At 49.9% G+C, this 69,081-nt stretch overlaps 5 protein-coding genes across 5 annotated transcripts in view; all 5 read left to right on the top strand.

Annotated features, from left to right (window-relative positions):
- Window positions 1-6,120: 6,120 nt before the first annotated feature.
- RAC2 (Rac family small GTPase 2) lies at window positions 6,121-11,838 on the top strand. Its single transcript, XM_058804643.1, has 6 exons — window positions 6,121-6,182; window positions 7,379-7,496; window positions 8,933-8,995; window positions 9,660-9,819; window positions 10,711-10,845; window positions 11,592-11,838. Exons 2-5 carry the CDS (start codon window positions 7,404-7,406, stop codon window positions 10,839-10,841), a joined length of 447 nt encoding a protein of 148 aa, XP_058660626.1. The 5' UTR covers window positions 6,121-6,182; window positions 7,379-7,403; the 3' UTR covers window positions 10,842-10,845; window positions 11,592-11,838.
- A 5,893-nt stretch (window positions 11,839-17,731) lies between these two features.
- On the top strand, window positions 17,732-19,115 carry SSTR3 (somatostatin receptor 3). Its single transcript, XM_058805762.1, has one exon. The coding sequence runs from the start codon at window positions 17,875-17,877 to the stop codon at window positions 19,078-19,080; it is 1,206 nt and encodes a 401-aa protein (XP_058661745.1). The 5' UTR covers window positions 17,732-17,874; the 3' UTR covers window positions 19,081-19,115.
- Window positions 19,116-27,842: 8,727 nt separating this feature from the next.
- Window positions 27,843-36,568, top strand: C1QTNF6 (C1q and TNF related 6). Its single transcript, XM_058805529.1, has 3 exons — window positions 27,843-27,953; window positions 31,751-31,988; window positions 33,558-36,568. Exons 2-3 carry the CDS (start codon window positions 31,757-31,759, stop codon window positions 34,103-34,105), a joined length of 780 nt encoding a protein of 259 aa, XP_058661512.1. The 5' UTR covers window positions 27,843-27,953; window positions 31,751-31,756; the 3' UTR covers window positions 34,106-36,568.
- A 13,291-nt stretch (window positions 36,569-49,859) lies between these two features.
- On the top strand, window positions 49,860-60,491 carry IL2RB (interleukin 2 receptor subunit beta). Its single transcript, XM_058805832.1, has 9 exons — window positions 49,860-49,965; window positions 50,290-50,416; window positions 51,871-51,994; window positions 53,123-53,234; window positions 53,767-53,915; window positions 54,346-54,523; window positions 56,305-56,401; window positions 58,225-58,309; window positions 59,655-60,491. Exons 1-9 carry the CDS (start codon window positions 49,884-49,886, stop codon window positions 60,489-60,491), a joined length of 1,791 nt encoding a protein of 596 aa, XP_058661815.1. The 5' UTR covers window positions 49,860-49,883.
- A 7,526-nt stretch (window positions 60,492-68,017) lies between these two features.
- Window positions 68,018-69,081, top strand: part of TMPRSS6 (transmembrane serine protease 6) — a 16,025-nt gene continuing 14,961 nt past the window's right edge. The window contains exons 1-3 of the mRNA XM_058805644.1: window positions 68,018-68,165; window positions 68,338-68,480; window positions 68,660-68,727. Coding sequence (XP_058661627.1) covers window positions 68,018-68,165; window positions 68,338-68,480; window positions 68,660-68,727 — 359 coding nt within the window. The remainder of the gene's footprint in view (window positions 68,166-68,337; window positions 68,481-68,659; window positions 68,728-69,081) is intronic.

Raw genomic sequence — 69,081 nt, 5'->3', positions numbered from 1 at the left:
CATTCTTTTTCTAAGCTTTTGTTTTATAGAACAAATTTAGGCTGGAGAGGAGGGCCCCATCAGAAAAGAGACTCTGTATGAAACAACTCCACAGCCTCTCTAAGAGGGACTGCAGAACATCATTGCCCATTTCAGTTATGATCTGAGCCCTTAAGTCAGGGCAGGATTTTCAGGCAACTGTGGCAGTCTGAGAAACCACAGCAGTGATGGGGGAGGGTAAACAGCAATGGGGAGGAGTGGGAATTTTGGAAAAGAGAAGCAGCAAAGCAAGAACTAAAAGCAGGAGACAGATGATATGAAGCTGTGTCAAAGGGGAAGTGGGAAGGTGCAAAAGGGGAATATAGGAAGTGGGGACAGTTTGCAGCCCAGTCAGGCTGAAGCAAATTAATGTTTACCCTGGTGAGCACCCAATACACAGAGAAAAATTCTCATGGCCACTCAGGACTGCCTGAGAGAGAGGTCACATCAAAAAATATCCAGGGTGATGAGAAGACATGCTGTAACCATGTCCTGTGTATGCAAAGAAATGAGCATTGTGCTGCCTCCATGAAATAATCCTCCCTGCTATTCTGTCTGTGCTGAAGGACAAGCCTCCTGCTCAGCTCCTGCCCTCCTGTACAGGGCTGGGATGTGCAAGCATCATTTCTGAAAGAGCCCCCTTACTTTTATTCCATCATCCTTGAGGGGGCAGAACACCCCAGAAAGGGAGACATAGCTGCTCCTCACTGCTTTGTATCCTTGCCGGGGAAAAGCAGCATCATGCATTTCATCCCTGCTCTGCAGTCTCACGTGGGTGCCATGCAAACCAGCACATCCAGGTCGCTCTGAGGTGACCCAGCTCAGGACCCTGAAAGCCTCACAGGACAAAAGTGTCTCACTGAGCAATGAATTCCCATTAGCATCTCCCTCAGACTCAGCAGAGGGAACAAGAAACCCCAGATGTGTGCCCTGCTGCACATGCAGAAGGAAACTCATGTCAAGAGCACCTCTTGGTGGTGTGAGAGGACACCAGAGCAGCAGTAACTCATGTGTATATGCTCAGTCTGGGGTTATGAGCCTGTTTCCTGCAGGTTCCTTCCTTTTCCTGCAGCATGTACAATTGAAAGGTACTAATGCAGCAGGTGCCAGTTGTTCTTAGAGGGATTAATGTATGTGTTGTTTGAATGTAATATCCCATTATTAAATAATCCCATTTTTAAATGTGATGGAAAGAAACATCCTGAAAGCTTTCATGTAGATCCCTGTTGTCCCTCTACAGAGACACTGGTGGAGGAAGGATGTTTATAGATTCACAGCACAGACTTCTGACTGGACAAGAACTGACTGTCCATTGCAGTTGCAGGGAATTATCTTGCAAAAGGAATTTGCCCAGAAATGGGCTCTTGACAGGACTTCATAGCTCATTGCCAGACATGCAGATTTACAGTATCTTTGACATGGGGCCCACCTCTGTGTGGGTTCTGCACAACAATCCCTCTTCCCTGACCAATTAAACTGGTCTTCACTGATCCCTTCCACACTGCCAGTCCCACAAGCCCATATGCCACACTACCAGGACAAAAGCAAACACTGCTCTTCAGGTGTTCATTCAGCAGGTCAGTGGTCCTTGTTCATCCCTGCCACCAGGTCCTAGAATAGTTTTTGTCTTTCCACAGTAGCATTCTCCAGAGCCCGATACACCTGCCTTCTAACTGAGTTCATATATTCTGTGCCTGCCTGTCCTTTCCAGCTCCCCTCTGTAAAAGCCTTTGTCCCTCTCTCCCTTTGTCCTTCTCTGACCTGGATTCCTGTGTCCCATCCCTGCTCTCATCACCTGCAAAGGTGTCAGTGGGTTTCCTTCCTCCCTTGCCCTACCACCTACAGAGGGAACACCTTGTACAGCTGGTCACTTTGTGCTTCTGAAAGAGCGGGAAGGCTTGGAACCATTCCATGGCTGAAGGTTTCTGGGCTGCAGCCAGTGCTGAGGGACAGCTGGGAGCGCTTTTCTCCAGAGCAGGTCACTCACAACAGCCTCCTGTGGCTGCAGCAGCACAAAGGTCATCAGCCTCTGGAGAAACACTTCACTCAGAGTTCCTTCCTTCCTTCAGGAACATCCCAGCTGCAAAACCACTGTTCTTGCTCTGATTGGCCTCCAAATTCTTAATTAATTTCCTGCCACCATATCCCATCTTCTATAAAACCCATCCACTCATGAGGTCAGGCTGGAGCACACAGATGTGCACACATACACTCTTTTCAAGGCTTAATGCTGCATAGGAGGAGAAAGAAGGAAGAGGAGGCAACTCCTCATTTCAATAAAGAAAGGAGTAGAGCTTCCTGGGATCATTCTGCTCTTGTCTCTTCTTTCTTAGGGTGATTGCTGTCTTCTTCTCAATGCTTAGCTATAAAAATCTTTTATTTTCTGAGGACAATGAGGACTGCCTGAGAGAGTTGGGGTTGTTCACCTTGAGGAAGAGAAGGATGTACTAGTAGTCTGGGCAGGTAAATAAGTGCAGCAATAGCTTATCCCCACAGTAGAAGAGGAACAGAGCAGCCATTGGGTCGCAGCTGCTTTCTAGAGGCTGCACGACTTCCTTGTTCAGCCTCCGCAGTATTGTTCCTTGTGATGTTTCACCCTTGACACTTGGGGGCATTGGGAAGACCTGAAAAACCTTCATTACCCCTCATCACCCTAGTGCTCCTACTTCAGATTCCCTTCCCTGCTAACACCTCCTCCAAAGTTTGGAGGATAACGGAGGCAGGAGAAACCCCACCTTTCCACGTTCTCGCCCCGCTTCCAACCCTTGTCCAGCTGCCCTGGAAAAGCAGTTTGGTGCCCCCGCTGTTCATTGGGATGAGGTGGGAAGGGAGTGGGTGAGACAGGCAGGGACAACGAGAAATATTACAGCAATTGTCATCCCAACCAAGGAGTCAGAGCGGCTCCGCCTTCAGCCAGCGGCCTCTGCCACAGCGCTGCGGCTGCGGTGAGGGGCGGAGGGACCCGAGGGTGATCGCCGAGAGAAGTTCCCTCTTCCACTTCCTTCCTCCTTGCAACCTGCTCTTGATACCCACATTTGCCCATCCCTCCCTGCTGTTTGCCTTGGCCTGACTTCCCTTTGCCTCGGGCACCGTCCTCGCCACGGGTCCGGAGCCATGCAAGCCATCAAGTGTGTGGTGGTGGGAGACGGGTACGTACCCGGGGTTTGCGGGGGAGCGGGGCGGGACAGCCCCTGACCGGGCACGGAGAGTGGGGGATGCTTGGTGAAACTGCCCCGCTTGGCTTCTGACCTCCCGCTGCCTTGCTGCTACTGCAGACATGCTTTTCCTCCCTCCCCGGGGCAAGGCACATTCCTCTGGGAGAGCGTAGAAGAGGGCATTTCGCAGGGCATCTGCACGGAATGCTGATCGTGTGTCTGCATTTCCATCTGCATCCATGGGAAACAGAGCAGGTCTGTCCCATGCACAGGAGGTGATGGTGCTCCTGCCAGATTCAACTTGTAGGCAGGAGGTAGATTTAAAACCCATTAAGATTTAAAACTCGTTAGGTGCAAGTGCTCTCCTGCAGGTGAATGGCTCTTCGAAAGCTGTGTGCTCACTGAGAATGACTGGGAGAGGGCATGGCACTCTGGTCCTGGCTAGATGTCTCTCAGGATCTCCCTATTCAGCTTTTCTCAGCAGGTTAGCCCTGTACTGGGGCGTGCTGGAGACTGCTGGCAAGGGCCCTCTATGGGCACAAGGAGAAGAAGGTCTTTCCGCTGAGACAGACACACATATAGGCCACTTTGGGAGTGGGAGCTAACAAATCCTTGCCTTCACAACATGGTGGCTTCTCTGCCCGTGTCCCCTGATGCCTGGAAATGGCCTGATCCAAGCTGTCAATGAATTAAGCAGTCATCACTGCCTGGGGCAGGAAGGATACAGTGGACAGAGCTTCTTCTTGCCCTGTGGGATGAGTAAATGCAAGGGAGGGAAGGAGGAGAGCCTGTGCTTGGAATGGAATAGCTTAATTCCTTTCCACCTAGAAGCTGGCCAGACGTCTCTGGGGCAGCTGTAAGGTAGCAGATGAAGAGACATTTGCAGCAGTGCTGGTCCCCACAGTCACTTCCTCCTTTAGACCTCGCCTGGGAAAGAAGATGTCTGCACACATACATGTCAGACATGTTCTCAGGGGCTGGGGCAAGGGGGCGGGGAGAAGGGATGAGGAAAGACAAAGCCCCAAATAAAAAACATAACCTCTAAGAAAGGCCCCCTGAAGGCTTTAAATTGGAGCTGGATTAACAACTTCACTGGGCATTTTTATCTGTTATCCATCTCCCCAGCCCCCAGTTTGTCCCTCACACACAGCACCAGCTCTGCAGCCTTCCCTCAAGGCAGCATCCCCTCACATCATGGTTAACCCCACCACATGCCCTGTGTTACCAATAGTAGGCTGTTGTTATCAGTAACAATCCTGCTTTCAACCTGTCTTAAATGTCTCCTGTCTTGTCATTTTGCTTCTCTGCACACTGCACCTCAGTGTACCTCTCACCATCTTGCAACACAGCCCCCATTGCTCTGAGCTCTTGCTTCACCACCCGTTACGTCCCTCCTGGCATGCCAGCATTGTCCACCCTCTTGGCTCAACCCGAACAACCACAGGACCTTCTCCTATCACTCAACTCCCGTATTCTCCCATAGCTGTTCTCCCCCCATATCCTCTCCATCACACATCACTGACCTCTCAACATGCCCTGGGTTCAATGACAAGAGCCTGCAGATGCCACTAACCTCCCCACTGTGTTGTAATCTTCTCCCCTTCACTGACCCTTTGCACAGCTCTCTGTTCAGCCACACCAGTTCAGAACCTCCCCCTCATCCTTGACTGATCCACTGGCAGGCCCACAGATCTCCTGAGGCATTTCCTACAGAGCTTCACCTCCCTCCATAACTCCATGAAAAGAAGGAAGCAAGCCACCTGGGGAAAGAGCAGGACTGAGAGAGGAGGATCTAAGAAGGGGGGTGACAGGAGGAAGAAACAAATGTTAGAGCATGCCGAAAATTCATCTTCCTCTCTCAGCTGCCCCGCAGTCCAGTGACAGAGGCAGGTGCCTTGTGACCAGTGGTGCCTATCAAGGACACACAAAAAGGCAGAACTGCAGCCCTGTGGCTGGGGACTTTGCAGGTACAGTGAAATGGTCTGAGAGTCCCCAGCAGCAGAATTCCAACCTTTGCCCAGGAAAGACCTCTCCCTCCTTCTGGGCTGTGCTAGCTGGGGGAGGTTGCTGTCACCACCTCCATTTCCTGTGTTTGTAACTGAAACAAGGCCAAGCTTTCCTAGGCCACACAAACCTGAGAAACAGCATCCCAGCAGGAGAAGGATTTTCTTTCTAACACTTGTCTTGGCTGCTTTATTTTCTTCCAATTTCTCTGCACTTCATTCCCTCACCACAGGCTTCAGCTTGCCCACAACACCTTTCCCCACATGATAGCCTTATTGCTCCTTATCCCACCAATGCTCTCACCCAGTCTGGACTGTGCTGCTGCCTTGCACTCCACCCTGCTGCAGAAGGCTGTGGGGGAGGCTCAGGGGAGAGGAAGCACAAGGTTCCAGCTCAGAAACATCACCGGCAGCCTCCATCAGCCATGGGGGCAGGCACCTTTCTGGCTCCTTACAGCTCTCTGTGCAGGTGTTGCTGCAGCTTACTGCAGGTGGGAAAGACTGGGCAAGTCAGTAAAAGTTGCTACCAGTCCCTCGCCACAGCAGCTGAAAAGCAGGCAGGAACACCTGTACTCGAGGGCTGGAGCTGCAGGGCAGTTTTGTCATGGCACACCAAGCCAATGCACCTGTCCTGGCTGTGAGCCTGCCCTGCAGAATGGGGTCCCACCTCCATCTTAGAGTCATCTCTGTACTAGACCATAAAACAAGCCTTCATGCTCAAAGACAACAAACATTTCTGAGTGACACCCTGTCTTTCTTCCTGCCAGGTTTCTAACCTGTGGTTGTGCACTGTCTAGCCCTGTGAATGTGTTTTCTGTTTCCAGGGGTCTCTGGAGAGGTTAGAGGTGTGGAACGATTGCCCTGTCTCCATCTCCAAGCCTAGCAAGGATGCCTACACTTCCATGAATTCCTGCCATTGTTTTCTTCTCTTCCAGGGCTGTGGAAAAACCTGTCTCCTTATCAGCTATACCACCAATGCCTTCCCAGGAGAATACATCCCCACTGTGTGAGTAATTCATAAACAGGTCCTGGAGTGGGTGGGAGACATGAAAAGCAGGATGTGAAGGGGCTCAGTTACCCCTTGTTGTGCATTCCATGGGTCACAATCTCCATGCCAAGCAGAGGAAATCTGGTGAAGGTCTCTCTAACTTTGGATGTCACCTTTCACAAGAAGCAACCTTATAAAACCCTGGTATAAATGGGATATTTGGGAGACTCCGGCCAACTCAAGGTCTGTCTGCTTGCTAAGTTTACAAGTATCATATGTGATCCTGCTGGCCAAAACAAACAGGCACTAGGCTACAACAGCTTGGCCAGACCCAGGAGAAGGCAGGTGGGTGGACATGAGACCCCACTTCCTTCCCTGTCCAAAGCACTTGCTGTCATTGGAGCAGTCATAGGTTCTGCATGGAGCAGAATCACAGCATTGGTTGGAAAAGGCCTCTGAGATCATTAGGTGCAATCTCTAGCCAAGCCCTGCCAATCCCTCTACTAAATCATGTCCCTTCTAACGTGCAGATGCCATGAACACGTTCAAAAGACCTTTGTGTTTGTTCCTCCCTATCACTGGTTTCCCTTAATCTGGGAAAAAAAGTACCAAAAGGACCAGGAAGTAAAATTTTCTAGGATAAGGGCAGGAACTTCTCTGTTGCTTTGTTATCCTTTTTTTTCCTACCAAGACTTTACTCCTAAGCATGCAATCCTGACAGTTGTTCTAAAATATTTCAAGCTCGCTTGTCAAAGGGTGATGGGACACATTGTTCCCAGTTCCAGCAGGGCTGCTGAGGAGCGCAGCAAACTACAGAGACATGGATTCTTCTTCACTTCTAAGAATAAAACTAGGTTTTAGAACATAGAAGAAAAACAGGGGCTTGGCTCTACAGCAGGGACAGTTGTGGGAAGGATATTGGGGAAAAAAATGGGAAAAGAAAACGATTTGTGAATTTGCATGCAAGGTATCAAAGGTGTAGCTGCACCCAGGCACCTGTCCAGGACAGCTGAATGATGGGGAGGAGGTTGATGAGGGGGAATTCCATAAAGTGGAGGTTAACATGAAAGCAGTGTCACCCAGCTGAGCTGAGCTGAGAAGAGCAATCACCAGCCTTTGCTCCTGGGTGCACATAGTGAATGAACCCCACCTACACTACTGGAAGGGCTCCCTCTTCTCTTGTTTGAGCCATGGCCTATGTCTCTGAATTTCAGATTTGATAACTATTCTGCCAACGTGATGGTTGACAGCAAGCCTGTAAATCTGGGACTGTGGGATACTGCTGGACAAGAGGATTATGACAGGCTGAGGCCACTCTCTTACCCGCAGACGGTGGGTCACACTCCATGCCCCTCCTCCCTCCCTCAGTATATCTCCATCCCTCACTGCAAAACTCAACATGTGCCACGGAACAGTGGTAGGGTTGTTACTGCCTCTCTCTGGCCTTTTATGAGAATATCTCTGTTGATATACAACTGCCTTGAAACCAAAAGTTGAAAGATACCTTAAGGATATTTTGGAGCCTTTATCTAAACTCCTGTAACTGAGCAAGAAAATGAGACATTCAAAGACACTCTTGAGCCCAGCTGACACTGACTTTGTGTGAGACAGATGCCTTACACAGCTCTGGAAAAAACCTTCTCTTTTTAAAGTTAAGATGGTTCATGGAATTTAAGAGCTGAGGCAGGAGCTTGTCACATTTCTGTGAACCCCACTCTCCTGACTTCTGCCTTTTAAAAGAGATATGATTTGTGGGCATGTGTTTGATCTGCTGCCTCTAGCAGAACAAATGGGTGCCTCAGATACTGTGTTCACCAGTCTTTCACCACAGTGACAGAGTGATTTCAGGATTTGAGGATCACCTTCTCTGGAGAATGTTGTTTTGAGCAGTGCTTTGGCAAGCTCAAAAAGACCTTGCTGCATCAGACATTAGTCTGAAGGTTGCCACTGCAGTCAAAAAGGTTAGGAATTAATTAGAAATTATTTGTTTGAGCTAGGTTCAGCCACCTAAGAATCAGACACCTGGTATAAGATGGTTTTGCCTGCAGTCAGTGCAAGTAGGTCTATTTCTCAACAGCATGCTTGCATCCACCCTGGGACATATCTTAAGGATAGGTGGAGGAATGTTTCTCCAAGGTTTTTGTCTCTGATGGCATAGAAGTGTGGAAGTGGATAGGCTGGATCTGGCACCACTGCTCCAGCTAGGTGAAGCTGGATGAAATAGTTACAACCTTGATGAGCTGGTATGGTTTTGGTTTTGTTTGGTTTGCTTTGGTTTTAAAGGAAGTCTGAATTCTACCATGCCCAGGAGAATTGCTTACCTGGAAACCTAAAATTGCCTCCTCTGATTCCTATGTTTGTACTTTTTAGGCTGGAACTAGGTCTGTCTCAACTTTAGGCAAAATTACTTTGGCCTGAAAGCCCTCTGGTGTTCCGTGAGAAATGAGCAGGATGCTGTCAGGCCGTTTCCCATGAGGATGAGTGTGCCAACCACAAAAACCCTGTCCTCAGAGCTGACCATTTGGCTCTTCTGATAATGGTGGCTATGGTTACCATGACTCAGGGGAGCAGAGATCCTTCTCTCCACTGGAGGCAAGAAGCAGCAGTCAGGACTTTTATATTATAGAGAGCTTTCACAAGCACAGCCCTCTGCTGCAGAGGGAGGGTGCTGCCCATACAGACCTTCCCTCCCCTGCCTGCTCCTTCCTGCTTCATCATGCTGTCCCATGCTCCCATCCTAACTCTGCACCATGGTTGTGTGCCTGCAGGATGTCTTCCTGATCTGCTTCTCCCTTGTCAGCCCAGCATCCTACGAAAATGTCCGTGCTAAGGTGAGACCCTCTCCTGGGCCACCAGGGGCTGAGGGACGTGATGGTGGTGGTGGTCTTGCAAAAACAGTGATTATGGGTGGGGACTACCAGTAGGACATCTAGGTTCAAGAAGTCATACCTCTTTTCTGTTAGTCAGAAACCTCCTTCAGATGCATTTTCTGATTCATTTAAAGAAGGCAGACAACTCTACCAATGGGCTAGTATTAATCTTGCTGGGCTATTGTGTTGTCAGATCATAGACTTATATTCTGGTGGCATCTTTCAGCCAGGACTGTCAAAGCACAGACACACAGGACTGGTCCATAGGGTATAAAAGCAGGTACCCACAGCTTTTAGATGGGAAGTGAGGAAAAAAGGGAGAGATTGGTGAGCAGAGAACAAAAGTATGTCCTTCCTACCACTTTAATGCTCTTCCCTGCATGGGAGGGTTGAGGGCTGAGAACAGCTGGTGCTTTTGCATAACAAAATTTGAGCTCCCTGTCAGAGATTTTGCCTGGGGACCCAGCAACAGGAGTTGGCCTGGGCCAGGCTATAGTGCTAACAATGGATGTGAGAAAGGACAGTCTGTTAGCTGACATTTTTCAGGAGTGCCTCTTTGTTTCCCATGTGCATGCCCATACGTGTGACCTCTTCTCACCCCTTTGGAATTTTGCTGCCTTGCTAGTGGTTCCCCGAGGTGCGGCACCACTGCCCAAGCACCCCCATCATCCTCGTGGGCACAAAGCTGGATCTCCGCGATGACAAGGACACCATTGAGAAGCTGAAGGAGAAGAAGCTATCCCCCATAACGTATCCTCAGGGTCTTGCTCTGGCCAAGGAAATAGGTAGGTGTTTGGGAGTCATCTTGGACCTACTGAAAGGAGAGAGTCAGAAAAAAAGGGCTTCACCTCAATTTAACGAGGCTTTTGTAGTGGTATTGCACAGTGGTGTCTCTGGGGGACACAAGGAGACACATCCAGGGTCATGGGACAAAATGCACTTCAGGAGACTCAGGAAGGAGATCTGCTTCTTGAGGAAGGCTCAACCCCTCAGCTCTCTATTTTCTGCCTTTCTCTGGCCACCATCCTCCACATAAACACATAACCACACACTTTCACATTCTCCTCCCCTTTTACTCCGCTTACTTCTATCTGGGACAGTATTTTTTCTGTGCAAGCCACAGCTGCACAGTGGGTAGAGGCCACTCCTCCCTATCCGGAGAGGCAGAAGAGAGGTTTTTAACCTCTCTCAGGAAGAACTGCAACTGTAGTTTCCTGTCTCTGCTTCTGTCTGCTAGGGGCTTATACATGCAATCCCAGGTATGGGTGTCTCACCCCACCATCCAGCTCTTCTCATCTGTGGCACACAGAAATGGGAGAGAGGGTGAGAAACACAGCTTGAGGGAGTTTCCAAGAAGGAGCTCAGGACAGGGAGTGTCTGGCCAGGATGACACGATCAGACTCACAAAATGGCTGTGCTCTGGCTACATGGGTAGCCAGTAGGCAAACCCAGGTCTAGTGCAGCCGGCAAGCTTTGCCCTGAAATCAAGACTGTCTGAGTGAGTGAAATGTGTCCTGACAATGTGTAATGTCTTTGATCACCTGAGATGTGTTTATTCAGCTTGGGCAGGAGCCAGGTGCTGGGCTTTCTAGTGTAAGGAGCAGAAACCTGGGTATCCCCACTGCCTACCCCAGCTGCCTTCCCCCCCAGTGCAACAGCTGCTTTCCTCCCAACAGACTCTGTGAAATACCTCGAGTGCTCAGCTTTGACGCAGCGAGGCCTCAAGACGGTGTTTGACGAGGCCATCCGAGCAGTCCTGTGCCCGCAGCCCACCCGGACAAAGAAACGGGCATGCAGCCTCCTCTGAGCAAGTAAGTCTGACAGGGATCTCTGGGAGGGACACCAGTGGTGCTTTCCTGCTCCTGAACCCAGTCGGGGCCACTCTGTTCCTGGTGAGGCTGTTGGAATGGGTCACCTTCAAGGAGAGAGAGGGAGAAGCTGATCTTGCTTGGGGAAAGGACAGAACGTGGTATGATGCACCCAGGATGAACTTCCCCCTCCTTTCTGCTTGACTGTGGGCAAGTTTGTTCCCATCTCTTGATGTGGGGCAGCGTAGAATTTTCCACATGTGCCCTTACAGAGAAGAACTGTCTGTCGGCTTCTGCTGCAGAGGGCACTACATACAGGCTGCCCTGGGGATGACCTGCCCTGAGACCTATGAGGCCATAGCCTTTGCCTGTAGAAAAAAAAAAAAAAAGGAAAAGAAAAAGTTGTTCATTATTCATAGCAGTTTCCAGTGGCCCTTCCTCTTACCAAGCCCTGCTCACCTCAAGTGGTTTTTTGTGTTGCTCATTGGCAAGTGGCAACTTCTCCTACAGGAGTCCTTTACTCCTCATGTTGTCTCGACTTGCCTCCACTTCAGTACAGAGCAGCAGAGGGAGGAGAGAGGCCTCAGGACAAGAGTCAAAGCTGGTCAGAGCCTGATAACAGAGAAGAGTGAGAGCCTGCTAGTTTGGACCCTGTCCCTTCATACTGCCACCATCACCAGAGCAGAGGGAAGGAAAGCAGGAAAATAGTTGAGCTGGTATTATGAGATCTGTCATGTTTTTGGCTATAGATCCCGGTCTCATCCTGATACCAGGAGCTGCCCAGCACACAGGAGAGTGATGGCTCCAGCAGCCCAGAGCTCAGCACCTTGGGGTTTTTCCTTCTTTTTCCTTCTGCCGGCTTGAAAGACTGCTGTGGGTCTGTAGCACTGGTTTGACGTTCACACAACGGCCCCGCTCTTGCCTCACCTGCCCAGCTGTCCCTTCCCTTCCTTCTGGGCCCCTGAGGTTGCAATGTAGTGAATAAGATGTAATAAACAGACTGTACATTTGTGTCATGTCCTTGATGTGTCGCACCTCGGGGGACCCAGCCCTGAGCCGTGAGCAGTGGGGCGGCGGGGCTGGAGCTGTGCCCCTCCTCTGGCAGCCCCACGGGGAGCCTGGGGGCTGGAGGATGATTGCAAAGGTGCTGAGTTCTCACCTGAGCCCCCCGCATTCCTTTTGCCTTTCCTCTTCTCGATATCCATGCGTTGAAAGGAAAAGTTGTCTCCCCTCTGTGCCACACACAGGATGGGATGCAGGCCTCGGGAGGGGACACCTGGACGCAGACTCCTCTCCCTGGGGACTGCCCCTGCAGTTGCTGGGGACATCTTTTCACCAAAACATTGCTGCATTAATCCTTCTAAGCTCTGGCGCTCTCTCACACTGCCAGACACAGGCAGAGTGAGAATAGGAAGGGGGAGGGCAGGGAAAAAATTAAAAGGGAGGAATGAGTCACCAGCCCAGACAAATTGCCTCCAAGACACTAAAATTAAGCTGAAGAGAGTGGTCCCAGCGGTACCATGGATCTGGCAGCTGTGAGCACCTGCTTTCCTGATGCATTGCAGGGACTCCAGAGGAAGTGTTACAGGGTGGCTGCTACTGCCACTACTTGCAGGAGAGGGGAGGGCTCAGGGTGTGATGATTGGCACTGCAAAATCCTGCAGTCCTAGGAGGGCACAGAGAATCTGTGGAGGTGAGCCAGTTTACTGCTCCTGGATGCAGCAACACTTCTGAACTTCAAAGGCTGCTTCCTGCACCGAGGAGGAGCATTGGTGATGCCAGGTGCACCCAGACACAGGGAAGCTCCTGAGGTACCCTGCTGCCAGGGAGATTTCTGCAATTCCAACTCACAGTCAGATCTGAATGAGGCAGTTAATTCAGTGATGTGACACATTTCCTACTGATAAAGTTCAGAGCAACCCTTGGCAGGCACCCTGTGGCAGGGAGTTCCACAAATATCTGCACTGCACATGGGCTGTTGGATGAATTTCCCAGGCCCCACCCAAAGGTAATACAAATTATGTCAGTGTAAGTCCAGAAGAGTAAAAATGAAGCCTCTGGCATGGGCATATACCTGTGAAAGGGTGAGGGACACAAAGTACTTGGAAATTGTGTCTAACCTCCTTTAAGCATCCTAAGCATGACTCAAGGCAATATATTCCCAGTGGTTTATTACTTCTCTCCAGTTTTCAAGCCTTGGCTTTTGCCTTTTCAGTCTGCCCCACCCCCTGTAACATACAGCAATGCATGTGATGTGTGTGAAACAAAATTCATGTATCTGCCTACCTGGGGAGGTGCACAGGCCGAGCTCTCCTCCCAACACAATTTAAGCAGTTTGCACAGCTCCCCACTGGAGCTGAGGCAGAGAATGGGACACCTTAGAGCATTCAGGGAGTGATCTGAAGACCTGGAATTTGTGATGCTATGACTGTGTTTATGCAAGGTTAGCAGGACTGTGTAGAACTCTGCTGTTTCATAGCTGTTTCTTCTAACAGAGGAGCTTGGGGGCTTCTGCATGGTGCTACAGACAGCTGCCCTGCCATGGCAAAGAAAACCTCTGGGTGCTACCCATGCCATTCCTTTCCCAATGAGGATTCCTCTCTCTTCTGTGTCTCCAGACAGCATTGTGGCCAAGTTCTGGCCTAAAGAGGCCTGGCCGCTTTGCAGTTCTGTACTGCCTTCATCAGCTCACCTTTGAGCAGCACTGGCTGCGTATAAAGTTGCCCAAGTAGGTTTGGATGCCAGACCCTGGCTGTGTTGTGCTGGAAGAGATACTGCTTTCTTTTGTTAAAGCTGGAATTTACCCTAGGGGCTCAAATGCTCACAACAGCAGTGCCAAATGTCAAGAACAGGTGATGCACAGTACAAGGAGTCACTGATGTCAGCTGCAGGGCAGGAAAGGGGGTGAGAATGACAGGGAAGCCCTTTGTGCAGGGAATGGGATGGAAAATCCTTCATGGGACAACTGCTCTCACAAAGATTAATTTCTTTCTTAGATCCATTTCTTCTGGGTCTGTGCCTTCCAGCAGAGATTAAATTTGGTAGGAAAGTTTGGGGCTGGTAAACTAGAACATTTTCCCAATGGAGGTGCAAAAGACAAGAGATCATGTGTGGAGCCAGGGAAGGGGAAGGAGTTGAAAGAGACAGTCCCCTATCTGCCCATCTGCCCTCATCTCCATCCATCTGGAGGTGCTCACAGGGCAGAACAGAAGGGAGAAGGGTCTGTGTGCTCAACATCTGCCCAATTTCTGAGCACCCTGCCAGACAGAAGGATTTGCTGTGTGCCTGCAGCTCCGAACAGCACCAGTCCTGCCTGCAAGACCTTTGGAACAGGGACCCGTCTCCAGGGTGCCCCTAGGAGAGCCGAGCCGAGTCGCCCCCTCCTGCGTGCCCCTCTCCCACTACATCGCTGCTCTCTGAATCCCTCTTTTCCTCCTCTCCCTCTTCCCCCCACTGTCCTCAGCTTTTACAGCACTCCTCATTCCTTCATCCTCCCCTCTTCTGCGCTCCCCTCATCCCTCTGCCCATCTCCTTGCGCCTCCCTCTCCCGCTTTTATTCTCCATCCCGGTATCTCCCCCCGCTCATCTTTGTTCTCCTGCCCTGCCGTCCATCCCCTGCTTCGCCTCCTTCTCCTGCCGGTGTTTCCGTGCGTGGCACCCATTGGCTCCCTCTGCCCGAGCCCGCGGATGGCGGGGGCTGCGCGGGGCACGGACGCGGGGCCGCGGGGCTGAGGGGCCGCCATCCCGCACCCCCTCCCGCGCCGGGCACGGCGGGGGCGATGGGCAAGCCCGGCCAGAGGGACTCGAGCCTCCGGCAGCGCCCGGCGGGGCTCGCTCCCCACGGGAGCGCTTTGCTCGGTCGCGCTTGAGAAAGGGGAAGGGGAAAAGCATGACACGGATTCTCCCGGGGAAGCGGAGGAAAATGTGCATCCCGACGACATGTAAGTACCCGGCGGCTCTGGCCGCTCTTCCCGGATGTCTCCCGCGGGCATGAGTCCACGCAGAAGTTAAGTCTGCAGTTCCAGAGAAGAAAACCTGCCGACCACCCCTCGCTCTCGGCCCTCCAACTCTGCCAGTCCAGCCTGGTCCTTAGGAGAGAGCTCAGCCCCGAGGTGAGACAGGAGAGTCCTGAGCTGGAGCGGGGCCGTGGGAAACCGGGGGGACAGGAGGGGAGGGGGTCAAGAGAGGTGGTGCAGGTTATTTGGCTGTGTTGTCCCTCCCAGCTGCTATTCATGGCTTGTTACCAGCACTAGGCTCAGCTTTCAGCATCCACCTCCTCCTCTTATTCAATGCAGAAACATATATATATATACTTATCTTTTTCAACCTAAGGAAAGAAGTAGTGCCAATTTCCCATCTCCTGCTACCTCTCTGCCTTCTTCCTGCTCTCCAGCTGCATGAACCAGGCATATCCTGGCAGCACCTGTTAGAGGATCCCAAGCCTCTTGCAACAGGTGCTGTGCACATCAGAAGCAGATCCAAGAGGATGCCAGCACACTGTCACTCTGAGGCCAGTGTTCCTCACCAACTCCTGCCTTGCATGTGCTGCCAAAGCCACCAGCAGAGTGGACCCAGACTAGATGGAGCACTGGTGCCCAGTGTTTTTCCTGCCAAACTAGCCAAAATGTGTGACATGGCATTTGAGCTGGTCCATGGTACTTGACAAAGTTAGAATGGCAGCAACAGACTGCACCTGCTTAAAGATCAAGTTTCTCCCCTGCAGCTGCCTGAGCAGGAAAATGAGTTTATAGGAAATCCATTGTTTTTGTTGCATATCTTAGCATTTTTGATAGGGCTTCTGAAGCTACCCTGAAGCTGGATTTATTGTGTTGTTAAACAACATCCTGAACAGCTGGCTTTGAGGTCTGGACCCCAGACACTTCTCCAAGGCTTTACAGCTCCCCAGGAGTATCTCCAGCCATATTTGGTATTTGTAGGGCTCCAAATGTTTGGCCTTTTTCTTCTTTGAACTCCTTTGCATGCAGGAGGAATGTGCAAAGAGATTCCTGTCTATGTGATCATCTTTTAGAGGATCATCCTTTTATGAACATACTATTCTGGCTTCTGCCACTTTTTGTGGGGATCTTTGTCCCTAGAGCAGCCATTGTCCTCCTGTTTTTTCCAACAAGTGATTTGTGTCACTAGAACAGAATTGGAAAAAATATCAGAGGAAACATCCTTTAACTTATAATTTCAAATCACGTCCTACTCGGCTCATTCAGTGCAGCCACTCATGATGTGTGGGACTGCAGGACCCCGTGAGATGGGCTTCCGTCAGGACAGTGTGTCACAGCCCAAGGCACCTGGAAATTTAAAAAAATCTAAACAATCCCAGTCCTTCAAAGCTCAAATGCTCTAAAGCAGGAAATATTTATACAATAGCTGGTAGAAATGGCCTTAAGATATAGTTGCTCAATTGTGTTTTTATGGGGCCTCTCAGATGATGTTCCTTCAGTGTAAAATTTAATACATCTGTGGGGTCTATTGGGTTTGCCTGTCTGGTAGCCAAGGAATCCTAAAGCTCAGGTCTCCCCTAGGGTTTCCAGAACTTGGAATGGCATCTACAAAACAAACAAACAAACAAACAAGCAAGTAACAAAAACCCAACCAAACAAAAAACCCCCAAATATTGTAATATTAGACATTTGTGAAGAAAGTTGTGGTGCTACAGAAAATCACATCTGCAAGAAAATTCTCTGGAGTGTCTCTGGCCTCCTGAAAGTAGTTAAGGTTGGGAGTCCTTTCCTTTGATATCCCCAGTTTTAATTTCAATAGAGAAGAAGCTTCAGAGCCCTAAGAGATTTGTTGAGATGTGAAAAGGTGAGCCTCAATGTCCCCATTCACTTCCACCAAGTCATCTTCCCTTCCAAGGACCTAATTCAGGGGGATAACCCTGTCCACACCCCCAGAAATTTTTCCAGAGCTGGAGAAATCCTGAAAGAAACACAAATCTCCCCTGCATTAGGTTTCCAGGGTGTCTCTGGTCCACAGTATGTGCTGGGCTCTATGTTTCACATATGGAGCCTTGACAAAATGCACATCCATCCCTTAACTGTCCCTTCTCTCCCTGCAGCTCCTCTCCAGTGTCAGCAGCGAGCTGGTGGTGGATGGAAAGCTTGTTTGCTCAAGGCTGTCTCTGAGTGAGCCGAGTGCTGTTTCCATGCCAAACCCTCGCGTGACACACAACTGGGCTCCTCAGCTTAGAGAGGCTGGGATGCTGCTTTGGTGCTGCAAACAGGTGGGGCAGGCAAAGCCTCTGCCATTAGCAGTGTGTTGCAGTGTGCTGAAGGAGAGGGAGAGAATGGCAGGGAGAACAGAAGAAAAAGACACAAGGGGGACCTGGACTGATCCCTCTTGGTGTACCCAAAATTATCTTTCTTTTACTCTCAAACTGGCATAACACAAACCAGCTGCCCTTCAGCTCAGGTGCTGAGCTAAGCCTCTCTGCTTGGATTGAAAGTGCTTTTCCTTCTCCTGCGAGGCTAACAAAACCTGGCCAGTCCAAAAAGAGCTTCAGCAAGCAGGAGAATAAATACTCAGAGAATAGGAAAGTCAGAGTTGGAAAGGCACTTTGTCAATGGATGTTTTTCCCTCTTTTGCTTGTAAAGCACCTGCCACTCATAAATGAGAACCAGGCCCCTGTGACCGTGTCCTCAGTATTGGATCCATTAGCAGAAAATGAAAACTTTCCCTGTCCTTTTGCTAGTCTGTTGTTCTTTCTCCAGAGGATCTTTTGCTAGAGGAGAGGCTCACATTGAGCCATGTCCCCGTTTGTCCCTCCATGTGCACTGTGCCTTGCAGGCCTAGATGGGTTTGATATTGTCCTAGATTTTCCAGCATCCCCTAGCATCCACAAACTCCCCTTGATTTCCCGTGCCTATACCTAACACACAGTTAACGTGATGATTTTACCTTTGGCTTGTTCAGCTGTCATATCCCCAGTATCAATCGTTGTTTTTCTCTTCCCTTCAGCTCTAGATTGCTAACTGATCCTGCAAGGACACTGCCCCTGCCCTCTTCCCTGCCTCTGCTATGGACACTTCTGCTTTTAGCCTCCCCACGCCAGCAGTGTTGGAGGAGGGGAATGCCTCCAGTAGCTGGGCAGGCTTCACTATCCCCAACAGCTCCTCCACTGTCAGCCCTGGTGTAGTTGTCAGCAGTGTCCTCATCCCCGTGGTCTACCTCATTGTCTGTGTGGTGGGGCTGGCTGGGAATTCCCTGGTCATTTATGTGGTCCTACGGCACTCTGTGAGCGAGTCGGTGACCAACGTGTACATCTTGAACCTGGCCCTGGCTGATGAGCTCTTCATGCTGGGCCTGCCCTTCCTGGCTGCACAAAATGCCCTGTCCTACTGGCCATTTGGTTCTTTCATGTGCCGCCTGGTGATGGCCGTGGATGCCATCAACCAGTTCACCAGCATCTTCTGCCTGACGGTGATGAGCGTTGACCGCTACCTGGCTGTGGTCCACCCCGGCAAGTCCTCCAAATGGAGGACAGCACGGGTGGCCAAGGCCGTGAGTGTAACCATGTGGGTGCTGTCTTCCATAGTGGTGCTGCCTGTGGTTGTCTTCTCAGATGTCCCTTTAGGGATGAGTACATGCCACATCCAGTGGCCAGAGCCTGCCTCGGTGTGGAGAGCTGGCTTCATCGTCTACACTGCCACCCTGGGCTTCTTTGGACCATTGCTGGTGATTTGTCTCTGCTATCTCCTGATTGTAGTGAAGGTTCGCTCCTCCGGCAGGCGGGTGAGGGCTCTGTCCTCCAAGCACAAGCTTTCAGACCGCAGAGTGACCCGCATGGTGGTGACTGTGGTGGCTGTCTTCGTCCTTTGCTGGCTTCCCTTCTACGTCCTCAACATAATCAATGTCGTGTGCCCGCTGCCAGAGGAGCCATCCCTCTTTGGAGTCTACTTCCTTGTGGTGGTGCTGCCGTATGCCAACAGCTGCGCCAATCCCATCATCTATGGCTTCCTCTCCTACCGCTTCAAGCAGGGCTTCCGCAGGGCCATCTTCAGGCCGTCCCGCCGAGTCCAGAGCCAGGAGGTGCCAGCATGCCCCCCAGAGAAGATCGATGACGAAAGGGAAGAGGGTGAGATCAGCAAGATCACCAGGAATGGAAACAACAGGCAGGAGCGCCCTCTAAGCAGTGGGGAAGGAAAAAGCAATGAGCAAAAACCACTCCCCGAGGAGCCTGCGGGATGCGAAAAGAGCAGCAAGTTGCATGTCAGCTATTTATGATGAAAGGGGTGGTGCAGGGGAAAGACACATCAGGACATGGGATCCCCTTCACCTTCTCTGCTTTCAAAGGCAATGGGAGATGATACAAGAGAATAATAAAGTCCAAGAGTAGCCTTAAAGATGAATAGGCCCCCATGATCTTGTGGAAGAAACAAGGCATTGTTCTTGGCTTGGAAGAGACACCTGAGGTTTGTGTGGTACCAGTGTTACCAGAAATTGGTAAAAAATAAAACCTCCCTAACACTAATGTAGTGTTCAGAAGCAGGTATTCTTTATTTGGCTGGATGCACGAGGGGATATCTCCTTCAAAATATCATGCATGCTGAGTACAAAAAAGCTCCCATTTATGTACTATATTTTACATACATGCTCATTAATTTTCCTAGTATAAACATACATATGATAATTATTTCCCCAAAACCATCAATGTATTTTCCCTCTCCTTTACACATGTATTCTTCTGTCCTGGGAGTCTCTTGGTGGTCCCCTATGGCTGGTGACCCCAAAGTCATACCTGACTGCCTGGTGAACTGGTAAAAGTTGGCACAACTGGGCTGGTTGCTTTTGAGTTCTTCTTCCTACAGAATAAACATTGTGCAGCTCCATAGGCCATGGCTTTTGAAGAATAAGCATCATGTTCGCTACCAGGAGCAAATGATTTTTCATCTGGCAACACCAGGTAAAGAGCAGACTGCATTTAGGGAGAGCTGAAGAGGTGATGGGCACTGAGAGTACAGAGAAGCAAGGTCAGCCCTAGAGTGATGATCTGCCCTTAGATGATCCAGCTTTGGAGGGCATAGGCTGCCATCTCATGGTGGCACCTTGAGGAAGTCCCCAGATGGCATATACCACATGTAGGCAACCGACTTATAAACATGAGAAGCGGCCTGCCTTAAAAGATGAACAGGAAAGAGAAATCTCTGTAGCAAAGATATACTAGCTAGTTGCATGCATGGTTGGCCCTCTCTAGTTCTTCAAAAAGTATTGGGAACAGATTTCCTGCCTGTGGTGGTCTGGCTGGAGACCACTGACTGCTCAAAACCTCCTCTTTCTTTTCAGAGCTCTTATGGACTCTGGGCAGGATGACGAGACTTACCTAGGACAAAAAGTTTGATAATTTCTTTCCTACACCCCACATTCCTCCGGGTTCTCCTGGTGCCTCTGCACTCTGGTGGGAGGTGTAACAAGGGTAGAGAAGAAGACAATGAGACATGAGTTGGAGGCAGCATTTCTTTCCTTCTCCTTAAGCTTTACTATAAATAAAGAAAAAGCCTTTGGACTTGGAGGGCCAGGTGGGCAAAATCATTCTATGTGTTTAGGGAAGGGAGTGCTATAGATTTTCTCTCCTGAGAATACACAATGTCTTTAAGCTGAGTCAATCTCTGTACAGAGTCATGTTTGGCTGGCACAGGAGGTGAAGGCAGCTCTCAGTACAGGATGGGGGCAGGAAGCAGACAGAGGTCAGGGGATCTCCAGTGTGTCAGAGCTGTGGTTGTAAAGAGTCGGGGCAATACTAGGAACCAATTTATCCTGTAGGAAGTGGTAGAGTATTTGGCCGAGAATGGTGAACAAATGATGTGTGCATGTGTACAAAGGCAGTTGTAGGCAAAACTTTGTTCCCTGGACTGTATATGTAGGGGGCTGGCTGAAGAGTATCAGAGACCAAGGAGTCAGGGCTGGTGGGAGGCTGGTGCCAGTCTTGGGCACTGATGCTCATCTGCTGGGGGCGTGCACATGTGTGCAGGGGTACTTAAGGGGACATGCATGTGTGTAAGTGTACACAAACACAGGTGAGGGAGTGTGTTTATGTAATTGCAGGATGTTTAAGTACAGATGTGAGTGCTTGGATAAGAGCTGGAGAGCAAATGTACTGCTGTGGAGTTGGATGAGAGCTTGCTCCTGCACACTGCTTGTTGGAGGGAAGTTGTAGATGGGCCCATCTGAGTGTGCAGGCTAGAGGAGCAGCACTGTACAAGGGTGGGTGGGATGAAGGTCTCCCTCTCCACTTTGGCTTCATTCCTGCAGCTCTGTAAAAATTACTTTGAACTTCTCCATGAATGTGGTTGCTAAGTTACAGACACTGAAATGACCCTCATACCACAGCCCTTTGGGCAGTTTTCTCTAAAACAATTTTGAGACGTGGGAAGGAGGGACCCACCAGAAGGACACACACTTCCCTGAGGTCAGGAGATTTTGCAGGAGGTCACTTGTGGAAGGTCAATTATGGGAGATGGCTGGGTAATGGAAAGATATCTCACAGGTCACTTGAGAAGAGGTAAGAGAAGGGAAGGGGTGGCATGGGGTTGGGTGTGCTGCGACAGAAGCCAAAAGTCCTGGACTGGGAAGTAGAACAAGCTGCAGCAGCAGAGGATCATGGGAACAGAACCACTTTATGAGGAAGCAAGAGTCAAGGTCACGCAAAGGCAATGTGAGAAGGCCTGGCAGGCCTCAGAACTGTGTTCTGCAGTGCAGGACACCCAACTTTGGAAAAGGACTGTCACAGGGTGTCAGATGAACAGACATCTCCTAGCCAGGTGAGAGAGCAGAGGAAGGGTAGGCAGGGACTGCAGACACAACCAACCAAAACACATTCAGCTGTGCTCTCAGCCACTGGTACTGCCATCACCTCCACAACAATGATTGTTCCCTGAAATCCTATATCCTCATGTTTCCTCTTTAAGCCTGGGATGGTGGTGCCAAGCTGTCCATGCCTGCAGGCTCAGCCTCTGGAGCTGAGCTGCCTGCCAGACCACACAGGAACTGCTCAGCTGCCCTTACAGCGCTCCCCTGAGCACGAGCAGTCAGACTCCCAGGAGTGCAGGCTCAGCTCATGGGGAAAAGAAAGAGCTTGGGAGCCAGTTTCTATCTTCTGCTATGTCTTTACATCTTTTTCTCCTTCAATACGTGCATCAGCTTCCCACACCACGGGCCCCAGTCAGAAAAGCAGCCAAACTATTCACAGGCGTGGGATAAAGTTTGTTGGACTAAAAAAAGCCTCTGGCTTAGCTTCTTGGGGAGCTCCCACAACATCCACTGGATGCAACATGACCAAGAAATCCTGGAAGAATAAGGATGGACTGCCAAAGCTTCTGCCTCTATAAGGGGCAGCAAGCGGTGGAAAGATTAAAAATCTATCTGACGACCAAATGGTCAGATAGATGGACAACACAGCACTTTAGACTCTGGTCTGTGTTGCTCCTCTTGCAGAGAGGGCAGAGCCAGGTGAATGCTGGACTCCCCCAGCAGAGCAATCCCTGTAGGACAGAGCAGAGATTGTATTGTCTGAGGAGCTTGTAACATTGCTCGTGGTTGATGACCAGACACTGAAGAAGGCATGTGGCTGTGATCAAGGACCTTGCAGGAGGCAGTTCAGGAGGATGGGGGGCAGATATAGGATGGGTTTCCTTACCCATGGAGTGGCAGCCCAGCTGCTATGGGGAGATGGGGGGAGCTCCCCAGCTGCCAACACACTTAACGAAGACAGTCTCCTTCACCACTAAACTGAGGTGAGACTTCATTTCACATGCCTTTGCAGCTCCATCTGCTGCAAATCACCATTCAAGAAACTCTGTTGACTGGTTGGCTTCTTAAAATACCAACATTCCTTAAGAGCCCAAGCACTGTGATGCCAGCACCAAGCAAGCGTGCCAAGGAGACATCATTTTGACACACGGAATCTGAGCTCCCACCAAGGCACCTCTGCAGGGCAGCCTGCTGGGGCAAACAAAATGTGTTCCAGAGAGATCTGCAAAAAAAAAAACAACCCCAACAACTGGAGATCTTTAGATTAAATAGGGGTTTTAAAGAAAAGAGACACAAGCATCACATTTTTCTGTCTTGTGTTTTCTTCGCCCCCCTAGGCTGTATCCTGTTTTGCAGTGACAAATTAGGGAAATAAAAAATGAAGATGAACAGAAAATAAAACTGGGGGAGGGGAAGGAAAAGGTATTCCTTGTCCAAAATTCAAGAGGAGAAAACAAATGCCGCAAAAATTTTCAAACTATCACCACTGATTTAAAGGCTGGTTTTCATAGGAACAGGCATTTGGAATGATGATCAGGAGGTCACTGTCTCCTGACCCCTGCTCTTTCCTCAGCACTGTCTCCCTGTTGGTGAATCCCCAGAGTTGTCTGTGGTAATGGCATTAATCTGACTGCCCTTGTGATCCCTCTCCCTCTCCTTAACAATGCTGTGGTTGGCCCTGGGCAGCCCAGAGGCCGTGGGGACCATGTGCAGTGGCTAAATGAAAGTCTGGAAGTGTTCAGGGGGGATTTGCTCCAGTCAGCTATGGAAAAGTGCTTTTCTATTCTGGGTGCCGAGACACAGAGATAAGGGCTTCATCAAGCTCTGTGCTGCACAAAAGGTTTCATTCTTGTCACGTAGTGATCAGAGCTGCAAGACTAGAAAGGGCTGCAATGATTTCAGCAGCATTGTGCAAGCCTCTTCCCAGCAAATGTGTGATTACAGATGGGGTGATAGAGACATGGGGACCCCATTCTGTCAGAGGTTTGTGCACACACGTCAGAGTCCACAAGAGCAGATAGAGAGAGGCATCTGTGTGTGCTGTGCATGCATGCATGCATGCAAATGAGTGTTTATTGCATGATTGCATGCCTCTGTGTGTGTGTGTGCGTGTGCACATGGATGTGTATAAACATACAGACATGTTCATGCCATGCACGGATTCAAGCACATATATGTGTGTGCATGAGACCATATGGGGCCACCCACAGAGGTGCCCACACACCCAGACCTGTGTGTGCTGCTCAGCCTAAGCACCAACGCCAAGAACTCAGCACATTCACCTTAATGCAACAGGCTCAGGCTGGGAGGGGGCAGCTGCGCCTTGCCAAGGGCCCTCCACACACACACACACACACCCACACACACTTACACACACACAAACATACACACAAACATACACACACACCCACACACAAACATACACACACACATACGCGCACACACCCACAAACATGCACACAAACATACACACACACCCACACACACACATACACACACACACACACAAACATATCCACACCAAACCCAATCACACAACAGTGGTCTGGAGCAGCTCCTGACCCACTCAGTGTGGCCTTTCTGCCCTGCAGTGGATCTTCAGGAGGAAAACTGGAGGGATGTTGAATAGTGATGGCAGAGGGGCTCCAGTGTGGAGAACCGAGGGTGTGTTTCCAGGCTGCTACCAGCACAGCCCACACATAATGTCATTCGAAGCTGTTGTTAGGGAGCCGTTGTATTTGTCATCAGCAGGGAATCACAGCAGCTCAGATCAGGCAACAGCAAAACTGTCCTGGCCATGTTCTGCTTTCTGATGTTGTACAGGGCTGTGGAACAAGGGGGTGTGTGGAGGGGGCAGGAAGTATTATTGTAATGGAGTAGCCTACAGAGAAAAGAGACAGGGGAATAGAAAGAGGGGAAACACCTTTCAAAAGAAGATGCTCCTAGCTCTCCTGAGGATCCGACAGAGAATTGAAATGCTTTATCTGCTCGAACGAGTGGAAAATATGCAAATATTTGCTCATGAAAAATTGCTGTTCTTTGCCTTCCCAAGCATCAACGGTGCAAACGCCACACACCACGCAGCCGGCTCACGCAGATCTCGCACTCGGCGCGTCATGCACAAACAGACACAGAGCCAGTGCGTCAATGCAGCCGGGCAAGGACACGTGCCCGGGCTGCAGCGCAGCAGCCTGCCCTCCGTGACAAACAGGCCCGCGGGGCACGGCAGTACGGATGCCTCGACTGGCAATCAGCGCCCGGGGAGGCAGTGCCCCGCCGCGCTCCCCGCCGTGCCCGGCAGCCGGAGCGGCCGCGGAGCTGCGGGCGGAGGGGACGCGAGAGCCCGTCCCGGTGCTGCCCTGCCCCCGGGCACGGGGGACACCGCCGGGAGGACACGCAGCGGGGCGGGAGGGCAGGGCGGGGGATGCGGGGATACGGGGCAGGGGATGCGGGGAATGCGGGGAATGCGGGGGATGCGCGGATACGGGGCGGGGGATGCGGGGATACGGGGCGGGGGATGCGCGGATACGGGGCGGGGGATGCGCGGATACGGGGCGGGGGATGCGGGGATACGGGGCGGGAGATGCGCGGATACGGGGCGGGGGATGCGCGGATACGGGGCGGGGGATGCGGGGATACGGGCGCTGCGCGGCGCGTCCTGCAGAGGGGGATCGGACACCGGCCGGCAGCGGCTCCTGCCCTGCTCACCGGGGCTGCCAAGCGGCGCTGGAGCCCCCGCATGTCAGACATCCGCAGGGACCTGTGCACTCGCAGCACAGAGAGGCACCTGTGTCCTGGGCTGCATCAAACGAAAAGTGGCAAGCACGTCTTGCCATCTTCTCCTCTCTGGTGATACTCCATCTGGAGTGCTGCATCTAAGTCTGGGAGCCCAATATATGAAGGACATGGGCATATTGGAGCAGGTCCAAGATGACATTAATGAAGATAATCACAGGGCTGGAGCATCTGTCCTATGAAGACAAGTTGAGAGAATTGGGGTTGTTAGCCTGGAGAGGAGAAGGGTCCATGGAGATCTTATAGTCCCTTCCAGCACCTAACAGGAGACTACAAGAAAGCTGGAGAGGGACCTTTCACAATGGCATGTAGTGATAGGACAAAGGGGAATGGCTTTAAAATGAAGGATGTCAGGGTTAGATTGGATATGAGGAAGAAATTGTTCACTGTGAGGGTGGTGAGGCACTGGCACAGGTTGCCCAAAGACACTGTAGCTGCCCCATCCCTGACAGCATTCAAGGCCAGGCTTTGAGCAACCTGATCTACTGGAACGTGTCTCTGCCCATGGCAGGGGGCTTGGAATTAGATGATCTTGAAAGTCTTTTCCAACCCAAACCACCCTGTGATTCTATAATTCTGTCATGTCAGTGTGGTTCCCTTAGCAGAAAGCACCCCTCACAGATCCAAGAGTTTGTGAGCTCTTAAACACCAGCTTCCTTGCCCATCCACCTGTCCTCTCATGCCCCACCACCCCCTCCTCCCTGCACAAAGATTTTGTTTCTTTGGTGAGAAAGCTCATGGCTATCTCTGAAGAGAGTTTTCTCACCCAAACCACTGTGCAACTTTCTCAGCACTCCCTGTGAGAGCTCATATGCCCTGAGCAGTGATCTACTGTTGATAAGTGGTACGGGCAGGTCGAGGAGGGGGTTGCATAGAAGAAGGTGGCAAAAGAGTAAAATTTTCTGGGTCTACACAGGAGTGGATGGGAGGAAGGGGCCTTCAGGTGCATGTAGATTCTGAGAAGCAGAAGGCAGCAGGCTTGCCTGAAGGTTACTTTTAAGAACTGGTTCAAACAGGCTACAATGTCACCTGGTATCTCCCACCCAGCCAAGCTGCTGGATCTGGATGTTCACAAGGCAGCAAACTCTTCCTGGTTGCAGTAGGGATAGTCCTTGTAGTCATATGCCAGCGCCTGGGGTGGATACCAGCACAGTTCCTTGGTCTCACAGGCAGGGTCACAAGGCCAGGGTGACAGATGGGACACTCAAGTAGGAAAAGCTGCTGATGAGGAGAGGGGCAGCCTGGGTGATGCTGTGAGGCATCTCCAGCTGATGCAGCTTGTGAGCCACTGTCTGACTCCCTCCCTGCTAAGCTGTGTCACACAAGGACTGGCTGCGGGGGCACTGGGATGTAGGAGACAAGCTCACACTTTCATGCTCAGTATTGGAGACTGCCAGGTCTAGCAATGAGTGCAGGTGAGGCTCTTCCAGCTGCTCCTCAGCCACGTGGCATTTCAGCAATGCACAGCAAAAAGAAAAAAAAAAAAAAAAAAAAAAAAAAAAAAAGCAGAGTCTTTGCCAGGCCTTGATCTCTGTGTGAGACAGGCCAGGCCGCCAAGCAGCACACAGCAGAAATCCCTGCTGGCAGAAGTGCCTTCAAACTCAGCAGCAGCCTGCATAAAGCCAGGGAACGTGTCATTTCTGCTTGGTCCAGGCTCCACATGGGCAGAAGTCTAAAGAGAAATGTAGCCATGCAGCAGACATCAAATAAGTCTGCCCATCCTTAGAGATGTAGAAAGTATTCTAAACCAGTAATTTTGAACCATGCTGGTGCTCTTGAGTAACACAGGCTGGCTGTTGCACAAGCCCTGTGCACAGACGTGGAGTCCCCAGGCTGGAAGAGATTCATCTAATCATAGAATCACAGAATAGTTTGAGCTTGAAAGGACCTTTAAAGGTCATCTACTCTTCCCAGCCTCTTCTGCTGCCTGGCCAGAGATGGTCAGCGATCCTGGTACAGCAGAGTGACAGCTGCTGTTACAGGATAACCTGAGGGCACCACAAATTACTGAAGCAAAAAACCACACTGCCACCTTTTAATGTCTCAGGTGCACCCCTCCCCAATTACAGGCACTATGCAAGGGCAAGGCAAAGGCACCCAGGAGCAGCCAGGCTGGGATGGAGAGGAGGCAAGTGAAGAGCAGTGCTGCTGATCCCTTCCCAGCTCTTGAAACACATGTGAGCTCTGTCCAAGGGTAGTAACAGCAGTAGCCAAAAGCCTGAACTTTGCTTCCAGAAAGAATCAGCTGTTGAGCTGAGCAAATTTTGATGCTTTGCAGGGTGGGTGGAGGGAGGGAGGGAGGGAGAGAGGGAGGGAGAGCCAAGCCTGACACGGGCCAGAGCAGGAGGGGAGGCACTCACAAAGGCCTTGGAGGCAGGATGGAAAAGACAGTAATTACATAAGAGCACTTGGCGAGCATCTGGCTGGAGTCAGCTGGGCCCCGGCGGCCCTCCCTCCCTCCCTCCTGCGCTGCTAAACAGGAGCAGCTGAGGATACGGGATACGGGGTTCGGGATACCGATAACCCAGCGCGGGACCCTGCCCAGGGGAGCGGAGGTAAGGGCTGCTCCGCTGCCCCGCCTGGCTTCTGGCGCTCTGGAACATCAGGGGCAGACGAGCGGGGAGCGTGGGGAAGGAAAGGCAGCTGTGGTGCAGGAGAAGCAGTCAGGAAGGGGAAGAGAAGCGGCTCTTCCTCTGGCTCTTGGTGCAAATGATCCCCCTTCACCCTAGAGGTTTGATGAGGGAGGAGCTGCGAAGGGCGAGTGTCTGTGCGTGGGTGTGTGTGTGTGTGTGTGCAACAGGTCCACATGTGCCACAGGGGAGCTGAGCTGTACACAGGGGCTAGAGAGGAGAGAAAAAGCATCAATTTCCTTCTCCATACCTGCGGTAGAGTGGGGAAATAGGATGGATGCAGCCACTGAGGTAGAGACAGTCTTTGTCCCCCTACTTTGCCAGGGTTGTGATGGGTACAGGAAAAGGGAGGAAATGGAGGAGGAGGAGGAAACAGCTGCTTTTGAGCAGGGATTGTTGCACTATAATCTGGACAGTGCTTGCCTGGGCTGCCTCCAAGGCAAAGTGTGTGATGAGGGAGAGCGAAGATTGTTGGGCACACAAGGTGCCCTCAGGCTTGGACTGCACTTTAAAGCATGGCTGGCACAGGTTTCCTGGATAGAATTCTCAAAATCTCCTGTAAATATAACAGCCCTGGCGAAATATTGCCGGTACACACTGTTCCCTTTGGGGAGCAGGGCAGTATTACCCTAGCAAAAGTGTCTTTACTGGCACAAACTGCTGCCCAGCGGGGCAATGCCACCAGAGCACATCTTTGTTTGCTGGCTCCTGGTAGGTCCCTGCTCAGCCCAGGTGAGACATTAAACACAAAGTCCTGCTCACTCCCCACTGTGAGCTGTTCTTGCAATCAGAGGAGACACAGGCAAAGGCCCCAGCAGATGAGGTCCCCCATGAAGAACATCTGCTTGGCTGGTGAGCAGCTCAGGAGAGCAGATGGAAATGTGGGACAGAAATGAGGACAATGGCCTCCCTGTTACCTGTTTCCCTTAGAAAGGTGGAAGAGGCCAGGCATAAGGCCAAGAAGCCCAAGTGGGTAATGTCATGTTTGGAAATAAGCCAGGGAGGAAAACCTGAGAGAGGCAGTGCAGAAGCTTTGTCTTCCATATCAGTCTCCAAGTTTTCATGCACCCCAGAAATTCTTCTTGCCTTTAATAGTACTGTCAGCTGCCAAAATTCCCACCAGCAGCAGCCAGGAGTAGACAACACAAGTCATCACAAAACTCCTCTTCTGTCAGCTGGTAAGGCTCCATTAGCAGATGTATTGCCCTAAACTTCCTCCACCTCGTTTCCCAAAAGGGGAAACTGAGGCACAGGCAAACATGGGCAATTTGCAGTGGATTTCGTTGCACATCAGTGCTGGAGCCTGGTGAGGAGCTTGCACACAGCAGTGCATTTCTCCATCCTCTTCCTGCCCCAGCTGGAAGGCATGTTCACTCCATGTTCATTGAGCTCCAGGCTGACAGGCAGCCTGAGAATATCTCCAGGCCTCCCAGCCCCCATTCCTCCCTTCCCCCTCAGCTCACAGTGCATATTTTCCCAGAGTTTTCCGCTTGCTTCTCCAGTGGTTCTGGGGTCCTGCCAAACGCCAGCCACTCTCTGGGAAGCGGGGCCTCCCATTCCTAAACCAAACAAATGGGAGAAGGGAAACAGGGAAAAAAAGTCCCAGCACACGTAGACACGCTCAAAACCTGATTCCCCTCAGAAACTTTGGAGCCTTCTGCAGCTCCTCTTGGAAATTGCAGGAGGCACAGTGCTGACTTGGCATTTCTGACCCCTGCAGAGCAGAGATATTGTCCACCCTTCCTTCTGCCTCCCAAAGATCCGTGTGTGCACACACCCCCCACCCCAAACATACCCAGGGTATAAATGCCCAGGTCAGTTTTGGTGCAGGATAGAATCTTCCAATCCTCTTCCCAACAGACTCTGCAGTGTGAGAAAAATCTCTCATCTCTCCCACCCTGCATTCTTCTCCCCTCCAAAATGCCCTTCATTCCAATGTTCTGGTGCATCCACATTGTGCTTACCCCAAAGGCACAAGCTTGTCAGCTTGGCGCCAAGCTGGGGACAATGGTCACAGCCAGGGTTTGTTTCCAGATCCCCAGTTTTGCTGGCAGGCAGCTCCCAGCAGCCAGGCTCTGCTTCAGAGCAGGCACACCCCTCCCATCCAAAAAGCTCAGCCAGGGACCTAACCAGGGGACATGACCGAGGGATGACACGTGCTGGAGCACAAGGCTTGGGGCTCTGCCCAGGCAGAGGGGATGACCAGAGAGGGAAAAAACTGATGCCTCTCCCAGTTGGCAGCTGCTCCTGCTAGAAATATTATGCCTAGGGCAAGAGGCCACAGTGATGTGCAGAAAAAACAATGCAGGAGAGAATGAAAGATGAAGTCTGGGGACCATGAGTGAGTCCGGCACAGCTGGGGAGAGAGCATGGCCAAGCATGGCCCTGGGACAAGGGACTAGCACAAAGGACTGAGGGCAGAATTCTGCAGCACCCTGCCTGAAGGAAAGTGTCTCTCTTGCACCACTGCACCTTACCTTGTCCATCCTGAGATGCCAAGGGTGGGACACTGCCCTGCTGCTGTCCACCCCTCGCACAGGGCACAGTCTGTGCTGCCTGCTTTTTTTGCTGGCTGGAAGTGAAAAGGCAGAGAATAAAACCAAACCAACATCGTGTGCAAGGAAAAGGCTCTTCCTAGGAAAGAGTTAAAAAGACGCTGAAACCCAAGCCGGTTTGGGATGGAGAGCACCCAAAAGCCAGGGAGGGAGCAGGCGGGAGAGGAGAGGGGAGGGAGCCGGTCCAAGCCCGGCTTGCGCGCCCGGCCAGCGCTGAGCAGCGCCTGTGCCAAGAGCCGGCTTCCTTAAAGCCACGGCTCGGGGGCCTGCCCCGCAGGCACAGGGGAGCCGGCGAGCCGGGGCTGGGCCGCGGAGCGGGGACCCTGCGGCCCGCGGGGTGAGCACTGCGCGGCGCCGGGGCAGGCAGCACCATGAGGGCACAGGCCGCCACAGGGGCTTTCTCCGCTGCTTGGCGGGCCTGTCTTTCGTAAGCACACTCTCTGCGAGCTGCGGAGCTTCACGTCCTTCACCCTCGGCAGCGAGGCAGCTCCCCTCGGGCCCGCCCGAAGGCTGCGTGGGGCCGGCCGGCCCCTCGGGAAGGTGCTGGGCTTTGCCTGGGAACCCGCTGGGAGGGGACCGAGCCGCCGGACGGGTGGGATTCGGTGGGGAAAGGAGGGGGCTGGAGTTAGGTTCCCAGCCCACAGGGGAAGAGGCATCTCTGCTGGGACATGGGGATTTTGGAGTTAGATTCCTATAAAGAGCTGGTATGCAGTGATAGGAGGGCTGGAGAATTTTTTACAGTGATTCCCACAGATTGAGCAGCTTACCAGAGCATGCTTTTGCTAAAGAGCTGTTGAGGTTCGACTCAATGACCCTAGAGGTCTTTTTCAATCTTAACAATTCTATGATTCTGTCTCCTTCCTCTATCCCAGCCTGGGGATTGCATATTCTAGTGGCTTTAATGGTTTGCCTAGTCAGCACCAAGCCTTCTCCCAGGGTCAGCACCGAGCCTCCCCTGGCCTGGGCAGAAGGGTGTGGGGCATCCTCATGGGCCATGCGGTTGCTGCTCCAATTGCAGCCTTGACCAAGCCTGTAAGCTCCCTCCACAGGACAATGCCATTTCATCCCACCCCAGCTCCAGTCACAGAAAGATGTTTTATCATGATCTCTGTTCCATCCCCTATGTCCTCTCACTTCTTTATACCTCACTTCCTCGTATTTTCCCAGGTCACCATGGACATAACCTACCTGCGCACATCCCTGACCTTCCTTTTTCTCCCTCTTGTTGTGTTTGGGGCACCCACTGATGAACCCAACCTCACAGAACCAGGCCCTGGTGCTTGCAAGCGCTGTTGTGACTCACTGGACTCTTCCACAGATACCCCACCAGTCCCTCCCAGCCACCACCACTTTCCCTACCCAGTGCCAGAGGTCCGTCCCTACATCAACATCACCATTCTGAAGGGTAAGTCTTTGCCCCGGGATGCCAAGGCTGGCTTATGGACTGATGGCATTGCAGTGGAGGTGACAGCTGGATTGCTGTCCAGAGACCACCAGGAGCCATCCTGGAGGATGAGTGACCACACACACTGTGCCCAGGGTTTAGGTGTTTTGTGCTGTGATGAGGAGTAGCCTGGGGGGATAGAAGTCAGTGCTATCTCTGCTGTGGTCTCAGGATGTGCCTGCTGCTAATTCTTCCTCTTTGGTGACACAGGACAGCCTCTTGCCAAGCTGGGAGGACACATTCCTTGTCTCAGACTTAGAGTCCTGTAGTGCCTGAGGGAAGGAACACTCCTTATCAACTGCAAAATAAGCGTGTTTGAAGGGCATTGGCCCCCAGGGAGGTTGTGGGGAAACCTCCAGCTCCGTGAGTCATGTGCATTTGGGACCGTGAGGAGGGCAAAGAGAAACAGCAATTATTTGCAAGCACCTCCAGGTTAAACTTGCTGTGACCCCCAGCTCATTCCACCCTGCAGTGGCTGGCTTGGCTAATGGGAAAGGGTTCCCTATTTTAGATCAGCTCCTCCCTTCAGGACTCCCCTTTTAGCCTTTGCTGTGGGCAAAAGCCTGTTCCCAGCTGGGTGCTGCCACATGCTTCTTGTAGCTCTGTGGTTTTTCTGGGTTAACTGGGCGGATGCTCTCCCTTCCCTGCCCTGCCTGGAAGTAGCTGTAATCCATCAAAGCTCAGAAGGGCAGATACAGGCCTAGACTGGAGTGGGGTGTCATAGGGGGACCTTCAATACCGTGCAGGGAATGGAGAGGAGGAAAAGAACAAGATACAGATTTTGAATGCTGTCACTTAGAGCTGGAGGCTGCTCTGAGTCCCATTTCTTCTCTGTATACACAAAGTACATTCTGGTGCTGGTCTCTCTATGTACTGATGACTGCCCAAGTGTGTAATGGGCGGTGCACACACTCCACATTAGAATTGCAGTATTAGTTATACAAGATGCTCAAAGCATGCCAGTATTGTGAAAGCATCATCCCTCTAAGCTGCAGTGCTCCATCTACCCTGTCCAGCTTGGATCTTTTCCCTCTGACCCACCCTATTGTGCCTCCCTAATCATATTCCCCCACAGGTGTTAGCAGTTCCTCCCCTCCTGCAGCCTACAGCCAGACCAGTGTGCATCCTCTGTGGATAATTGGGTCATAGGAGAGGTGCATGGGAGGTAAGGCTGTCCTGGAGGTAAAGGAGTGTGGGAGAGGAAGAAGAGGCCAAGAGCCCCAGCAGTACTTTGGGCTGCTGGGCTCCCTCTGAGGCTGAAGTCTCCTAGGGAGACATCCTGGTGCCTCCAGCAGAGCCACATCATTTGGTGAGCAGGGGATTCATTGGGGAAGAGACTCCCGTCACTCTCAGAGTTCTGGTAGCTGCTTTCCCATGAAGAGCAGTGGTATTGTCACCTTCAGAAGTGTTCCTTCTTCTGGCATTGCCCCATTCTTGTGCAATCCTCTTCCTCCTCATTAGGCTTTCTCACTGCCGCTTCCACATCTTCTGGTATCACACAGGAGTTTTGTCCTCTGCTTCCTCCTGTAGGAGAGAAAGGAGACCGGGGAGAGCCTGGGATGCCAGGGAAGTGGGGCAAAGAAGGACCGCGAGGCGAGCGGGGTGCCCAGGGCCAGAAGGGCAGCAAGGGACAGATGGGCACGGCGGGAGACCCCTGCAAGCATCAGTACGCTGCGTTCTCCGTGGGCCGCAAGAAAGCACTGCACAGCAGCGAGGGCTTCCAGGTCCTCATCTTTGACACCGTCTTCGTCAACCTCTACAGCCACTTCGACATGTTCAATGGCAAGTTCTACTGCTCAGTGGGTGGACTTTACTATTTCAGCCTCAATGTCCACACCTGGAACTTCAAGGAGACCTACATGCACATCATGCACAACGAAGAGGAGGCTGTCATCCTGTATGCCCAACCCAGCGACCGCAGCATCATGCAGAGCCAGAGCCTCATGCTGGAGCTCCAGGAAAATGATGAGATCTGGGTGAGGCTCTACAAGCGGGAGCGGGAGAATGCCATTTACAGTGATGATGTTGATGTGTACATCACCTTCAGCGGGTATTTGGTCAAGCCCAGCATTGAATAACTCCTCTTCCTTAGGGCTCTTTGGCCTTTTCCTTATTCTTCTCTCTTCCTTTCTCTCTCTCTCTCTCTTTCTCTCTTTACTGCCCGTAACCACTGCAAATCACTTGGAAATGGGCCTGTCAAATCTCAGGCACTGAGTGTGAAACTTGCCACACTGGCTCCCACCTCACGCTCTCTTGTAGCCAGACCTGTATCTGTCCACTTTACATCATGGCACTACCGTCTCTTGCCCCTCACCTCATAACCCCAACTTAGGTTATTGGCTTCTTCTCAATCTGCCAGCAAGCTGCCTCTGGCATTTAGGGTTCTAGAGTAAGAGGAAGCCAAAATGCTGCTCCTGGGCCTGTATCCCTCCTTGGGGCTTCATACACAAAGGACTCCTGTGGAAAGGGCTAGAAAGTCCCCACTGCTGAGGTACGTCCTGGCTCCTCTCCATCCCAACTAGACATAGCAGTTTTGTAGCCTGAAACAAGGTCTTGATGTCACCTCTGATATCTGTAGTCTGGAGAGCAGACTGAGGTCTGATGGTCTCCTGTACCACAAGGAAGATGTAGGAGCACTGGGAGAGGATATTGTCTTTTCAAAAGGAGAACACTTGGCCTTCTAAACTGGCTTTCCACAGACACTCTTCTGTATCTCAGACTCCAGGCTGGCCATCAAACCTAGACCTGGTGGGATTGTCCTCCTCTGTGCCAGCTCTAGCTCTCCAAAGGGATGAAGGGCCAGACACCTGGCCAGACCCTTCATGGGCATCTGCCCATGATTCAGTAGAGACAGCCATTCTGTTTCCACTAGGGATCAGCAGTACAGAAAGAGAGACAGAGAGAGAAAACCTTGAAAACCCCTCCCACACCTCCCCTGGGGTGCTACTCAGTCTTGGCTTATCAGCTACGAGAAGCTAGTCCAGAAAGAGAACCCAAATCTGCTCTCCTTTGGCAGAAGTGCCATTTCATTGTCCTCCTGAAGGTGGTTCTCCCATACTGGTATTGAAGGACCACTGTTTCAGGGCCTGAGCTTGAGGCTGTAGGGGCAATTGCAGTTCAATCCATTCCAAACGTGGACATGCTGCCTTGTCTTTGCCTCTGTGATGGAACAGAGATGGAGGTGAGACAACAGCACCTTGCCCAAGGGTTAAAAGCTTCCCTGCCGTATGCTCTATGCCCTTTTCTGGCAATCTCATCAGAGTAAGTGAGGAAAACACGTGGCTAAACAAACCCTCGCTCTTTTTGTCAGTTTGGAGATGTCGCAGTGAGAAAGGAATGCCAGTGATAGGGTTTTCTAGTACTATTTATATTGGTCTCACACTGCTCCCACTGGCATCCCTCTGGTGGGGATGCTGCAGTCCTGGGGGAGCAGGTGAGGCTGGCTCAGCACTTTAGGAAACCTACTTCCACATGTGATGCTCCATAAACAGCAGAGCCAGGACTTGTCTCCTTTTTGAGTCTCAGGACAGGACAAGCAGGAGAGACACAGATATTTCTCCTCTGCTCATCACTGGTCATGAAATCCTTGAACTTACCCGGGTTCTGCTGTCTCTCTGCCATGGTCTCTGCCTATAGCACCTGGGAGTTCCAGGGCTCTCCCAAAAGAAATGTGCATCATTGTACAAGATTATGTCTGGTACACCCAGCCCGGGATAGCAAAGGAACAGGGACCAAGGGTGAAATATTAAAACTGACCTTGAAAAAATTGCAGGGCATTTTCTCTCTTATCCTGTTTGCTTACTCTCCATGCTTTTCTAAGGAAGCTTCACAGACTGCAGTGAGTTTCAGGAACTTGGCTGTGGATCCTCCCCACCACTGTCAGTGAGGCAATGGCTATAAAAACAAAGTTTCACTAAGGCAAGGCTGATTTTTTCACAGGGAAACATGTGATGAAGGGATCATGGAAACTAAAGGAGACTGTGGGCTTCTTCCTCTCCCTTAGCAGGTCAAGTGTGTGGAATTGCTCAGAGACAGGATTTCAGATAGCCGAGGAAGCAGAAAGCTGGAAGTGATGCTCGGGACTGAATCCCTTTCTCTCCCTCAACAGGCTGCAAATCCAAAGATAGTCAATTTAAAGTGCCCCATGCCTCCCTGAGGAGAAGCAAGCCTCTCTAACACTGAATATCTCCATAAACAAGCTTCCTTCTTTCTCCTTTCCTATTTGGTGATTGAATGCTGGTGACAGGTCTCCTGTGCTATGCATGAGCAGCCAGAGGGTGCCTGATGCACTTGAGAGAGGAGGGCAGGGGGACCAAAGGGTGTGTTTAACAGGCTTCTGGTGCTAAACAAGATGGCATTCCCTTGGTGCTAAATCAGATTTCAGGAGTATTGGGTGCTTTCTGGAAAGTGTAGTAGGCTGAGTTGTGATGTACTCTGGAATTAATGGTGCTTTATGTAACAAAACCAAACAAACTCCAAGAACTTTTGTATATATATATATTTTTCAGTGGTATTAAACTTTTTTCCTTGGTTGTTTTGCACTTAAATCTGTTTTTCTCTCCCAACCTATTCCTTCTAGCACTGGTTATTGCTGAATGATGTGATGGAAAAGACACTGGTCTGAAATTGACAGGTACAGAGTTTAACTCTCTGAAACTTCCCTGGGTAATCCTTGGCAATCTTGTGTCTGTTTACTTTGCAAGGAACTATTACCTTAAAATATTAACTGCTTGAACACTTCTAATAATGACAACCCTCTCCCTTTTGCTGGAAAAGCTTTCAGCAAATTCAGAAAAGGATTCTTTGGAGATCACCAAAAAACTCCCAGGACAATACAATGAGTTGTAGGAGTAGGCTTCAACTACTTATTTATGTGGAGGAAGGCTGGGTTAATGTTGGAGTTCTCTTAAAAGAGATCAGATCCCTTTATCTTATGAATTTTTTTTAGCACATTCTTCTATCAAGTATTTGGTAAGCACTATTTTCCCTATGGCATTTCTCTTTTCTCTGCCAAGAGCTGAAGGCCAGGAAGCAGAGTGTAGGAGGGACAGTAAACTGTTGACTGGACACTTATGCTTCCTAATATTGGAATGAGTGGGAGTTCCAGAGTTAAGCTGGAATGCTTATTTGGAAGACCTGTGTGTGATGAGAAAGGCCTGAGGTTCAGGTCAGGGGTGGAAGGACAAGTGGCAATTGCTCATAAAGTTGAGGGAGAAGGGAAGACGTGAGCAGGGCCTGGAGATTGGGGCTTGAGTGAAAGATCTGGAAGGATAGAATCCTAAGGACAGGGAGATGCCTTTTGGGGTCTCAGTCCAAGTCAAAGAGATATGTGGGGTTCTGTTTATCATCTTTGGACTGAGGGGACTCCTGCTGAGGTAGAAGGACAGGCAAAAGAACAAGATGAGGTGCCCATATAGGACCTTCTGTTTTGAGTTTAATTTGCCTTCACATAGTTTCTCCTGTGGTTTGATGTGTACCAGACACTTCATTTGGCAAAGGGTGGAATACATAATCACACACATCCCTACAGGCCTCTTTGGTCCTGTGACAGGCCCAGAGCAAGGGCTATATATATCCTAGTAAATGCAATGCTCTGTCAGGTGAGAGCCCAGCCCTCTTCCCATTTTTTATTTACTTCTGAGGAAGCAGATAAAAATGCATCCTCAGGAAGTGTAGTGGTTGTGTTTGTGCGTGTTCCTGTTCCTTGAGGTGAGATGCTGGCAGATTGGAAGTGACTTTGTCACACTTACAAAAGGTGAGGAAAGGAGAGAGGGAGGGAGGGGGGACAGGAAATGTGCAATCAGATCTTCAAGAAAAGTTTTCTATTATTCAACCTTTCAGCCTGGCCCCTGAAGAGTCTCCTCAGCCAAATCCCTTGGGGTAAGATGCATGGTGACAGGCAGGGTCTGTAGCTGGTGCCACCCATCACACCATGAATGCCTGACCAGGGGAGTTGCTGCAGGTGGGGCTCAGATCAGGCAAGGGGAACCCTGCAATGCTTTGAAGAAACAAGGTCTAGAATGGGGCAGATCAGCCCTGCTGGCCTGCCAGTGAGTGCACCCATGCCTAGAAGGCCATGAGACTGTTCATTCATTCATTCATTCATTCATTCATTCATTCATTCACCCCAGGTCTGTGGTTTTTTCCATGCAATGGAGCTGCCCTGTGGAATGTAATTCAGGGGTTGGTGACAGCCAGAATCTCTCTCCTGGACAAGCAAGTTCCCTGGGATGCACAGCTAGAGCACTACCCATGGAGCTGTGCCTATATTTTCCCCTGAAGGAGTGATCCCAGCTCTGCTGCAAAAGGCTCTGTGGACATGTCTGAAGTTTGTTCAAGGCATCTATCACAGGCCTGTCCCTGAAAACTGCCTTCCTGCAGGTCTCTGGTCTTGCAGGTAGGAAAGGAAGGGAGCGGGAGAAAGGAGGTGGAGTGCAGGACATGGAGCTGTCCCTGTGAAAGGAAGCACATGCCAGGGACAAGTCAGGAGCAGCTGAAGGCCCTGCAGTAGCTCCTTGCCCTGTGGTAGCTGTGGGAAAGGGGAAGAGAGAAGCAGGATAAGAAAAGTATGAAGGAGGCCCTTGACCCTGCAGGTGGGCACAGGCAGATGTGCCTGCGCCCAAAGCACCAGGGAGAGAAGGGACACAAGAAAAGACCTGGCTCCACATCCCTTCAGAGCCTTTGTCACAGGAGGGGCAGTCACAGGAAGAGTCTCTGGCCTTGCCTCAGCTGCCAGCTATTGTGCAAGATCTGCCTCACATCAGTGCACTATTCAGGGGCTGCCACACTGCACTGGAGCAAGTTTCCCCTCTGCTGCAGGCTGCTGTCCTTCCTCCTCTCCCAAACCTCCCAGACAGCCTGCTTCACTCACACCCCAGCCTTGTTCATCTCCCAGGGCCCAGAGAGGGAGAGGGAGTGAAGCAACACCCCAGCCAGCATCACCCAGTGCCACAAGCAGAGCTGCCACCTCCCTCCATCTAGTACACTGCAGCCAGGCACAAGCAGTGGATTCAGTCTGCCCAGACCTCCTTTCTCTCACCTTCCCTTTCCCACTGCTGGCTGGGAGCTCCCACAGGATTTAGAGGGCTGGATGTGGACCCTCCTCAAGGCTATGTGGACGGTGGGGCACAGCTGCATTTGAGGGCAGTGTGAAATGCACGCTGCCTCGTGTGGTGTGGCCCTTCTCTGACCACAGTGGCAAGGCAGGCCCTGGCCCAGTCATGCCAGGCTTCAGGGGCCAGCTCAATGCACACTCTGCTGTGACACCCACGCATGCCAACACACATACCAGCCTCGCATGGACACCTCTCACCTTCCTGACAACGGAAACTGTTGCCCTTTGCAAGCCTGGCTCACTCTGAAGATGCTATCAGGAGGTGGGCAGAGGGTGCTGAGGCTCCAGGCCTCTTTGGTACAAGCACAGCTCCCTCAACTAATGAAATACCTTCTCCTTCACCCACGAGATCTCTGTGATCTCGTGCCTTGCAGTTACACCACACTGAGGGCCAGGGCAGGAGGTTTAAATCAAAGGCTTCTGACAGTTTCTCATTCCACAGACCATCCAGTCTCCTGGGTTTATGTCACTTAACTCACAAATGCCCTGTGAATTATTGCAAAACTTCACACTTTCCCCAGTGTCTCTTTGCAACAGGTAAGATGGGAGGGAGCAGGATGTAGAGCTCTCAGCTTGGACAAGCTGAGGATTAGGGAATTCCCCATCTACCTGGGCAGGTTGTAAATGGAGCCCTGGATGAGGGGGAGGCAGGAATCTGTGTTTTATCTTGATCCATTTTAACACACTTGCACCCGTTGCCAGTGTGGGTGAGGATGGAGAAGTGCAGAGGTGCCTCCACTGCTGGTGTGAGCTGCAGTGCACCCCTAAGGGGGCAGATGTGCCCAAGCCTCACAGGTGCTGCTGAGGGCAGATGCAATGCTTCAAAGTAGCCAGAGGAAGAAATGGTCCACGGAGAAGAAGGAAGACAATAGGTCTCTTGTCTAACTGACCCACATCCTGCAGGCATCATTTTTGCTGTTCTGATCCCCTGCTCTGGAGCCCTGATCACCTTCCAGGTGTTTGACACAACAGTGCCCTAGAGCAAGCATCTTCTATGGGAAGCCTGAAGGTCACAGCATTCTGTTTGCCCCACACATGCTTTTCTGGGTTTGTGGCATTCTCACATTCACCCCTACAGACACTCTTTTTCTCCCCACATGTCCTCAGTTCTTTCCCTGAAACAGTGGAATGGGGCAGATCACTAGAAAGCACATTCCAGGCAACAAAGCCCTGTCACCTGCAGCCACAGCTGGCAATCCAGCAGATCTTTGGGGCCAAGGGTCCACAGAATTACTATTCCACACACAACCCAAAACACCTCTCAAGCCCTTGCTTTGCCCCAACTCCCACTTTTCTATGTGTGGTGTGCTGGTGGCATTGTTTTAGTCTAAGAGAATTTTGCAGGCTCTGACAGCTGTACCACATGATTTTAGTTTTGTTTTTTTTTTTTTTTTTTTTTATTTGTTCATTATATGGCAGATACTGAAGACTCCCCTGACCCTCAGACAAACTTCCTTCTCCTCCCTCATCCCCAGTCCTGCCAGCTGTGGAGGCAGAGCATCTGAGCCTTCAGCTCAATGGGTAGAGCAGGTAGGGGCAGTGGTGAGCTGGCTCAGCCCACGACTCTCTTGTCCTGCAGGATGGCAACCTGAGCCCGAAGGAAATGGAGAGAATGGAGAGAGGATGAATGCACAGCCTTCTCTTTGCTGCAGATCTTTTTTTTTTTTCCACTCCTCCTCCTCCTTTACATTCCTGTGCCAGTCCCCCTCACCATTTCAAAGCCCTGTGCAGAGAGCTCTCGGAGCACAAAGAACAGGGGAGCAGTGGGAGGGCAGGTGAGGACAGAGAAGGCGAGAGGAAAAGGTCAGTGACGACAGCCCAGAGCGATGGCTCTCGGCTGAGCTGCGGTTTGTCCGTGGTGCACGACTGCTGCTCGGCAGCACTTCACACATCTGGGGACAACAGCCCCGTTCCACCGCCCACGCTCCTCCCTCCCCCAGCACGGGGGCTGAGGCAGGGGAGGGGGAAGGAGGGAGAGGTGCTGCACCAGCCTGCCTGCATCATTTCCAAGACCAAAAGGATAAAAACCCTGAGCAGTCCTTTCCATCAGCCACCTTCCCTCTGAACACTGAGCATTTCTGATGAAGGAACCTGCTGCCTGCAAAGAGGGTGGGGAAAGTAGCAAGAAAAGGGGGGATCTTTTGTGGTGCACAGAAGGTCAGCACTGGAGAAATGTAGTGACACTTTTGTCCTTAAAATATAAAAGCAACAGTTCATGTTTCCTATTAGAATGAAAGCCTCACCTGTGTGGACTGTGGCTAAGGGAAGGGACTGTGGTGTCTGTGGACACGTGCTGTCCTTGGCCTGTTTCCAGGGTAAGCATTCAAGTGGAGCCAAGTGCTTGATGCCCCCCATGCTTCCCCCTGGGCCTGAACTGCGCTCTCTGTGTGTTTGTGTGCACAAATGTGTGCTCAGGTGCAGGCACAGGGCAGTGCCCCCACGGACCTTCCCTGCAGCCTGCTCCAACTGCAGGGCACAGCACCTGCCTAAAATAGCCCTCCCAGCCCTGTGCAATTGCTCTTTGCAGCTGCAGGGAGAGGGAGGGTGAAATTCTGAACTGCTTCATGCTCTGTGCCCTTTCCTGCCTCTCATGTGGGAGCTACCAGAGCAACAGGGAACAGTGATGCACAAAATGACATTTCCCCCTGCCCAAGCATGTCAGTCAGGAAGAGAAGAGGAGGAAAGTGTAACCCTGCTTGTCTTTCTCTCAGTGAACTAAGTCCCATTTTCCCCGAGACATATACATCCCATTTCCCAAATAGGGGCACAGCCTGTGGAGCAGATGAGGTGAGCTGCAGCTTGGGCTTTCTGTAATGGCAACAAACTTGACAGGTACCACACGGACAGGGCTCTGGGTTGGATCTCTCAAGGACCATCTACAGGTTCCTTAGACACCACAGTGAGGAAAACAGTAGTGTTCACAGAGCTTGTTTTTCCTCCAAGTGGTGGTCTTGCAATGTTCACTAGGATCTTGTTAGTAGTCTCCAGTAACATACAGCCTTGCCTACCCATAGGCACAAAATAATCTTTTAGATTGTGTGCAGCCTCATGGAGCCAGAGCCACTCTGCTGCAGGCAGTTCACCTCACAGGAGGGCTCCATAGGAGGAAAATGCTCAGAGGAGCAGTCCCAGAGGTAAAACCCTGGCAGAGGTGTGCTCTCAGGAGGGCTGGGGGGCTCTGTTCTGAGCTGTTTCACAAGGTAGTGGTACATCCCTTGAGGGAGTGGAATGCCCTCAAGTCCTTGGGTCAGGTGGTTCACCTGAACACCACCCTTCCCCTCCACTCCTTACACCCAAGTACACCAGCTGTGGCCCTTCTCATCAGACCTTCTGCCTCCCAAGGTGGGGAGCAGCAACATTGGAGGGCAAATGGGGGCAGAGCTGAACCCAGGAAACCACAGAGCAGAGGGAAAATAGCACTTCAGGCTGAGCCCAGGGGAGAAAGAGGAATGCAGTTCCTGAGCAGTGAGCTGTAAGGAGACAGGAAGCTGCCTCCAAACAAGTAATTTCTGTTCAGGCATTTTAATGACATGAAAGTTAATAATTACTGCAGTCACAAATCAGTAACCCCCAGAAGGGTTTAAGGGGGAGTAGGAGGTTGGGCCTTGGATAAGCATGACATCACCAACCATATTTTAAAACAAAATCAACAATCTAATTAACTCCCTTTCTAGAAGCTGCTCAGGCAGAGAGATGAAGAAAACGGAGGAGCAAGGAGAGCTCTGAGTAGAATGGGGGTGGTGGCTGTAATGATTTTTTTCCTCTGGAGAAGGAAGGGAAATGTGATTAAACTGGAAGCAAGCCTTGATAATCAAAATACCTGAGGGTTTATTCTCAAAAATCTCCTTACTGTATTGTGTCTTGCCTTCAAGCAATTTTGAATGTACAATTAATCCCTAAATTCTTCTCAATGTATTAGGTCTGGAAGCTGTCATTGCTTCATATTAGGCTTGTCAAGTATTTGTACCCTCTAACTTTAAACAGAGAGAGATGTAACACATTGACAGGCTGAAAAACAGAGCATGGCTTTATCTCTCCAAGACTGCCCAGGTAATAAGGTAATGATTTCCCTCAAGGACAAGAGCAGCCACTGACGCTGAATAGGAAATCAGCTAGCATTCAGCTCATTACCTTGCTTGGGCATACACTTGGTGTAAGTCTGTTCTCTGTGTCCTGTGCTGCCTTCCTGTGGAACATGTCACTTGTACAGGTAATCCATCTTCAATACAGGTCTGTGAGCAAGTTCTGTAGGCAGTCTAGCCATGCATCTTCAGTATTCAGTGCCAGGAGGACCCTCAGGGATTTGCAGAGGCATGTTTAAATACTGTAAGTCAATAATGGCCCCACAGACGGGGGCAGTGCACACCTGGGTGTGATGCAAGAGCCTGGTCTGTGAATCTGTTTTTGAAGAAGATGGGAAGGTGTCCTTTATGTCTCTTTCTCTGCTGTGGAAATTGAGACTCAGAGAGGATGTGAGAGCTGTGCACACACGATCATAGTCCCCTGGGTACACACCTTCCTTCCAGTTCCCACTGCTGAATTTTCCATCGCAGCATGCCCAGAATAAGACCATCTGCATACAGAGGCACCATGATTAAGCTGACAGACATCACTTGCCACACTGCTGTGGCTCAAATGCCTGCTGGGCCTCAGACACCATGTCCCCAGGCTCAGACAAGGGTGTAGGCAGTGGTCTTCCTTCATGTGGCTGAGCCAGGCCCAGGGTGACAGCCCAGGTCTTCCTTGAGAGTCTCTAGGGAGGAACTCTGGGTCTGAACAGCCCTTGTGGCACCCCGAGCACTCATCAGGGAGACAGACATCCCCTCCTAGGAGCTCTCTTAAAGCTTGGCTCTGCTGCTGGCTCCAGCCCCTCCAGCCAGTCCTGACACTGTCTAGTTCAGCCCAAACATAGTGAGGAGCCAGGGCTCAGGTCCCAAGCAGGAGCATCTCGTGACTGTCCCATGCTCCTCCTCATGAGATCATATCAGTGTGTTCACAGCCAGGCAGGCTAAGAGTGAAAGTAGCATGCTCTCCCTCCCACCCTTTTCCCCCACTTCTCTAGGGCTGTGACCATCTCTGTCAAGGAGTGAAAGTGAACACCTCCTCCATCACCTCCCACCTCTGGCCTCCGACTTGCCTTGAGTGAAGGTGCCTGTGAATGCCTCAGCCTCCTACCACTTTTGTCCACGTTCTTCTATAGCCTACAGGGCTACAGAAGGGCTGTCCCTACTTTTGAGCATTTTGTGTATTCATGTGTATATTTCATGTCTACTGCCTTTATCAGGCATGTCTACCAGGTAACTCTGTAGGGCAGAATTTGGAAGGAAAAAAATGCAGGAATATCATCTGCCCTATAGGTAGGCTTAGCACTTGCTGCCCAGCATTGTTACTCCATTGTGGTACCCGATTCCAGATCTTAAACTCTATTGCTTAAATGCCTCTCCACTTAAACACAGCAATGGAGATTAACCTGAGGGCAGTGTTTAGCCTGTAGCAGCAATATCTCTAGGAATCATGGAGCAGGAGGGAAAAAATCTCTCTCACATCAGCCCAAGTTTGCTGTTTTGATACAAAGGAAAACCTCTTACAGGCTGGTAATGTGAACAAATTCAATAAAGACCTCACTTATACACTGAGCAGTGGTTTCCCACAAGGCCATTTTTACAGACATTTTTCGGAGTAGAACCACAGTTTAAGGGGAAAATTACTGCAGATGTAGAACAACAGCGTAGTTTTGAGAAGCGCGTGCATACGATTGGCAGGAAATTCAATGCAAAGGTTATAGTTAAAACAACATTATTTGGAAAGTACCAGAAATAACTTGCAGAGCTTCTAGAGACCTTCACTGTATGCTGTCAGGCGGCGAACTTCAGTGGCCATCGGGCATCTCTGCCCTCATGCCTTCACCTCCTGCTGGTTCTGTGCCCTTTCCACTGCTCCACTCCAGAGGGCCTTGGGGACAGGACACCGAGATGGATCTGCTGAGCCCTCCACTGAGCTCACCCCACTGAGCTGGGCAGTTTACAAGGCACCCCAGTTAACCTGGCACTCTGGTCCCACTGAGAGCCAGCAAAGGGAAGGGGTGTCCCCAGCCTAACAAACAGGATGAGCTGATGATTTGTGGGGTAATTTGACACCACACAATGCTTTTGCCCTTCATGCTTCTTCTATGTCTGCTCCCCCATTCACCTTTGCCATTTTGCAGAGACTCTCAGTGGACACACAACTGAAAATGAGCAGTTTCAGCAGCACTCCTCTTCTCTAATGAAAGCAATGTGAGGGCAAAAAGTCTTGTGCATAAGTACGTGCCTCAGTCTTGAGTATTTTTAAAACTTATGTTGCCCCTGAAACGAATCTGTACCAAACAACACCTTTAACCAAACCTCCATCATCACACTTTTACCTGCTACTTTAACACTGAGCAACAACACTGACTGCAGAGTTTACCTATCTCAGCCACCATTATGGGGACAGGAAGGTAAAGCCAAGAACACCTCTTTGTGTTGCTGACAGTGTGGTTTTGTTTGGCTTCTCACATTACAGAATGGCGCAATTCCTAACAATATCAGTGTGAAGGAGATAAAAAGCAACACATTCTCAGTAGCACAGCATCTTGGGCAATCAAGTTCAAAACCTGTGCTGACAGCAAGCAAAATTCACATGTGCCAGGTGGGGTCTGGACGTAATGCCATTATCATGTCTCTGGAGGAAACCCTCTAATTTATGCCACATGGTCATTGCTTCATACATTTTAAACTGTGTTTCCAAGGAAAATATGCTGAGGAAGTTTTTGCCTCCACAGAGGTTGAGGTTTGGTTGTAGCTGATCCATGGGATCATTCCCCCTCCCTTCACAGTTTTGGAAAAGTCAGTCGATTCCAGTTGCCCTTGACAAAGAGGTAAATCCCTTATTGAGCAAGGGTATCTTGATAGAGGAGTGCTGTTTTCCATTGGGACCCTCCATGGGAAGGTCTTCAATGTGACATCAGTCCTTACTAGAGAGCAGAAAATCTGCACAAGAACCTATCATAGAGAAACAGATCTAGAAAAACACAGCCTCCAGAGAGGCAGCTGATCACACAAATCCTTGTTTCCAGTTGCATCAGCCACCCATCCCCTATAGGGGGTGACTACATGTTAAATTTTCCTCTTCTACTATTTCAGGTGCCATAGTGCATAATCAACCTCATAGGATTTTTATGCATATATTAAAAAAAAAAAAGGAAAAAAAGGGGATCAGTGGAGGTTTTTTCCTTGATAAGCTGAACAATAAAAAACCTGTGCTATGTCCATTTGCTTTTCCAAAGTGATCTCTGGTCTTAAGGAACATGTAGGTTTCTCTAGCCTGAAGGACAAACAGGAAAAATTATGATTAATATGAATGATCCATTTCAGCTGCAATGGTGATGATACCAAGAACTTACAGAGAATTTCATTGCTTCAGCTGAGGATTTCTGTGCCAGAGCAAGCTGCATTCATTTTCAGAGTTCCTAGGAAGGGTGGTCTGTGGCCTGATGATCCATGCCATTACATCTCCATCCCAATGGGAGCCTCCAAGGTGCAGCATACCCAGCCAGCAGTTTCCACAGCAGGAGAGCACACAGCAGCCCATCCTCTCCCCTGCTCCTCTTCAGCAGAGGCTGGCTGGCTTTGATTCCCTAGTTGTCCTCCCCAAGCCTGGCCTGACAAGGGTTTTCAGATGCATTCAAATGACAGCTCTCAAGACTCCTGGTCCATGTTGTGTGTGATGAAGAAAGAGGTGGTGCACTCTGCTACTGCTGGTTAAGTGAGTGCTTGGTTCTGGATCAGCTGCAACGCTTTCCTAGAAATGGCCATGAGGAGTGACTATTGCACCCTTCTGCAGAATTGCTCTGCCTTCAAACTACTGTGTTTTTCTCCAACACAATTTCTTTTTGAGGTCTAGTATCTTCTGAGATCCAGTCTCTGGGCTGGGCTTCCTGTGACTAAGAACCTATCTTCCTCCTACACCCTTTTTCCACTACCTGAATCCAAGATCACTTTGTTGTTATACTAGGTCCCATCCTCCAGGTTTATAGAGTCCTCAATCAAGAACTGCCTGGAGACTTGAGATTAGCCTCTGGCAACTTTTGGTCAGCAAAACCTTCTTGCCAAACCTGAGTTTGGGCCTTGAGCTGCTCTAAGAGAGAAGGAGTGACCGCTGTCCATGTAAGAGGAGACTCTCACCATGCGGCCTCACACGAATGGCCATCATTGTGCAGCCCAGAGCAGACAGGAAACATGATGTGCTGAACTTCAGAGAATTCTATTTCTGTATGGAAAAGAGAAAGGGGTGTGAGAACATGTTTGCAGGTCCGTATCTATCTGTGAACCGGGCAACCATCAAGCTGTGGATTTGCATTTGTACATCTGCCTTGGCTTGGGATGTGAAGGCAGAGAACAGGGCTATCTGTCTGCAAAGGTGAGGGCATGGGAAGCTTTGGAAGAAGGTGAAAATATTTTTTTAATCTTTTTCTGGCCTGTTGAATGGACAAGCCATGCCAAACAGGCACTGCAGCTACTGCAGGGTGTTATTGCCTGGCTGGACTAGCTGCAAGGCTCAGGTCAGAGAAGTGTGGTTCTTCCTTCTGTGGAGTGAATGGGGTGTTTGGCTGGGTAGGGAGGCAGTGGGATGGGTGTTCTTGTGGTGTCACACCATCTGCAAGTGTCAGGGCGTGCCTCAAACTTGTTCACACTCAGCATTGACCTGGTTCTACTCCCACTGTGACCCAGCACGGATCCTCTAAAACTGGGGCAACCATGTCTGGTTTCATTCAGGTGTTGCTCAGGTCAGCAACTCCAGCTATTTTTCACAAAGTAGTCCATGGTATTTCTACTGTAGACAGACTCCTGCCCCCAGTTTCAAAGTGATCTGTAAACTTGTGTAGACCCTGAGAGCAATATGAGTGATCCATTTGGTTGCCTCAAAGAGGAAGATATGGGTCTTGCCAGTATCCCAAGAGGTCCTTTTTGCTCTCTTTTGCCTCCCAGCAATGGTTTGAAACTGGTCCCAGAATGTCTGAGCATTGCTTAATACCTGACCCCTCCAGACCTGTTTCTGCACTTACTGCTTTATCATAAGCAGGATGCGGTTTGCTTTTGGTTTTTTTATTCTTGGCCTTGCTAGCCTTTTCGATACTCTGAGGCCTTGTCTCAGTCTGACAAGGCAGGCAAGCAGCAGCTTCCTGTGCACAGGTGAGAGAGAGGAGACAGAGACCATGCGCGTATGAGAGAAACATCTTTGGAGCAGAACTGCCGGGCTGCAGGCACCGCTTCTCCCATGGACATGCACTGAGCCAGGATATCTGCCTTCATCACTCTCCCTTCTTCCCCTCACCCTTCCCCTCACTGTTTGACATCCAGCACCTGCTGCCATCCAGTCTCACAACCCCAGGGACTCCCTTCGTCTGGACTGCTCAGTGCCTGGAGCTGGAAGGTAAAGGGGGTAATGCCAGCTCTCTCCCACATGGGGGTGGCTGATCTGAAAGCATCTTAGAAGGAGTTTCAATCTGACAAACTGCACTTCACCGTTGGGAAGGGCTGAGAACATATTTATCTCTCTGTCTCTCCACAATCCTCTCAAATCATACCCCACATCTCACAACCATGCCGCCTGCTTTCTCTCTTTCTCTCCCCTGTCTGATAATGTGTTGTCATCATATTTTTCTTCCCCTGAACCTAATCTTTTATCACAATGGAAATTGGTATTAAGCTCATGCTGGCCCCTTATAAACCCTCTCTTCACACCCCTCTTGCAGTCCTGGCAAGGTCCAGTGAAGCTTCCATTTTGTTTTCCTCAGCTCTGCCTGACCTCCAGGGTTGGTGAGAGGTGAGGGCAGCTCCTTCTCCTCTCCTGTGGGCAAAGGCTGATCTCAAGGTCCAGGTGTCCAGGTGGATGGGGAGAGAGAGAGGTTTGCATTAGAAGACTGTAAGGCCAGTCTGTCTAATATGGAACACGACTGTACAAGCATGGTAAGACAAGGAGGCTCCCTGGATGCCTGGTCTGGATGAGGGCTGCTGCTGAGTTTCCTAATTACAAAGCCCAAATTTTCTGATTCAGCTAAAATAATTAACTTCCAAGGCAGAGAAAGGGTCTACTTGGAGGGGATGATGCACTGTTTGTACACTACTATGTAATATTTTTTTATATGGTAAAGCCTTCACTTTCTAGAACATGGTAAACACTTTCTTCTCCCTGATTCCCCCACCTGTCCCAAACATGCTATTCAAAACCTGCCTCCTAAGCCATGAGCTCTGCAACTAACTTCTGTCAGTTGCATCCAGGGACCCTCTTACTCAGCAAGCACCTAGTTATTTCAGCCCTAGGGTTTACCAAAAAAAGAAGCTCTTCAAAGCACAAGCTGTGCACAGCCGAGGCAGCACTCTCTACCTGAGTCAGCAGCAGCCTGAGACAGCGTGCACGGACTGCTGCGTGCTCACTCTCGCGTTTGCAGAGGACAAGATTCCTGCACACAGCCCCTGTGCTGCCCTGTGAACAGCCTCCCTGCTGAGCAGAGCACCCAAGGCGGGAGAACAGTGAGGTGCTGAGGGAAAGGTGCAGGCTCCGGAGTGGAAGGGATATGAGTTTCTGGACCTACAAGACTGGCACTGCATCCTAGGACAGTGGATGCCTCCTGTGAGATGACATCTTGACATCCTCCTAAGTTCCATTGCTGAGCTGTGTTGTGGGGGTGTCTTCTCTCTTTCAGTGTGTCACCAGTACTGATGAAGCCCTCATTGCTGCTTCTGTCTCACCTCTGCCTGTTCAGCCTCATGCCTCCCTTGTGGGCATCAGACTCAGCACAAGGTAAGAAGCGATTCCTTTCACCTGTGCCAGCTGGGTGAACAGGGAGGGCAGTCAGCCAGGGCAGTGTGTGCCCCACGTATGCTGCTGTGCAATGTTTGTGTTGTAATGTGCAGCCAGGGGAGGTTGCAATATTACAGGTCTCTGATGAGCACTCAGCCTACAAAGATATAGAGAAATGAGTGGCACTGTCTTTCTTACATGGACGTGCCAGCAGAGGATTCAGTCAGTAGTTTGGGATGGGGCAGCATTGTCTGGGGTGATGATTAATGCCAAGCATCATTGCTAATTGAGCCACATTGCTGTCTGTCTCTTCTCTGCTGGCAGGTGCCTCCAGCCTCACTTGTTGGTATGATTCTCGGGCAGCTCTCTTCTGTGACTGGGACCCGGGCAGGGACCTGGCTGAAGCACCGTGCCAGCTGGAGATTTTATCAAAGAAAGGCTTTTGTGACAGGTGGGTGACTGGAGAGACTGAGGGAAAACAATGCCACTTTAGAAAAATGTAGGCTTCCCCCTCTCAGGCCAGGTGTAGTGGAGAGAGCTGAGGTGTTTTGTCTTGAACTCTATATCTCTATGTGGGCTGAGATGCTGGGAGCCGCTGCTCAGTGTTTGCCATCTGACAGTCCTGAACTGTCTAGCACAACCCATCTTCTAGCTCCATGGCTCTATCTGAACTTCACTTTTCAAAAAATCCTTCTTCCTTGGCAGACACCCTGGGGACTGAAAGGCATTTTCAATGGAAAATGAGGATGTATAGAGATGGGGCTGGAGAAGGGTGGAATTGAAGTTATACAGAGGCCATTTGGCGATTGCCAGGATGAGCTGAGATGTTGCGTTTTGAGTAATAATGAGAGAAGAAAAATATTGTCCTTCTTTTTCTCCCCTGTCTTTTTCATCTCTTCCAGTTCATGCTGTTTTCCTCTTCTACATGCCTCCCAGCAGAGGGGAGGTGTTTGGCCAGTACTGCACTGGGGGCTGGCTGAGTCTCTGTCATCTCCAGACAGAGATATATGTCCTACAGATAGGACATCTGCAGCCAAGAGGCTTACCAGCCAAGCCCAGGTCTGCCCTGGGTGCCTGCCTTGAGGACAGGCTCAGTGTGATTCTGTCACTGGGTGGGTTATTTGTCACTGTCATAGAGGCACCTCTAGTTGGGTTAGATTGACAAATATCTTGGGGCTGATGCATGTCCCTAGAAAGCTAAAACACTGATGTTGCTCCATGGGTGTGAATCAGAGATTGTGCCTGGAATTGGGGCTGGATGTGGAACCCTCCCCACTGTCAGTGAGTCCCAGGCCTGATCTGACCTTAGAGCTGGAAGAGGAGCCTCAGTCAGACGCTGCCCCAGCTGCAGCCCCAGAGAGGTTCTCCACCCTGCCACACCCCATGCCAGAGCTCAGCTGGGGCTCCCTTGTCAGGGCAGAGGAGAGGTTTCGATGTAGTGATGCCACTTGAGGTGTACTGTCCTGGCTGACTGAGATGTGACATGGCTCAGAAGGTGCATGTCACTGAGTATCTGAGATCCTACAGCACTGTCAGTGTCTGGAGGGAGACCTGTAAAGCCTAGAGGGGCTGAAACAGGCATCTGTCTTCCAGGGCCGTGTTGCTGTAGGTGAGTTTGGGCTCTGTATGCCCTCTGATATCAACAGGAAGCAGAGACAATAGGAAGAGGATTTTGTGAAATCTTTGAAACTGGAAATCTGATGTTATCTTTGCCTTGAAATAACTGGGGTGCATTGACTTCTATGTGCCAGCACATAAAATTTGTCTGAGTGATACAGTGGGGAGAGAAAGTAGGATAAAATATTTCCTGTAACCTGTTCAGCAAATACAGTAGAATGTAAAATGCTTTGAAAGCCCTTTAGTATTACACAGTATTTGACTAACTACAAAGCTATAACTTTCCAGCTATAGCTTTCCATTGGAGTCACGTCCCTCATCTGAAAAACCCAAGAAGCACTGCAAGTTACCCAAGGCAGAGCATATGACAGGACTGAGGAGATGCATCAAAACCTTCAACCAAAATGTTAATGTGAGTAATTCATCTGCGATGTCCTGGCTAAGGACAAAGGAGAAAGGATTTACATATGCATTTTAGGTGTATAAACAGTGCAACATCCAGGGGTAGTATAAAAAGGCCAAACCTAATCCCTGAGTCCAGATCTGGGATGGGGCTTGGTGTGTGTTGTTGATATATGTGCCTCCCATGGGTTCCCCTGCAGGAGGGATTGGCTTCATTGTGAGCTGTGCTGACACGTGCAGAAGAGCTGCAGGACAGACAGATCATCAGCAGTGTCCCATGTCTCAGTCACCTGTGTTTGGCCCAAATCTCTTCCTCTGAGGAGGGATGGGCATCACCACCAGCTCTGAGGTCACCTCTTGAACTCTTTTTCCTAGAAATTATCAATACCACTTTCCAGATCATTAGCTGCTGTGAAATGTGGTTAGATGTGTCTAATGCAAGATGCAACAGCAACACATCACTGGAGCTAATGGTGATGCAAATCTTCCACCTATTATTCTTTATTTAAATCAGTCTTATTTTGGATCCATTATGTACTTCCTTCAGTCACATCCAGTGAGCTAATATTTTTATTGGTAAAGTCACAACCAGTTCTAATGACAGACAGGCTTTCATACATTTCCATATCATGTGCAAAGACAAATTGCAGGGTTGGTACATAGCTCCAAAATCTTTTCTTTCTAATCAAGCTAATTTCTCTGTTGCTTATTCAGTATTGTATGATGTATATGGCCCTTCAGCATCACTGCATTTCAAGTGTCAAGTTTAATACTAATGCGGTCTCCGTTTTACCAAGGAACATAAAATGTTCTGGTAAAAATAAAATTTCTCAATAAATATAATCCATAGAGAGTAACTTTTTCTCCTGCTTAGTCAGCATACACAGGAATACCAAGAAACTAGTGTATCACAATATTTTGTGCCCTTCTTGTCAATAAACAAACAAAAAAAATCCAACCACATGAAATGTAAATTTTTGGCTCCTCATTCACCACTGAGATTTATGCCTTTCTGCCGCAAATACCTTCCATATTTATTGTCAAGTATGCCTAATCATCTTATGTGTAGGCAATGCTTAGAAATTTGAATGCTTATTCACAAGGTTTCACTGTCACTAATGGTTAATTTTCCCTGCAGAATCAGTGCTTCACCATTGCAGACAGTCTTAACTTGTCTGTCCATTGCCACACTGGAGAGAACAAAACCAAAATACCTGAACAAATAAAAAACTTCAAACCATTTGCAAATAGTGAGTACTTATCTGTCTTCTGGTCTCTGAAGCTTCCCCATGAGAGGATAGCTAATTTTCCTTCCTCATCCACTCCTATGCAACACCCACAGCTGATTTTAGGCCTTTGTCTGTTTGTCCCCTGCTACAATGAGCACAATGTTGATTCCTGCCACTGGCTCCTCTGTCATGCAGTGCCATGCCAGCCACACCCTGTCCTGTCCCATATCTGGCTTCAAACAGGTCATGATAGTTCAGCTGCCCTCACGAAAAGTGTGTGCTGCAGGAAGGACGGAAAGTCTTGCTGCTCTTCCTCTGCCCCCCTCTAGTTATGTGCTCCCACCCTTCTTTAAGACAGCTTTGGCATGTTTCAGTCTTTGCTGAAAGGATTCAGGTGACTAAGCCAGAGGAAAAACATCTGCTAGGGACATTGTTTGCTGGCTGTGTGAGTTTACCCATCTCAAGGAGATGTCCTGCTGCTGAGGGGCTTGGTGTGCAGTCCTGTTACGGACAGAGTATGGGGACATCAGCCCTGGCTCTTCTCTCTTTCCAGTAAAGCTGAGGCCTCCAGGAGACCTTCAGCTGGTTAACATAACTGAAAACACCTCCAACCTAACATGGAGCCTGAATATTTCCTCTCACTATTTGGATGGGAAGCGGGAGTACCAAGTGCGGTTCCGACACGTGAGTCAGTCCTGGGAGGTGAGTACAGAGGGGGAAGTTGGGATGTGTTTCCATGTGAGTCCTGGAGAATCCTGGTCTTGTTTATGTCCCCCAAGACCTGCTCCTGGGCCTCCTCTCAGGATGTAAGCAGTTTTGGTGAAGCTGGAGGGAGGATGACAGCCCCTGCCCTTTTATCTGTGTCACCTGCTGCCAGTGTTTGGTGATGAAAAGGAGGCAGATGGGGATCCTATTTTACTTAGTGCTGTCACAAAAAAATTTAGACAGTTTCAGGACAGACCTGAAAGGTATGGGAAAAGCAAAGCAAAGAAGAATTTTCCTTCAGGGTGAACAAGCCGTGCACGAGGTATAAGGACTTGAGACAAGTGTTCTCTGAGGGTTTTGGAGAAGATGGGTATGTGAGGCTGTAAACCAGGGTGTTAATGATGTTCTAAATTTGCCCTACTCCCAGGAGGCTGCAAACTTGCCCATTGAGCAGGACCAGATGTGGGCAAATTTTGAGAGACTCTCACCCAACTCTAAGTATGAAGCAGCTGTCCGTGCAAGGCCAAGTGCCAGGAGTGACTACAAAGGCGTGTGGAGTGACTGGAGCAAGCCGGTCCTGTGGAGGACACATGCTGACCATAAGGGTAAGTCAGGGAGTCTGACCTGGAGGGGAAAATAGGGACTCAGGGCAAACAACGTAGAATGGTCAAAACAGGGTGAGAAGCTGAAGGAAGATGTGTAGGAAGAGCTGTGTTGACCAAAGAATAATAGAAAGGTTGAAAACTGTCCCTCCTGATCAGTTAGGTGAGATCATCTCAGCATCATCTCAGCTTAAGGGCAAAGACCCCCTGACCCCAGAAAATCCTCTCTGACTTCCAGAAGCCAGGCAAAATGCACAAGGTATAAATCAGGGACTGCTTCCCCAGAGCAGTAAGGCCAGATGTCTAACCAGCAGATGCAGTGGCCAAGATTGGCATTTTCCCAGATGCTAATGTTACCTGGGAACATTCTCCCAGCTTCCTAAAATGGCCCAGTTTAGTGGAGGTATTGATCAGTGAAATGCAGTGAAACAGCTCTCAGCTCCTGAGCTGAGGAGCACCAAGCTTGGGAAGCAAAGTCTCATGGAAACTGGGAGAGACTACTGACTTACAAGCATGATAAGACTCTTTCAAAAAAGGTCTGCTGAGATCTGCATCAGTCACTGTGTGAACTTCCAGCCTTGGAAGAAAGAGCCCTCCAGTGAGTCGGTGGCTGTGGCCTCTATTTCCAAAAAATAAGCAGGTAGAGGTTATTCCTTCTCACGTTGCCCCCATCCTGCCTCTGCTCAACCTCTCCCTGTTGTTCCTGGTCTTGGTACAAACAGAGGAGCTATGTTTAGAAAGGGCACTGTGTTGCTGTGGCGATCAAATTTTGACATTGTGTGATGTCAGTGAATAGGATACAGCCGCAACCAGTTGTCATAGCAACCAAGACCCAAAGATAACCAGGGTACCAGAGGCAGAGGAGACAAAGTGATCTGAGTAGCATCTCAAGGACAGGGAAAGAAAGAATGTGCTAAAAATGTCCCCTCCGTCTTTTATTTTTCTCTGTTCTCTCCTAACTGCTCCGGAGATTCTCTGCATGACCAGGCCGAGGGACACGAGGGGTGGGAGGAGATGAGGGGCAGGCAGAGGAAACAGGCACAGAATAGCAAGACCAAGCAAAGGTGCACTGGGGAGATATGTGTGAAAGAGACAGATTAAGGAATGTTTGAGATGATGCCAAACAAGCCTGAGGAGTGCTGGCAGCCCTGGCAACGTGGGAGCCCAGTCTCTTTGTTCTAACTCTACAATCCAAGTACTAAAATACAATGTAAAGTTGTAACTTTCCTAGCCTCCTAACGCTTCCCTACACTTCCCCAAAGAAAGAAGCCAGTCCCTTGATCCCTAACCTTCTCTATCCTTATCTTCTTGCCTTCTCAGAGGCCTGTGAACCCCATGACTCCCTCTTCCCACTGACCATTAATGCTGTTTCAAGCCTCCAACCCCACTTTAGCTGGTGTTAGGAGTCCCTGCTTTCCTTAGCAATGAAACAGGTTGGTGGACACCTCAATTAGCAGACTGTGCCACCTCATCTGTGGCCACCCCTAGCTGTGGTGCTGTTATGACCAGGGAGTTCAAGCTTTGTTTGTTCAGCACAAATTATCTGTTAAGCAATGCTTAGACTCTGAAACCCATATCAGCTCAAAGGCATCCTACACAACACAGCAGAACTCACATATACTGACCTGTATATTAAAATTCTAGATAATATTATAATATTATATAAAATTTTAACAAAGGCCCACTTTGATCACCTTGAACAGCCATGAAAGGGCTGCAGCTTCTACCTACAGAATCCTGGTTAGATTTTAACAGCCGTTTCCTCATTCTTTCTCATCTTGCAGGAACATCCCAGCCAGTCCTGCCAGTTCTGATAGTGAGCACTTTCATCTTTGTGATCATTGGGACCGCCTTCCTCATTAACTTACGCACCCTGAAATGGTAATTGAGAATTAAGTTTATGTCTCTGTTCCTCTCCCATATCTTGTGGGTATTCTCAAAACTCAGATTGTTTTTCACCTGGTGTTGCTCAGGATAGAGATGGCTTTAAGCAAACTAATTTATGGTTTATAGCCCAAACTCCTGAGACTGATATTTGCCTGTGGAAAAATAACACCACCCAAGATGATGTGGTTTCACCAGCACTGTCGTATTGTGCCATTCTCCTGTGACCCGGTACCATGCCCTGGCTAAATTTAAAACAGCTGCCTCAGCACATCTGTTACCCAGGGGTTAGAGTGGTGTTTCCTGGCAGGGGTGCATCAAAATTGCCTCTTCAAAAGCAGGTCACTGGGTTGGGAACTCTCCCTGTAGCGAGGATCAAGCAAGCCTGGTTCCCACTTCCTTCTCATTTAAACATTCCAGCAAGAGCTTAGGCAGGATGAGATGACATTGGGCCTGCAGGCAAAACTGCTGAGTGAGGAGCACAATTCTTGTTCTTCCTGGTCTGTGCAGTCCTCACACACTGATAAAACCCACATGATGCTTCAAGACCTCTTTGCCAGTGTTTCTACCCAGACACTGCTTTTATTAAGGACTGAAAGTGTCTCACAAGGTTACTCAACACAATAATAGGAACAGTGACCTCTCAGCTTGGCAGAAGGTTAGAAACAGTCACAGGTTTTCTCATCTCAGGTCAGGGGTAAAGAAGCTGATATTCATGCTGATATTCATGGCAGGGAGCAGGATATTCATTCTCAGGGATGAGGCTGCAGAGGCTGGATGGTTTCTTTGTAAGGAAAGACAGAGAACCATGCTGAGGGACGATTGATACTGAGAAAGTCACCGGTCACTATTTTACCCTGAGTCACTACACAAAGTTGAGGAAGTGCTAGATGCACAGCACAGAGGGAATTAAAAAGGCCTCCTTTCTCCACAAAGTATAATCAACCTAGGGGAATTGAGTGCAGAATAATGCTGAGGTAAGATGCAAGGAAGGATTAGACATGCATGAATAAAAATAGCATCTGCAGTGATGTAAGGTAGTTTATATGCAAGAGCTAGCAAGCTCTGATACTTCAGAGAGTACACTGATTGCCTCCAGAGGTCAGGAGGGTTTTTCCTTACAACATCCTACAGCAAAGCTTCAGCAAAGGGATGACAAGATGATCCAACCACTCTGAGAAGCTGAGGAGCAGCTTAGATCACTTCAGGCTGCCTCAGGATGACAACACACTGGTTCCAAGGAAGGAGAGGCCTCTGGACAATGCAAGGCATACTCACTCAGATGGCTTGCACAGCCAGTGTGCCCCAGCTATGCCATGCAGCATGCATCTGGGAGGAAAGAGAGCTGTGGCAGAACTTTCCCAGTGATGGCCCTGCTCAGGCCACATGGTCCTGAGCCATTGTGGTGATAGCACAACAGAGAAAAATCAGCACACAGCAGCGGGAACTTGGAAACAAGGGAGGCCTGCTCAGCTTGTCATCAGGACAGGGGCTGAAGGGGGCAGGTGGAGAGGCTAAGGTGACCAGGCAAGGCAGGGAAGAAACCAGAAAAACCAGGGGGTGTCTTTCCCCAGGGAAAAGGCTGGGGGAAATGTATTTTCCAGTGCCAGGCTTATCTGTCTCACCTCTATACATCTCGTGGCTCAGTAATGCCTCTCAGACCACTCAAGAGGAAGGACAGACCCCAGGCTTGACTTTACCTCTTCCCCCATGCCAGGGCAGTACCTGTGAATTGCAGGGCATTCTTTCACCCCCACCACAGTGACAGTGATCAGGACCAGGCTCTGCTTCATTTGTCCTTCTAATTGTTTCTCTTCAAGGTTTAAGAAGATCCTGAGGATTCACATCCCAGACCCTGAGAAGTTTTTTCCCCCACTTGTTTCGGTTCACGGAGGTGACATTCAGGTATGGGGCTGGGGATGGGACCAGAGTGGGGAGAAATGAGGGAAAGGAGCACCCAGCTGCACATGCCCAGGACAGATAGACTACCCATGCACACACAATATATGCACCAGTAGCACCAGCTGCTGGGTTCTCTGCTAAAGTTCTGTTTTCTGACCTTCTAAAACGTGACATGCAGCCAAGGAATCTCTAATTACAGAACAAAGAAATGGCAAACCACATAAAGCACAGCATCCTGCTCCCATAATCAGCAGCCTGAGAGACAGCAAGGGACCTGCAGGAGGGGGCTTGGCCTCTCAAGATCCCCCTCCCTCCCATTTCAGTGCCCCCCTGCTTGCCCTAGGCTGCCCAGCTCTTCCCCAGATTTCCTGCTGTGAGCTTCTCCTCTGCTCCTGTTGTGAATTGCCATCACACTGGATAGCACTTAGCTATTCCTTGCATTCTTGTCAGCTTCCCTTCTTTTCCCACTCCAGTATTCCCCTCCCCTAGGCTCTCTGTGAGTATGGGCAGCTGCAAGGAGACAATTACCACTCTGTGCAGCATTAAAGGGAGCGTCAGATGCAAGACGTGGGAGGTGATCCCAAGGGGCATCTTGCTTTAAGAAGGATGGAAACAAACTGCAGAGGGTTCAGAAAGAGCAAAGCTTTGGAAAAGCCAAGGTATAAAAATACTTAGAAAGCTTAAACTACAGGGAAAGAGTACAGAGTAGGGGGATGGGGTTGTGCACTCAAGATACTTTATCAGTGCAGAAAGAACTTGAAAAATTTGCTTTACAAGCCATAAAGGCAATGGATTTGGGTGTTATTGAAACCAGTTTATTTTTAAGGATAATGATGCACTGGAGGATGTTGCTCATGATGACTGTGAAAATTAGGCAGAAGGGGTCTGGAAGAGCACTTTAGACAAGAAATCTGCATATGGCCATGTGGATATATCAGAAGCTGTTCAGCACCTAGGAATAGATTACATGAGATACACCTCAATACGGTTTTCCATGCTTCACTTCATCTTATGGTCTTGTAAGGAGTTTTCCTACCTTTTTTATTCCCTTTGACTCATTTTAATTCTCCATCTTAAATTCGCTGCTTCAGAAATCTCAAAACATAGGCTGACAAGATCCACTCCTAATTTTAATGTGACAGAATGACATACACTCTCTGAAAATCCTGCAAATGAGACATCATGAATGGGAATTTCCCTCCCCACCATCTCTGGTAACCCTTGCTTGGACAGAAAAGAGGTCACTTGATTGCTGTGGCCAGTCAGTAGATGAAACCTTTGGTTCCTCTCTGAGTGCTATACTTTGATAGTCACTGTCTCTCCCTCTCTTGTGTTTCTTCCCCACCAGAAATGGCTCTCCTCCCCATTCTCCACATCTTCCTACTGCGTGAACAGCACAATCCCAGAGATCTCCATGCTCGAGGTGATGCAGAAGAATGACCAGGAATCCCGGTTTCTACTTTCCAAGGGAGCCCTGACTCCTGATCCTCCCAGAGAAACCAGTGTGCACTCTGGATCCAGCTGCTTCACCAACCAAGGCTACTTCTTCTTCCACGTTTCCAACTCCTTTGAGGTCGAGCCCTGTCAGGTCTACTTCACCTATGAGCCTTTCAGCCAGGAGGGCAGTGGCAGCAAGGATGGCGACTGCTACCAGGCTCTCCCCTCCCCAGACCTCTGCACACTGGCAGAGGACATGAATGTGCTGCCCAACAACTTCTTTCACTGTATCGAGGCAAGCCAGGGCTCCCAAAAGAGCAACTTCATGGAAGAGACAGCAGGTGAAGCCCAGCAGGCTATGGCTGTTCCTGGGGCTCTCCAGTCGAGGGAAGGCACCTCACCAACACCACTTGTGGAGCAGGATGAGAAGGTGATGGATAAAGCAGCTTCACAGCCAGCTGGGGCCGTGTGCCAGCTGGACACTGACTTTCCTGACCCACTGGACCTGCAGGACAGCGACACTGTCAGTGTAACCGAGGGGAGTGGGAAGGGGGGCCCTCCAGCTGACCCCTGCCCACCAGCAGCAAATACTGCCTCTTCCCCCTCCCAGCCTCCACAGCCTCCACCTCTAATGCAAAGACAGGACGAGGAGCCATGCAAAACAGCCTTCTCCAGCCAGGTCCCAAACGCCGGCGCCTACCTTTCTCTGAGGGACCTCCAAAGCCAGTACAGCCATTGCTCTGTCTAGGATCTGCCTGGAGGAGACCCACAGGTGGGAAAGGCCACCTCTGCAGGGAAGGCTAGATGGACAATTTCTCTCCTCAGGACATGAATGTAACTTCAGCATCAATCCCATCGGGACTGCTCGCTAATGAGGCTGGAGAAACCCAGCCAACAAGGGCTTACCTTCACAAGCAAATCTGTTCTTCTGTTACTACTGCCTCCAATGGCATAGAAACTCCTCACATTTCTCAAGTGACATTCAAAACCTCACTAATTCATTTTTCCCTTCCCAGCTCCTGGTAGGAGACTGTGCCAGCACTTCCATGCTCTGCATTTTTGTGTAAAATAGCACTCAGCTTTGAGGCTGAGCTGGCATATGACCAGTTTGCCTCATACTGGCCTGAAAACCTCTGATGGGACAGAGAAATGCCTGAAGATGTGGATGTTAGATTTTATACAGGGGCCAATAGCACTGCCCAACAGTGCTGGGCTTGATGATGAAATGGATGAAGACATCTCCTCCTGACTGACCAAGGGTGTGATTTTTTTTTCTATGATGTCCTTACTTTAAGTTTTAATCAGAGATTACATCCCAAGCTATTTGGTCCAGCTTTACACTTTAGACCTTAGAGTCTCTAAGGCAGGCTCAGAGCCACAACAGCATCAGCTGTCTAAGCAGTGCAGTGTAAAAAAGAAATCCCCATTATTGAGTTAAAAATACTGGGGAAATCCCCTCCCTCTCTTTCCTCCACCTCTGATGGTGGCAGTAAAAAGAACTCACACAGTTTCCCATTCTTGCTACAATATTTTTCATGAAATCGAAAGCCTTTCTGCCCTGCTGGCAAACTAGAGTTATTTGACTATGATAAGCTGATTGCAGAATAGTTCATCCCACATCCTGTATAAGTGGAAAACATCACAGCAGTGCTGCCCATTCCTTCCACTGCTGAAGGGAAACCATTGCCTAATTAGCAGCAAAGATGTGGTGAATGAGCCCAGAAAACTAACCCACGAATCAGCACCTTTACTGAAAAGAAAACCTCAATCCATTTGCAAAGAATGGGGATAGCACAGACTTCGGTTTTCTTCTTCCTCTACATGCCCTGATCTGGCTTAGAAAAAGCCACAGAAGAAAAGTATTAAGGCAATGGAAGATCCCTGCATTCACCATTTGTACCATCTGTCCATTTTCTTGCCATATTTTTGGACTTTTCAGCAGTGGGAAAATACCAGCCGTGTACTAAGAGTTCTACTTATCTCTTAAAAACTCTTCTAAGAGAATTTATACCAAAAAATTCAAGGATATTGAACTTGTTAATGCTTCTGTCACAGCTGTGAGTGTCAGCTAGAGGTAATTCTTTCCTATCTCTGTCTGGCCAAGCATTGAGATTCCTGCTCCTACACTGTTACCTGGCATTGCAGTATGCATCCTGAATGTCATTATGAGTCCCAAGTGCAGGGTCACCCACTGGCTTGGATTTCACGTGAAAAGGGCTATTCAGAGGGGTTGAGCCTACTTGTTATTGGGAGGGCTTTGGGAACTATTCCTCTCCTCTCATCAGTTCCTTCACCATCTGTCTCAAGACATGGACTGCTCCGTTGTGTCCAGGAGAAAACAGGAGACACAGCTTCCCCGATAGGGAAGTACAAGGCTTTGCCAGCTGTTTCCTGTACTTTGAGAATCTTCCCAGATGGACTTTGAAAATCCTCCCAGAGACACTGACTCCCTTGCCTCTGATGGGCAGTTTGCTATCCTACATGGGCCAAGGATCCAAGCTGCACTGTCCCCATGTAGACTTTCCTAAGCTTTTCTATTTTCCTCCGTAGAATCATTAAGGTTGGAAAAAACCTTCAAGATTATCTAGTCCAAATTTTGACTGAATACTGCCATGCCCACTAAACTTTATTGCAAAGTACCACATCTACTTGTTTTCCAAACACTTCCAAAGATGGTGAATCCACCACTTTCCTGGAGAGCCTATTACAGTGTTTAACCACTCTTTCAGTGAAGAAATTTTTCCTGATATCCAGCTTGAACTTCCCCTGGTGCAATTTGAAGTATTTTTCTCTTGATCTATCATTTGTTATCTGGAAGAAGAGACTGACCTCTACCTTGCCACAACTTCCTCTCAGAAAGTTGTAGAGAGCAATAAGGTTACCCTTGAGCCTTCTTTTCTCCAGGCTAAACAGCCCCAACATTCCCTCAGCTTGTGGTCCAGACCCTTCACCATCTCTATTGCCCTTCTCTGGACATGCTTCAGCACCTCAATGTCCTTCCTGTATTGAGCATCCCAAAACTGAATACAAGATTTGAGGTGTGGCCTCTGTACAGGGGGATGATCCCTTTCCTGGCCCTGCTGGCCCCACTACTCCTGGTACAAGCCAGGATGTCATCAGCCTTCTTGGCCCCCTGGGCACACCTGGCTTGTGTTGAACCAGCACCCCCAGGTCCTTTCCCACTGGGCAGATTTTCAGCCACTCTTCCCCCAGTCTGCAGCAGTGTGTGGTGCTGTTGTGACCCTGTTGCTAACAGGACTGGCACCTTGTTAAACCTCATACCATTGGCTTTGGCTCATCACTCCAGCCCATCCAGAGCCCTCTGCACAGCCTTCCTGCCCTGCATCAGATCAACACTTCTGCCCAGCTTGGTGTCATCTGCAAACTGACTAAAGGGGAGCCCTTGGTCCTCTCATCTAGATTTTCAACAGATGTTAAACACATCTGGCCCCTATACTGGAACACCACTGGTGACTGGCTGCCAACTGGATTTAACTCCAATCACAACTCTTTGGATTGGGCCATCCAGCCAGTGTTTTACCCAGCAAATAGCACACACATCCATGCCATGGGCTGCCAGTTTCTCCAGGACAATGCTGTGGTAAGATAGTGTAAAAGGTTTTACTAAAGATTAGATAGACACCATCCACAGCCTTTCCTTCTTCTACTAGGTGAAGTTCACTCTGTCATAGAAGGAGAACAGGCTGGCCAAGCAGAACAAACCTTTCCTAAACCCATGCTGGCTGGGCTTGATCCCTTTGTTGTTCTGCACCTGCCATGTGATGGCACTCAAGGCGACCTGTGCCGTGATCTTCTGTAGCACTGAGGTCAGGTTGATGAGCCTGTAGTTCCTCAGATCTCCTTCTAGCCCTTTTTGTAGATGGGTTTCACACTGGCTAACCTCCAGTCCCCTGGGACCTCTCTGGCTACCCAGGACTGCTGATAGATGATGGAAAGTGGCTTGGTGAGCTCTTCTGCCAGTTTTCTCAGTGCCCTTGGGTGGGCTCCATCCAGCCCAAAAAATTTGGGAGTGTCTGAGTGGCACAGCTTGCCACTAACTACTTCCTCCTGGATTATAGGGGGTTTATTCTGCTTCCTGTCTTTGTCTTCTAGCTCAGGGAGGTGGGTACCCTGGGGACATCTGGTCTTTCTGTTAGAGACTGAGGTAAAGAAGGCATTAAGTAGCTCAATCTCATCCTTAATGACAATATTCACCTGCCAAGTCAAATAAAGGATGGAGCTTCTCCTTGACCCTCATTTTGTTATTAATGTGTTTGTTATTTTTGATAACAGTAGCTAGATTGAGTTCTAGCTGGACTTTCTCCTTTCTAATTTTCTCTCTGCAGGACCAAACTATATATCTGTACTCTTACTGAGTACATCTTGCTGCTAAGATGAGTACAAAAAAACAGATTAGCTTTTTTGTAAATAAACAAAATATTAAGTAATCTACAGTGTTTTTCTGTCCTTTGGGTGAGGGGAAATGATTAAGAACTTTTCTCAACAGGGAACTAGGTAAAGTTTTGCTCGGACTAATACACCTTTAGCTCTCCTTCCTACTCCTTGCCCCAAGGGATTCAGACACCTAAAAAAGAGAGCAGAGTTAGAGGTGATCCTGAGGACTGTCCTGCTGGCTCAGTATTTTCAACACACACACGCACACACACAGCCCCCTCGCTTTTTGTGAAAATGTTGACAGCTTTGGAGCTGGCAAGCTGCTAGCGCAGCTTTCGCAGCCATGCTGGGTGTGATGTGTGACACACCGCGGCAGGAAGCGCTCAGCGTCAGATCTGGCGATAACCGGACCTTTCTTCCAGGAAGACGAGATCATGTGGTCCTGTGTGTGAGTAACGCGGGCTGAGAGTGCCAGAGTCATTACACCCTCAGTGATTTGGGGACCTTTTGGGCTCCCAAGAGCCCTTTGGAAATGTCACACGGGGAGCAGTCACACGCCGTGTTCTCCCCTGCGAGCCCATGCGAGCGCGGCGTGTGGTTCGCAAAGCCACAGAAACACGCCACAGCCGTGTCTGCCAGTACCAGAGGCAAACCAAAGCTGAGCAACAGCACTGGGTGGAAAATATTGGTGTGGAAAATATCAAGCTAACAGCCACAGGCACGAGTCCTCTCTTTATCTTAAGCCCAGAGACAGCAAAGATAGGTGTCACATCCCTCATCTCCTTTCCAAGATACCTTGTTCATAAATAGATACCACTCTCAGCCTCCTCCCACATATCCTTTTTTTTTTTTTTTCTGTGAAAAAACAGAAAGCAAGGGGTACTTGCAGTAAAAAAATTCCTCTGAAGTCAGATCTGATCAAGGGTTTGGGTCCTTGGTTGATTCAAAAGCCTGTGGTGATAGATGTGGTACGCTTACTTAGATAGATCAGATTCAGATTCTACATTTTTTGTTCTGCTGAAAACACCAGAAAATTTAGATTCTTCTTTCCAGGAAAATTTAACTCAAAAAATTAAGGTTTTTTGGCATTGAGGAATATCCTCAGATGGGTTCTGACCCACTGTGGCAAGCCCCTCATAGTGTAAACTCAGAAAAGCTATATATAAATACATTTGTGCCTAAAGATGCTGCTTGTCCCTTATTATCTGTGGAAATTCTGGTTCAAAGTAACTTTTAAAAGTGAAATAAGGTTTAAATCTCTTGATTCTGAAAGCATTCCCAGTCAAACACTACAGCTTTCTACCTACATTGAATATTTATCGACTAGAATCCACCGTGAGGCAACTACAGCAATGGCTTTTGGTCTTCATGCAGTCCCAGACTAAACCTGGTCCAGTGACAGAGCTGAAAAATATCTATCCCTGCACAGCTGCCAAAATGAGCCCAAGCAAGCCCTGGCCCAAATATGCTCAACCCCAGGTCGATGTCACTGGCTTAAGCTCAGCCCTGGGTCAGGAGCCACCCATTTATTGATAGAGTAACTCTGTTTTCTCTGCTCTAGCTGCAGAGTCTCTGCTTTCTGTGACAAACAAAGGGGCACATACAGACCTGCAGGACTGTAAGCAGAAGGTCATGTAGGAAAAGTAGCTGAGGAGGACCTGGGGCTGGAAGAAAAGCCAATGCAGGGAGATATGGGAGGTTGTGCAGCTGAGTGTGGGGAGCCCAGTGTCAGGAGACTGGGCAGCGAGAAGTGCAAGAAGACAAGAGGGAGTCTCTGAGGCCGGCACTGAGAGGCACCGGGCTTTGCTTCCATCTGATGAACACTGTGGTAACCAGACCTGCTCTCTGCTGCTGTCTTCCCTCCTTCCAGCCATCTACCCCTGCCAGCCAGCATCTGCTCCATCCCTGTGCTGGGGAGCACACACCGATGGGACCAGAGAGGGTGGCTAAGAAATGCAGCAGTTGCTCAGCAACTCCCCGTCCCCTGAGGAGGACAACGTAAGCCATCTGCACCAATCTCCTGAGCTGCTCCTCTCTGCACAGCTAGAGGTGCTCCTACCTTGACTTTTTCTGGATTACCCCTGCTCAGCCTGCAGATCTTCTCCCGCTTTAAGCCTCCAAACCCTCCATTTCAGAAAAGAAAAAAGCCGCTGTGCAGGGTGCGCTGACCCACCGCAGCAGCATGGTGCAGGACAAAGGCCGAGCTGAAGGGACGTGCCACCAGGTTATTGATCACTGAGGAGACCTTGAGCTGGGTAAATAGATGTCCTGCTTCCTCCCCCACTCCCTGCAGGTGTGAGCTGGGGTGTGGGCCAGGTCTCACAGGCAGCAGCAGGCTTTAGAGGTAGGTCTGTAGCTCTGGGGGAAACCTCGGTGCCTGCCATCAAATCTACTAACAAAGAGGCTCTTCTGCTGCTTCCTGCCCTCCCTCCCCTGCCCCTCCATCTGTGTCGTGTGCTTATGCCTGCTGTTTCTGAAGGGATGCTGTGGTAGTGGAGAGGTGCCCTTGCTCTCCTGGACTACCCAGTTTGGCTTCTTGGGGAGTAGAGCCTTACCAGGGGTTGCACAGGAAGGTGCCCCACAAGGAGCAAGGGAGGGCAGTCTGCGCTGGGCCTCTTTGTACCACCTGCTCCTCTGGAAGGGTGTGTTAGAGCAAATGGATGTGTGACTGCCTGTCTGAGTGTGGATGTTCACCAGGCTGGGTTTGATGTTCTGGAGTGAGTTACCTGGTGCTTACATTCTGCAAATGTGTTTCCATGTTGCAAGGCAGCCTGAAGGGCTTGGGGCTCCATAACTGGGGGGACGAGGCTGAAAAGCCCACTCATCCTTATCAGGTGATGCTCAGTGGCATCCACATAGGCTAAAACCTGCATGAGGGCAGCCAACTCTTCCCCCAGCTGCAGCAAGTCCCTCCCATGCACTTCTCTCCCCATGTTCACATGCACCATTGGGAACAAAGACGACTCACAGACAGGACACAAGCATTCCACGAGACCTCTGTGTCCTCCCATGCAGATGCATCCACATCCCTTTCCTCTCCAACCACAGAAACACAGAAAACCTTTGAGGGCAGGCATGTACTGTGTGGTGGCAAAGGAAAGTGGGTGACAAAACCAATATTAATGTGGCTCTTTTGGGCAATGGTATTTCTCACCCTCAGAACGTGGGGCTGACAGAAGAGAAGCAGCCAGGAAGAAGTAAAAGAAGCAATTTGGGGGAGATGAGGGGCAAAGGAAGACAGAAGGTGTCCCCTGGCACAAGCAGGGGGTGGTGAAGGGCTGAACATTATTCAGGTGCTCTCTTCTCATTAGCTCAGCTATTGAGCCAGTGCCAGCATTGGCTTTGCCTGGGAACACACGGCCTGGTGGGAATGGCAACATTTGCTTACTTTTAGGGATCAAGATAAAAATGGAACAGCAGGCAAAGTGTAACTTCAGGTTCCCAGGCAGTGGCTGCTTTGTGCAGCTTTTGCTCACATTTCAGGTCACCAATTTTCTTCCACGTTGATTTCTAGATCAAAAAAATACCAGTTTTAAAACAACTCCCAGCTTGGGAGGACCACACTTTTGTATTCAGAGAAACTCATTATTGTACTAATTTGCACTTTTGACAGAAGAAAAACCCAGGGAATGCCTTTGAATACCAATGGATTACCAGGAGATGTAGACAAGACAGTGTCCTGGGAGCCTGTCTCCCACTGATTTAGCAGTTTTACTCACATTTGCTCTGAGCAAAGTCTTTGATATTTGCACAGTGATCTCTTGGGGCCGTACATCTTGGGAGAGGAGGACAGATTTGGCATAACACCTTCAGAGAGGGTGTGAGGGGAAACAGAAAAACCAGCCTGACCCTGGCATGCTGTGTCACCAGACGCGCCTGATGGAGGCCGAGGAACAGGAGGAAGACTCCAGCTCCCTCTCAAATGACAAATCAGAAACTAACTCACGTCGCTGCCTCCGCTATGTGCCCCTTGGGATAGCCTTTCTTGTGCTGGCTGGAGCTGCTGCAGCAACCTGGTATTTCCTAGGTAAAAATTCACGTTTTTTCTCCCCAGAGGAGGCGGAGGGGGGGTAGTCAAAGCAATGCCCAGCCCAGAGCACATTAGTGCCTCTGGGTGGCCTTTAGACAGTCACACACAGGGGTAACCCCCTCTTTCCTATGTATCACTGAGGTGACCCAGCAGTGTCTTCTCTTGGCAGACTACAGACCATGGCACCTGGAGCCATCCATCCTGCAGTTCTACTGCGGCAGCCTCCAGGTCCTCAACCGCCGCTACTCCCCGGAGCTGGGGCAGGTGGAGTCCAGGGCCTTCTGGGTGGAGTCAGCTAAGCTCCAGAGCATGGTGAGGGCACTTTCCTCAACAGAGCCAGCCCTGAGGCTGCTCACTGAGTCGGATGAGGAAGGGCTCAGGCACCCCCATCCAAGGGCAGGCTTGGGCAGGCTGTACAGCGAGAGGGATGAAAGGTGGGATCAGGCACTGTAACATTGCCCTGTGGTTATGGGACAACGTTCTCGTTGCAGCTGAAGGAACTGATTCGTGCCACAGAGCTGGGTCAGTACTACAACTCCAGCACGGTGTATGCCTTTGGGTGAGTAGCACCTGCAGCATATCTGCTTGCTCCTGTGTGAAAGCTTCCAGAAAATTGTACTCTGGTTTCTCTGAAATCTGCCCACGACAAACTTCTGCAGACCCTGCCATGACCTCCAAGCTAAGCTGGACAGTCAAGGCTCAGAATTGCTCCAGCATAATAGAGCTGGGGGTATTTTGATGCTCCTCTTCATCCCAGGTCATGATGAAAAGCCAAAACTGAGAAATTTTTCAGAGAGTCAAAAGTTCAAGAGAGTAAAAAAAAAAATAATTGGGAAGAGATTAAAAAAAATTTTTCTTGGCATTGTCAATAGAAACCAAGCAGCTGGAAATTAATTTTTCTAATTCAAGAAAG

The sequence above is a fragment of the Ammospiza caudacuta genome, chromosome 5 (genome assembly GCF_027887145.1).
Source record: "Ammospiza caudacuta isolate bAmmCau1 chromosome 5, bAmmCau1.pri, whole genome shotgun sequence".
In the NCBI taxonomy this organism is placed as follows: domain Eukaryota; kingdom Metazoa; phylum Chordata; class Aves; order Passeriformes; family Passerellidae; genus Ammospiza; species Ammospiza caudacuta.
This window is presented reverse-complemented; position numbering and strand designations above follow the sequence as displayed.

What these genes read in the sequence shown, in the direction of transcription:
- RAC2 (XM_058804643.1), top strand. Translation starts at nt 7,404, where the DNA reads ATGGTTGACAGCAAGCCTGTAAATCTGGGACTGTGGGATACTGCTGGA. An exon ending in CACTCTCTTACCCGCAGACG is followed by an intron (nt 7,497 to 8,932) that starts GTGGGTCACACT and finishes GTGTGCCTGCAG; the next exon opens with GATGTCTTCCTGATCTGCTT. An exon ending in ACGAAAATGTCCGTGCTAAG is followed by an intron (nt 8,996 to 9,659) that starts GTGAGACCCTCT and finishes CTGCCTTGCTAG; the next exon opens with TGGTTCCCCGAGGTGCGGCA.
- SSTR3 (XM_058805762.1), top strand. Translation starts at nt 17,875, where the DNA reads ATGGACACTTCTGCTTTTAGCCTCCCCACGCCAGCAGTGTTGGAGGAG.
- C1QTNF6 (XM_058805529.1), top strand. Translation starts at nt 31,757, where the DNA reads ATGGACATAACCTACCTGCGCACATCCCTGACCTTCCTTTTTCTCCCT. An exon ending in CAACATCACCATTCTGAAGG is followed by an intron (nt 31,989 to 33,557) that starts GTAAGTCTTTGC and finishes TTCCTCCTGTAG; the next exon opens with GAGAGAAAGGAGACCGGGGA.
- IL2RB (XM_058805832.1), top strand. Translation starts at nt 49,884, where the DNA reads ATGAAGCCCTCATTGCTGCTTCTGTCTCACCTCTGCCTGTTCAGCCTC. An exon ending in CCTTCAACCAAAATGTTAAT is followed by an intron (nt 51,995 to 53,122) that starts GTGAGTAATTCA and finishes TTTTCCCTGCAG; the next exon opens with AATCAGTGCTTCACCATTGC. An exon ending in GACACATGCTGACCATAAGG is followed by an intron (nt 54,524 to 56,304) that starts GTAAGTCAGGGA and finishes CTCATCTTGCAG; the next exon opens with GAACATCCCAGCCAGTCCTG.